At 45.1% G+C, this 72,089-nt stretch overlaps 3 protein-coding genes, 1 long non-coding RNA gene and 1 pseudogene across 8 annotated transcripts in view; 3 read left to right on the forward strand and 2 right to left on the reverse strand.

Moving 5' to 3' along the window:
* The first annotated feature begins 19,512 nt into the window (after nt 1–19,512).
* On the forward strand, nt 19,513–24,935 carry LOC136520519 (probable serine/threonine-protein kinase PBL17). The gene is made up of 6 exons (XM_066514069.1): nt 19,513–19,953; nt 20,943–21,259; nt 21,553–21,688; nt 22,320–22,456; nt 23,647–23,770; nt 23,907–24,935. Exons 1-6 carry the CDS (start codon nt 19,905–19,907, stop codon nt 24,545–24,547), a joined length of 1,404 nt encoding a protein of 467 aa, XP_066370166.1. The 5' UTR covers nt 19,513–19,904; the 3' UTR covers nt 24,548–24,935.
* Nucleotides 24,936–26,562: 1,627 nt separating this feature from the next.
* On the forward strand, nt 26,563–57,214 carry LOC136520520 (uncharacterized; annotated as a pseudogene).
* A 9,001-nt stretch (nt 57,215–66,215) lies between these two features.
* On the reverse strand, nt 66,216–69,645 carry LOC136522667 (uncharacterized). 5 transcript variants are annotated; one of them, XR_010775962.1, is made up of 8 exons: nt 68,975–69,645; nt 68,657–68,893; nt 68,364–68,523; nt 68,189–68,279; nt 67,582–67,690; nt 67,291–67,342; nt 67,045–67,195; nt 66,216–66,886 (listed from the first exon to the last, which is right to left on the reverse strand). It is a non-coding gene; the product is annotated as an uncharacterized lncRNA (long non-coding RNA). The 5 variants fall into 5 exon arrangements; XR_010775961.1 differs by having other exon boundaries at nt 68,734–68,896; XR_010775960.1 differs by having other exon boundaries at nt 68,657–68,896.
* Nucleotides 69,646–70,755: 1,110 nt separating this feature from the next.
* Nucleotides 70,756–71,214, reverse strand: LOC136519397 (SKP1-like protein 1). Its single transcript, XM_066512806.1, has one exon. The coding sequence runs from the start codon at nt 71,212–71,214 to the stop codon at nt 70,756–70,758; it is 459 nt and encodes a 152-aa protein (XP_066368903.1).
* An 862-nt stretch (nt 71,215–72,076) lies between these two features.
* LOC136524337 (glycine-rich protein DOT1-like) overlaps nt 72,077–72,089 on the forward strand; it is a 12,442-nt gene continuing 12,429 nt past the window's right edge. The window contains exon 1 of the mRNA XM_066517744.1: nt 72,077–72,089. This exon is cut by the window's right edge and continues 45 nt beyond it. Coding sequence (XP_066373841.1) covers nt 72,077–72,089 — 13 coding nt within the window.

Here is a 72,089-nt window from a genome sequence, read left to right on the forward strand (position 1 = left end):
CTTTAGGGAATCCTACCAAGCTGCACCCTCTGGCCCCCTCAGAAGATGTGGTTGGGACTTGTAACCCGTGAGTCCCTATGAAATGGATGACTCAAAGTCAAAATACAGAAGAGCAAAAGGGAAAAGGACACGAAATAAAAAGAGGGGAGCATACCAGATTAGATAGCTTCGCGGCATGAAGAGGTCCAGGCTTTCCTTCAAGGGACTCTTTGTCCCTCAGTTGCAGCACCTGGTCGAGCCAACTCCAGACTTTGTCCTTCACCAACTCCTCTGGTGACGCACGGTTGGGATCCGTTGGGCTGGAGTAGGCCCACATCGGTTGCCTCCTCTCCTCTAGCGAGGTGACTTGACGGTGAAAGAAGGCGTGGAACACACATAGCCCGTCGAGGCTGTGTTGCACCAGCTTCTGGAGCTCTACCTCAATGACCTCTAGCTTGTTCTACCGACTGGAGGGCCCCCATGACCAGCTCTCCTACCTCTCTGACCTTCTTTCAGTGAACAGCAGGAGTGGCACCTTCGCTGGGTTCCTAATGTAGAACCACTCCCCATGCCACCCTCGATTAGAGTCATAGGGGAAGTACGCGGGGTAGCAGCCCAATGGCCTTGGCTTCTTCTGCAAGGCAAAGCCCCCAACCGACATGGTCCTAGGTGGCTTCCCCTACGACAGGGCTTGCCTAGTGAAGATCCATCGGAATAGATCCACGTGTGGCTCCATTCCGAGGAAGGCCTCATAGATGGTGACAAAACCGGCGATGTGCAGCACCCTAGTCGGATTGAGGTGCTGTAGCTCTAGGCCCCACTCATTGAGGAGCCCGCGCAAGAACCAATGCATGGGATATCCTAGCTCACGCTCATGGAAGGTGAGGAAGAAGACAACTTCATCGGCTTGAGGTCACAAAACGGCTTTCCCTGGTGTAGGAGCCCTCTAGTGCGCCACCGCCTTTGGTGGAAGCAGCCCCTTCTTAGTGAAGGTGGATAGCACCGCCTCATCTACATTGGATGGCCTCTAGTTCGACATCGCACTCTGGACTCACGAATGGATCTGTGAGTTCTCCTCTCCCTCGCTTTACCCTCTTTCTCCTAGGAACCACCGCGGCACACGAACGTGCTTGGTGAGAAGGAAGAAGGAGGAGAGTTGGCAGATGGAGAAAGGCAAAGGAATGGGACGAAAACCCTCTCCCTTCCCCTATTTAATGTGGATAGGCATGCGATGGGACGCGTCCTGACTGATGGGACAAACCCTACCCAACCTAACATCACCTGGTTAAAGTGAGATGTGGCCTAGGTTGGGCCCGCCACTACCACAACCCAGGCATAGGAAACAAGGCGCAATCGTATGCAAATGACCCTCCGCCTTCCTAGATAGGGTTTGGAAGGGCCGACTAATAGGATCTCCATCGAGGGAAGACCAATAGGCCACTTGAGTCATTCGGATGGCTTAGGTGACTGCCGAGAGATAGGTAAGGAGCAGTGGGATGCCCCATGCGGGCCACGCCAACTCCATCACGAATGACGGACATGGATCCCAATCGGACATATCTAATAAGAGCTCCTCAAACCCATCACTCAAGTCATCAAGGTAACTTTACCAAGCCTTCTTACTTTGTTTTCTGATGCATGATCATTCATTCATCCTTTCTCATTCACGCATTCACACATTCATTCATACAATCATTCATTCATCCCATACATCCAAAGCATCGCATATGCAATTAATGCATCACAACGCTTCGTGTTGCGTCATGAAGCAGTAGTTGCCTCATTTAACATGAGCAACGACCGACCAGGGTTCAAAGGCTAGCTCGCAAAGGGCTCGAGGCCACCTCACATCAAACAGAGCTAGGGGAGAAAATGTAGATGGGCCTCAGTGGCCCTCGCCCAATATGCTCAGAAGCAGACAAGGTCATCTCGACCTTCTCGTTCGATCCTAACCTCGAGCCATGCCCACAGAATCTCCATCAAGGGGAGGCCAGTGGGCCACCTGAGTCGGTCTCTAGAACTACCAGGACATCTGTTGGGATGTGGGTTAAGAAGCAATGAAATGCCACATGAGGGCTATATCGACCCTATTACGAATGACGAACTCGGATTCCACTCGAACATGCCCGTCAGTGAGCTCACCGAGCGCATCACTCGAGCCATCGAGGCAAGCGACGTTAGCTCAGCTCCTCTAGTTGTAGAAACTATGGATGGGGTAACACACAGAACTAGACCAACCCCTACCAAACCCAACGGGGCTTAAGGGCTCAGGTCGCCCGACGCCGACTTAGGAAACCAACTGACCGCGTAGGTCACGGGCAGGACAAACATGGGCGAACACCCCAACTGGCAGAAACATAGGAGTCTACAACCCTAGGAAAGAGTACCAAGATACTCAGCCTCCAATCGACTCACAAGTCAGATGCAGGCTCAGGGGCTACACCGACTGGGTGCGCTCGCGCGCACCCACTGGCAAAAATGAAAAATCCCCCAGACGATTCTACCCGAATCGCCCGAGGGCTCGAGGGCTCCTGTTGGGTTCATAAACCTAGGGTCCCTAATGGGCCTGCTTCCCAGCAAAAACTTGGGCCAATAGACGGCATTACAAACAACGCACAACTTCTGGGCCGGCCTAGATACCTAACGATAGGCCGAAAGAGCGATCCAGTCTCCAACCAGAAGGCCTAGCCAAGGAGGGGACAACACTTGCTTCCGACTTCGACCCACTTCTCTGGCCGAGAATACACCGAACCTCTGCTTATGGCTCTTCTCCAACCGGTGCGGTCGGAGCTGACTGGGAATGATCGACCGGGGACGCCCGCTCGGTGAGGACCCAAGAAATCAGGCAGAGCAGATAAGGTAAGACTCTCAAGTCAACTGCAATATCGAGGACCGTACCCTACACACCTGTAGGACAGTACTGTCAGGCCATGCCAGAAGGGTACTTTGCAACCTTCTGGACATGTTAGAACACGAACAATGTTGTAGGCACCGACATTTGTCCTACAGTATGGTAGGCGCCGACATTTGCCATACCAGAAGAACATGATGGAGCCTGCCACATGCATCTGGGCATCAATAGTATTATGGGCGCCGACAAACTGTCTTGTACCCGATGGCGTGGGCAACAAGACTAGGGAACACTCTCTTTCTCTCTCTCTAAACTTGTAAGACCATCCCCTTCACCTATAAAAGGGGATGCGCTCCCTCCCAACAAAGGACGATCATTCTGGCTCTCTCTCTGCTAGCTTTAGCCATTCTAAGCACTCGAACAGCTCCACGGCTCTAGAACTCTAAAGCTACACAGAGCATATGTTCCAATACTTAGCGCACATAGGAGCTCCCGTCACTCTTGACCCTTCAGTCCAGAGTCCGACCGGACCTCTAACACCCCCATCTTATTCCCACTGGTTTGTAACCCCACTGCAAACTTTGAGCACCTAGGCTCAGGAATAAAGTCACCGACCGACTGAAACTAGACGTAGAGCACGTTGCCTAAACTAGTATAAACCCTGTGTCATTGAGTGCTAGGCCACATCTGATCACAACGTATGGCAAAACTACAAATATTCACTTGTTGGTCACTTTTCGCACCGATAGTAAGATTGGGGGAGCAAACAAATAAAATGACATTGTAAGGGGATCAATTAAAATTTGAAGCACACAAGTAGGGGAAGCAAGCTCATAAACTTGTATGTTGCATTTGTATGTGCATTTACATATATTTGCTTGCATGGCACAAGTTTTAAATTACCTATCCATGCTTGTGTGGTGTATGCTAGATTATAGTAAATGATTGATGAAATGAAAACTAGCATGCATAGGAAGAGTAACTAGACTTGTGCTTAACTAGACCCTTTCATATAATGTTAATCTCACGGGGTTTTCTTGTTTTTGTGAATGTCTAGTTACTAATGGTGCTAAGGATAGTATATATTGGCAACTCCGATTGGTATCACACTTCAAAGGTCCATTCTTTACACCTTAGCATCATTTGGTAGCTATTACTCTCCCAAACTTCCAATCCATGCATATGTGCAAGCTTGCAAATCCAAACTCTTAGCACATATGTAGGGGGAGCAAATGCTACCAATTTGGGTTGATAAAACTTGTCCATAATGTTTACACATGGTAATATGCTTGGGCAAGCAACATAAATCCAAAAAGATTTAATTGAATATCTTTGTAAATAGGTTATCATCAATTACCAAAAAGGGGAAGATTGAAAGCCCTAGTTTGGTTTTGGATAATTGATAAAACCTAGGACTAATCTTTTATCTAAGTGTGTGAATTAGAAAAGGTGCTCCAATCCAAGTGGTAGAGCAAGATGAGGTCTATGGTGATGAAGGTGGACATGTGTTGATGATGATCAAGCTCTAACTTGGAAAAGAAGAAAGAGAAAAACAAAAACTGAAAAGATCAAGGCTAATGTAAATGATAGGTTTTTGTTTTGCACTCAAGACACCATAGAGGGTGTGAGCGACTTAGGATCGATAGTCGTACTATAAAGAGGAGAAATCTTTGGCTAAACGGTTTATCGAGTGCCACTAGGTGACATGATTCTTGCATATGCACTTAGGAACCTAGTGTGCTAACCTTGACCCTTGTAAAATGCTTTGAAAATGCTAACACACGTGCACACAAGTTCTACACTTTGTGGTTAGCAAGTTGGAAGCAAGGGTGAAGTGGTTGTGGACTTAGAAAAGAAAAGGAGGAGACAGTCAATGACTGGACGCTGGCCGCGGGGTGACCGGACTCACCCCGGGCGTGTCTGGTCATTTATATCGAGGCACAGTGGCATGGCCGAGAGTGAGGTGAAGGACCAGACGCTGCCACCGGCACGTTTGGTCACTTTTTTGATCGAGCAGACTAAGGCGCCAGCGTGCGACCGGACACGCAGGGCATGCATTAGGTCATGGCTGACATATGGTGACATAAGCGACGTAGGCACACGGTGAAGGGTGAGACACTGTAACAACCTCAGTGTTATGTTGTACTGTTCTTGCTAAACATCGCATGAGCATCATATTTTTGTGCATCTGGGTATAACACGAATTATAAATCAATGTTTGACACTTGAAACATTCTTGCGAAACATGAAACAATAATACGCGTCATGTCACTTGATTGAATTTTGTTGAACAAAAATGTATAGAACGTTTTGCGAACGGCGATGAAACATGTGCAGTCAAGGACTAGGGTAACTCGCTAGTACATCCCGTAGGTCGGATTTGGATTTCGACGCGAAATCATTCGAACCGACGTCGTTCCGCGTAGGTTTGAAAGAAGGTCGACGAAGCCACCTTTGGCGATAATTATAGAGCGATCGGCTTAGGAAGTGGTACGCTATCTGGACTCTGATCGACAGCCCAACGTACCCTCTTGTGCAACGAACAGTTGGTTTGGCCTTTGGAGCATCGTGTACAAGTTTTCAGGTTGCTTTAAAATATGTGCATGGCACATGTCTCGGCTCTGGGCGAGGTCACCGCTAGCCTGGCACCGCTGCTGGCTTGCCAGCGCACTACCGCACTGGCTAGATCCCGCTACCATGCCGGCTGGGCCCCTCACCATGTCTGTGCACGCGCATGGCCTTGCGCTGTGTGCCAGGCTGCCTGCCACAGCACTGGCCACGACCACCACCACTGCCCGACCTGCCGCCGCTGCTGGCTCGTCCAGCGCGCCGGAGCGCCGGCTGCACCCTCGCTGCCATCCGTGAACGCACAGGCCCTAGCTACTGTTGCCTTGGCTGCCTGCTGCCCTCGCTAGTGCGTGGGTCATTTCACTGGCTGACGTGCTGTGTCCGGGGCACCGACCGTGTCCGGCGTGCCATGCCCTGCTCTGCCTGCTTTGGCCAGAGGTGCGCTGGGTCCCACACTACACGCCGCTAGCGGACACGCATGGCGCTGCTTCGTTGACTCACCTTGGCTACTCGCGCAATGGTCGATAGCCTGCTCCCCCATCACCTCCACGTCACTCGCATTGTGCCATTCTTATTTGGTGCTACCCGCTATGACGCCATGCCGTGCCTCGTCGGCTTGATGTTGTGGCCATGCGGTCAGTTGCCTAGGGCACATCCCAGTGTCCCCCATCATGGCGCATGTTTGTCTGTTGCATTGACATCCATAGCCGGACCGAGCCAAGCCACGCCTAGACCTCCCCTGCCTCCGCTGTCTCCATGGCCACCGGGTCGGCTCTTTCAAATTCACCGTGGTAGCAGTGCCCTGTTGCAATTGGCTTCGTCCTCGACTTCACTAGGTAGCCTACAGTTCTATCGACCCCACATCGCTGCCTGTAGCTCCATCCTAGGCTTCAATTTTGTAATGCCGCGCCTTCGAGTCCATAAGTCCAGGACGGCCTGCGCCGTCGGCTATCCTCGCAACCAAGGCACCCCATGGCAATTCAGTGCACCACCAGCCCCACCTTACCCTCCTGAGCATCCTGCGCACCTCAGTCGCATTGTTGTAGCAGTCCACCCTTCCTCGACACGGCCGTGTCATCGCCGTGCGCCGCTGTGGTGTTAGTGCGCACGTGACCAGCTTGGTTCGGGTAGTCTCTGGCCATACCGTCAATGCGAAGGTATCCGTGGGTAGTCCCTTGAGCTCTCTAGCTTAGTTGCTTGCTCCATCTTCGTTGTCATTCACGGTAATGTGCCCGCCATCGCAGGAAAGGGACCACCGCCGGGGAGGGGGTCGGCACGAAGTCCCTATTCACCATGAAGCCTCCAGTCGTTGCGCTTTGCCCCCAAGGTAATCATCGGCCCCTTAGTTCTGAAGTAGAGGTTCGTATGTCGCCGGTGTGACCGCCCGGTGCCCGTGCCATCGCGCCTGTGCATGTAGGGTGCCGGGGGACTTCGCCGTGGTAAAGAAGGAGAAAGGGGAGGGTGCTGCTGTAAAACCATAGACTGGTGGAATAGTGTCCTAGAGCTCGCTGTGAACACATAGTACTTCGGGGGTGTCCGTGCATATTTGCCATCGCGTGCGGGCCTTCCCTCATCGTGGGCCGTTGGCCGGCTGGGCCACGCGTGCGCGTGGGCCGCGCTGTTCTGGCATGCACGTCGCGCAGTCGTGGGCTGAGCCAGCGCGAGTTGGGCCGAGGGGTGGGATTCGGTTTCTTTAAATTCCAGTAAATTAGAAATGTTTAATTATCTTAGTTATGAACTGAACTTCGATAAATCGTAGTAAATTGCGTAGTTGTCCAAAAATAGCAAGACTAATTTTGTTAGGTTCACAAAAACACCATCTACCTGTTAGTGTAGTTAGTTCATAGTTAGCTGTTATGGTGATAGGCTCGTAAATTCTAATTAGAAAGCTTGGTATTATGTAGCTTCATATTTGCAGGGATATTTGTGGATAATTGGTGATAGCTATCGACACAAAAATTTTACAGTAGTTTCCCTAGGCCATTATGTACTTGCTATAAATTTTGTAGCCTTAGAATGAGTTGTTAGATAGAGTAGCTATTACCTTTGCTTTATCGTATATTGCGTAAATTAGCATTAGGAGTAAGAATACCTGTAGTTGCTATAAGATCGAATGTCATGTTTCATACTTGTTAGTGGTGACAGTTGTAGCTTAGCCTTTAGTGAGTAGACCTCACTTAGTAGTTTAATCAATGTACTTTTATTTTAAGAATTTCTGTTGCCATATTATTAAACGTTGCATCATCATTCATGTAGATCATGAACTGGTAGACTTCGTGCCTGTCGGCGAGCCAGAGTACGATAAGGTGATCGAAAAGTACGAGGAGGAGATCCTCGTGCAGGAGGAAGCCTAGGAGCCTATTGGTGCTGACCCTGCTGACCCGGCGCCTGCCCAAGGCAAGCCCTAGAGCATAATCCATATTTTTATGATCACTATATATATCTATGTGTGTGTGTGTGATGTGCATTTAAGTTACAGGCATTTTATGGAAACTACCTGCATAAATATATCTACCCATGAGTCCTACTAGTACAGGTCGAGTAGCTGCTATGCTCAGGAGATCGGTAGCGTGAGTAACCTGCCGTTACTCGCAAATAGGGGATAAAATATGATCACTCATGATAAAATGGTGGAAAGGAAAATTGTGACCGGGCAGGGATATGGTTTGGGTACTGGTGGGTGTAAGGGGTTGTGTCCTACGGCCAACGGGGAATGACTGGGTTACACTTTTTCCCTATCCATGTCGATTAAGGACTGGTCATTACAATGGACGCTAGGCAAGTCACAGATCTATTGTCCTGAGCGCATACTTGGGTATGGGCGCAGGGAAGACTTGTTGCTCTCTTATCGTGGATCCGGCTCTTTCCGGACCGACTGATTGGAGGCGGGGATGGTGGAGGTCCTTGCACCACATGGAGTTTGGGACTCAGGTGTGGGGGCTTGGAGTCCAAGTTTGGATGGGGACCTAGACACCCGGGATAGGAGAGTGATGGGTTAGTCCTGTTTGTGCCTGAGGTACAAGCGGGGCGTGTGTTTTGGGGCACCCAGCTAGGCACATTGGTTCGTGAATCACCGCTGAGTCCGTACGACTTGTCTTAACTCTAGCATCGTAGTAAGAACTGAAAGTTGAAAGGAGAAGACATGGAACTGATTGCTCAATTCTTGCTTGAAAGTAGAACATATGCTTATATAGACTGGCTAGATGATAATTTAAAATGGCTTATAATAAGACATAAATAAGGACTCACTATTAGCGTTGCTTTCTGCTAAAGAAAACTAGCAAACCATAAAGCCTATCATATTCCTTAGAGTCGAGAAATTATTCCCAATAGTCGGATAAGTCTTGCGAGTACATTATGTACTCAGGATTTATTTACCCCTGTTGCAGGTGATGCTTGAAGAGTAACTCTGTGTGGAGGATCCTTCTGGTGGGCTCAGACGGAATCCTCGCCCTTATCGCTAGTTGTTATTTTTAAAAATTCCACTATTTATTATTCTGTACTCTGGTATTTGGTATTGTAATAATGTCCTTTTTAAGAAACTGGGATGTATGAAATGAACTGGTATTGTAACTCGTTCTCATTATTGGATCCTTGGGAAAAAGGTGGATCTTTCGGGTTCTCCTTCGGGGTGTGCCCGATGGATACCGCCCGCGGTAGCTCGCTTTCGGGGTGCTTAGTGTCTGGTGGAAGACAAGCGCCTCCGTAAGTGTGCTATTTTGGGCAGTTCTGCCACAGTTGGTACCAGAGCCAATAATGGTTACGAGTTCATCACCCTTTTTCAAAAACTTAAAAATTTGACCAACAAAAGTTTTGCGAAAAATAGGATGTGATTATATTAGGTAAATAAGTATAAGCCCTAGCAATATGGTCTATCTAGGATAGCGGCACTGGTTTTATCTAATAAATTTTCTGCAGGTACACTGACTTACGTTGCGTAAGAAATCGCTTAGTATCACGGAAAGTGAGTGTGCGATGTGCCAAAAATTTTATGAATGCCGCTATATTCCAGCTTGAGTGAACATAGAGGTCGAAGCATGCATCATGATAATAGCATCTTACTTCAACTGAAATCCCCCTTCACATATAACAGAATTAGTAAATTGATAGGGCTAACTAACATAATGCTTTAATAAATGTGCTGTCATTCCCCTAATTCCTTGCCTCTGATCCGAGAAGGTGTTATAATGGATGGTTCGTCTCTCTTATAGATGAATCTAAGGTCTGGACGTGGGAGCACCAGTTCTGGGGCAGCTCACGAGGGCCAGGGTGACAGTGGCCGGGCCATTGAATGTGGCAACGGGGGAGGTCAGGAGGTTCCACCTCTGGCTCCTCATCCTTTCCCGCTGCCACCACCACCTCCGCCGATGACTCCTGCGGAGATAATGGTGGAGCTGTTGGCTGCTCGCCGGGAGTCAGCTACTGCTCGCCAGCAAACAGCTCGTGCCATGGACATTATGGCACAGGCTATCGCGGGCCTCGCCCGCAGAGGCCATGGGGGTCACGGTGGGAACGGGGGTGGTGCACATGGTCCTTAGGGATTGTCCTCCTACCAAGACTTCCTCAAGACTCACCCATCCACCTTCACCCCATCTGATGAGCCTCTGGAGGTAGAGCACTGGCTTCGCACTATGGAACAGAAGTTTTGGCTCCTCAGAGTGGCCGACGAGCAGAAGGTCTGCTTTGCAGCGCAGCAGCTTTTAGGGTCTGCAGGTGCTTGGTGGGACACCTTCCAGGCCATGGAGCAGCCAGATCATTCGGCAACCTGGCAGGAGTTCTCCACCGCGTTTCGAGAGTTCTTTATCCCTGCCGGTGTCATCAACCAGAAGGTGACTGAGTTCCTGGAGCTACGCTAGGGGAACATGACAGTGATGGAATATGTGAACAAGTTTAATCACTTGGCTCAGTATGCTGGTAGTCAGGTGGATACTAATGATAGGAAGAGGGAATGCTTCTTTCATGGTCTAGCTCCCCTCCATCAGGAAAAGCTCTACACAACGAACTATCAGACCTTTGGGGCTCTGATGAACGCTGCCATTGCTATTGAGGGTTTTCAGCGGGAGTCTCAGGCTGATTGGAAAAGGAAGCGGGTGGTAGCTGGATCCTCTAGCCACCCTCACACACAAAAGATACAGGTTGTCCGATGGGGGCCCTATCAACCATCCGGTAGGCCTTTGTTCTGGCCACCCCAGCAGACTTCGCAAGCTTCCTCTACACAGTACCGTGCACCTCAGCAGTAGGTGTAGCCTCAGCAGCCTTAGGGACAGTAGGTCCCACCTCGTTAGGGGTTCGGGAACAAGCCAAGTGCTTGTTTCAAGTGTGGCAAAGATGGCCACTATGCCAGGGAGTGTCCCCAACATCAGCCAGTTCAGTCAGCTCAACTGTCAGCGAACTCCAGGCTTATCAAGAGGACCATCATCAAGAAGAAAGTGCCCAGCAGATCCAACCAGGTGCACTTCATAGATGCTGCGTAGGTGTTGCAGCAGGAGCCGGTGATGGCTGGTATGTTTACCATCGACTCCCATCCAGGTTTGGTGTTGTTCGATTCTAGTGCATCACATTCCTTTATGAGCATGGGGTTTGTAGAGCGGCACAACTTACCACTTATGGCTATATCATATGCCTATAAGATCCGTACTACGGGTTCACAATTATTCATCAATACCCGCATGGATACCATAAGTTTGGTATTAGCCACCCACACTTACCGCCTACAGTTCATGGTCATGCCTGGGCAGGGCATTGATGCTATTCTTGGAATGAACTGGTTGCGGGTGTATGGTGTAGTATTGGATATGTAGAGGAGAAGCGTGGAGTTACGGCTTCCTTCTTCTGAGAATAGGATGTCTCTTATTGTACCCTCAGAACCAGTCTTACCTGTTGCTGCCCATGCTAAAGCTGCTCCTGATCTTACCTCCATTTCGGTAGTATGTGAGTTCCCGGATGTTTTCCCTGAAGATCTTCCTGGGTTGCCACCGGACCGTGAGGTAGAATTCTCTATTGAGCTAGAGCCCAGTACTGCTCCTATCTCTAGACGCCCGTACCGCATGGCTCTAAGAGAACTAGCAGAAATGAAGAAGCAACTGGAAGAGTTGATGGACAAAGGTTTCATCCATCCAAGTTCTTCACCATGGGGTTGCCAAGCCATTTTCATGAAGAAGAAGGATGGTACCTTATGGATGTGTGTGGATTACCGCCCCCTTAATGCGGTAACAGTTAAGAACAAGTATCCCTTGCCCCGCATAGATACCTTGTTTGACCAATTAGCTGGTGCTAAGGTGCTCTCAAAGATTGATCTCCGATCAGGCTATCATCAGATCAAGATCAGACCACATGATATACCAAAGATAGCTTTCTCTACTAGGTATGGGCTGTATGAATACCTTGTGATGTCTTTTGGTCTCACCAATGCTCCTGCCTTCTTCATGTACCTGATGAATTCAGTTTTCATGCCGGAGCTAGATAAGTTTGTGATGGTTTTCATTGATGACATCCTGATCTATTCCAAGAATGATGAAGAGCATGCCCGACACCTCTGGATAGTACTGACTCGACTAAGGGAGTACAAGTTGTATGCTAAATTCAGCAAGTGCGAGTTTTGGTTAGATCGAGTACAATTTTTGGGGCATGTGTTGACACCTAAAGGTGTTTCTATAGATCCCAGCAAGGTGCAAGATGTATTGGATTGGAAGTCTCCCAAGTCTGTGCACTAGATCCGTCAGTTCCTTGGTCTAGCTAGATACTATCGGCGTTTCATCCCTGATTTCTCCAAGATAGCCTAGCCCATGACCAAGCTGCTCCAGAAAGAAGCTAAGTTTGATTGGGGCCCAGCTTGTGAAGAAGCTTTTCAATCTTTGAAGACTTTTCTAACCACTGCTCCTATGTTGGCTCAACCAGATATTGATAGGCCCTTTGATGTATACTGTGATGCCTCAAAGGGGGGTTGGGATGTGTGCTTATGCAAGATGGGCGTGTGATAGCTTATGCTTCGTGCCAACTGAAGAAGCACGAGGTGAATTACCCCACTCATGACTTAGAGCTGGCTGCTGTAGTCCACGCTCTAAAGATTTGGAGGCACTATTTGTTGGGCAACAAAGTACATATTTTCACGGATCACAAGAGCCTCAAGTATATTTTTACTCAGTCTGAGCTGAATATGAGGCAAAGGAGATGGTTAGAGTTGATAAAGGATTATAATTTGGAAGTCCATTATCACCCAGGAAAGGCCAATGTTGTAGCAGATGCCTTGAGCCGTAAGTCACATCAGGTTGAGGAAATACCTTTGTCTCTCAATCACACCGAGGTGCTAGCTCATATTGCATTGACCTCAGAATTGCTAGAGCAGATTATTCGGGAACAGAAGGAAGACCCCAAAGAGATTCCTCACATCAGGAAATTGATGGCCAAAGGTCGTGGCCCTCACTTTAGCATTGATGAGCAGGGGGTCGTGAGATACAAGGATAGACTAGTGGTTCCATCCAATGAAGAGCTGAAAAGAAAAATTTTGAATGAAGCTCACCATTCAAAATTATCTATTCATCCTGGCAAACAAGATGTACCACGATCTGTCACTTGTACTGGTGGTCCAACATGAAGCAAGACATCACCCGGTATGTCGCCGAATGTGACACGTGTGGTAGAGTTAAGACAGATCATCTGCGTACCCCAGGATATTTGCAGCCCTTGCCCATTCCTGTTTGGAAGTGGGAAGATATTTCTATGGATTTCATTGTGGGTTTACCCCGCACAACCAAGGGTTATAACTCTATTTGGGTCATTGTGGATCGCCTCACCAAGTCCGCTCACTTCCTCCCAGTAAATTCTAAATACTCTGCCAGACAGTATGCCGAGTTGTACTTGGACCAGATTGTGAGTCTACATGGAGTTCCACTGACTATCGCCTCTGATAGGGGATCCGTTTTTGTCTCTCGCTTCTGAGAACAACTCCAGGAGTGTCTTGGGACAAGTCTCCTCCGCAGCTCAGCTTATCACCCCTAGACTGACGGCCAAACTGAGAGGGTAAATCAAGTGCTCAAAGATATGTTGAGAGCATGTGACATTTCTTTCCCTGAGAAGTGGGAGGCCTGCTTGAAGCTAGCAGAATTCTCTTACAACAATAGCTACCAAGAAAGCATCCGCATGGCACCCTTTGAGGCTCTATATGGAAGGAAGTGTAGGACGCCACTCAACTGGGTCGAAGTGGGACATCGTGCCGGCCCATTAACCGTGTCGTGCCCGTGCCGGCACTGCGGGCCGGACATGCGGCCCAGGCACGACCTTAGATCATGCTCGTGCCGGCCCTGGCACTATGGACACCGTGCTTGGGCCGTGCTAGTGTCGTGCTTTTTCGGGTCGGGTCCGTGCTGGCCCACCGTGCCTAGCCCATTTGGCCATATATATCCGCGGCGCCCCTCACCTTCCTGCCGACGTCCATTTGTGGGGTGGAGAATGGGCTCCGGCCCATGAAATTGCGCTCGGCTGACACGATGCCGATCGGGCCATTGCTAGGTCTCTAGCGGTCTAACCCATGAACCTCGCCGTCCTTCAACCCGCATCGCTCTGCCTCTGCGCGTGTGGTGTGACGGACCGTGTGAGAGTGCACGACTCCCGGTCGTCACTCCCGTCAGCGCCGTGCTGGCCCACATGCATCGGGATTCGGGAGTCAAGTCGCCGGCGACCTTCAATTCTTCCTCGGCCGCCTCCGATGGGGACGCCGGACGCAGCACGCCTCGCTCCCGGTCCCGGCCCCGCCGAGCGCCGTGGGGAACCGACACGGCCGCACCTGACCCGACGGATGATCATCAGATATTCAGATCTGTGACGTGACATGACCATAGGACTATACAGTACGAGCAATTGAGCATTGAACAGGATGTTTGCTGTGCCGGGATCTCAAGGCCAGAGGATGTCGCGGAGACGCTGAGTAATCGCGCGCGCTTTCCCACCGGCACCTTCGCTGTCACGTCCCCTTGTACAAACGCTGAACCACTGGTCCACAGCACCATGACAAAAGGCAGGCATGCATGTGTAAGACTGAGTCAAACGGGGTCCGGGAATAAATAAATCTCCACATGACGTTGACAATGGCACCGCCGTGGCCCGCGGAGCAGTGACATGTGACAAGCTGGCACGACCGTCATATCTGCCCTCTCTTGCACAGATTTCGTCGTCTTGTGCTACGTGCAATAGTCACAGGAAAGCGCGTCTGGCTGGCAGGGAAGGGCAGCCGGAGACGGAGGAAAATGGTGGCATTGGCGCTGCAGAGTGCCACCGTTTTTCGGCGCCAGTGCCACCAACCGGACCGGGCAGGGGGGCGCGCACGCCAAGGCCGGCGCCCGGTGACGACAAGAGAAACCGCGTCCCGCACCGGCGCAAGCGCGACTGAACGAAATGCGTGGGTGGTCGGGTGGACCGAGGCCGACGGACATAGCGGAGCGGCCGCAGAAATTCCTCGCGTTTCTCCGTCATCCGACCTCGGCCAGAGTCCAGATTCCGCGTTTTGATTCGGTCTTGCCCAGTGGCGGAGGACCAAAACAATTTAAGGTAAGGCGAAGTTGATAACATAGATAGTAAAGTAATATCTCTCTTCAAAATGGTTTATATACGACGTCGTTATATAGTCAAGCACAAAACATATAAGTAAAAGCATTTTGGATAAATAGAATTATAAAAAATACAGCCAAACCAAATTAATTGAAAACCAAAAGATTTGAGCAAACAACAATGGAAAAAAGTGACTGATTTAGAGTTGGGTGAGTTACCGTCCATCTGTACTGTGCACCAGTGGCGTAGCCACAGGGTATGCTGGGTATGCACCAGTATACCCTGCAAACCTAGACAACATTAGTATATATATTATTATATTGTATATACGCTGTATTTGTTAAAAAGAAAAAAAAACATACGTGGACACCATTACGTGATGACGGGAGGCCTATATGATGCACTGACGCAACCCATGTGGCAAGGGAACTCTAATTCTCCAAAGTCCAAACGTCTGGCATGTGCGACCCTTCGAATTTCCTAATCTAATCTCGATCAGATGGGGAGCCACGGAGGAACACGTGCGTCGCTGCCTGACAAGTGAGTCTGTGACGCCCTAGCCGGGCGCGGCCCCTGGTGCCATGCCGCCCTCCGCCATGCTCTGAATGCTGGATCGGAGGATCGCCGTCTAATTTCCACGTCCTGTCTACAGAATATACGGTCGCTATTTTGGTTAGGTAAATTTTAATCTTTGCTCTTCGTGTTTTTTAGAAAATTATTTTCTACATTCATAGCTATTTGGTAATATTCATAGCCAGTTGAATTTCTAATCCTCCACCTGATCAGGTTGAACTAGTGGTGGAAGACCGGTGGTTGATCTGGTTGATGAAGAAAATATAGTAAGACATTCATATTCCTTAGAAAGCATCGAATAAAACAGTATAAAAAAATAGCATTGTAAGTCTCTGGTACTCTTTTATGCCTATATTGAAACTATCGGTATAACTTTTGAACTATTTATATTGTATTTAGTAGATGGTTTCAACTTAATCCTTGAATTTAAGCCTTATCATGTTACTTAGTGCATGTATACCAAATCACGTTGTAAAATTTACAATTATTACTGAATTGCTAAAATAGATTTATCAAATTAGATATGAATTTTTTTTACGGCATACGTGAAGTTAAAATCCTAGATTCGCCACTGCCGTGCACTGTGCTCGTTGTTGCTTGGTCGCCACTCGCGGAGCGCAGTTCGTCTCTTGTCTCTTGATCGCCACTCGCCGGCGGCTCCTTGCCCACACTGACACCGGATCGGCGAAGTCACGACTCACGTGATCGCCGGCTCGCTGTCGATCGCTCGCTGCCCACACCGGATCGCCGACGGCGGCGTCGCGGCGAAAGTCACGAACTCGCGATAGGATAGGAATTTGGAGCGGTCAGCGGTGGAATGCAAAGCGCGTTGGGCGCGTGGAAAACGAATGGGCACAGCGCACAGGCTGCAGTCCAATCCATGGACCATGCCACGATGGACCATATGTTTTGCACAGCCCACAAAGCAAGGCGTAAAGGCCCAAAGGCATGTAGCGATTCAAACTTCAGACTTCTGCCATCTTCTTCCTCATGCGGACATACGCCATTGAATCAGCAGCACAGTAGGACCTTCAACCTTGCATCCATGGCTGCCGGAGCATCCGCCACGGAGCCAAGGTAGGGCGAGCCTCCGCCCCTGGTCTTGACAAACCCCATGGAGCGAGGAAGAAGACGAAGGTTGGTTTCGATTTTCGAGCACCAGCCTGCTGTGTTCCTGTTGCCAGGATCAGGGAGCTCGGCGCCGGCAACAGGGACGTGAACGTCACCCGGTTCTTCAGGAACCACAAGGAATCGAGGCATGGACAGATGGACGGCGGCCTGCAGCCACCCACAGAGGCGCTCCACCTCCACTACTATCTCCAACATTAACAATGTGGTCGTTGGAAGCTTCCAAGCCGAAGCGGAAACAACAACACGCGCACCCACGCCACGCATTCGTAGTCGCGCGCAGAGGCGTGCCCGATTCGGGCGGGCGGCCATGTGGAGGCGTCGCCGCGGCATGTGCCGTCTTGGATTTGGTTCAGATTTCCCGGTGCCAATTGGGGGTGGCCCGTGGCCCGTGGCCGGAAACCACACCAATCACGTTGTTGGTTGCTCTACCAAACTACCATCATCCCACTGATGCATCGCCCACGAACGAACTAATCCCGGGTGGTGGTGGTGGCACTGGCAGCCCGTGGGGTTCTTCGTTCCACTGGTGCCAAATGATTAATCGGCAGGGCACCTGGGATTAGCGACACCGCCAGGATATGCCGGGCCCCTTGTTTCGCGACCTCTGCCTGCCTCCTCAGGCATTATCCTGTGCTCACCGGCACTAATCGCCCGCCGCCGTGCCCCGGGTTAGGTCCAACAACTAAGAGACAACCGAACCGAACCTACCCGACCGCAGTTGCAAGCGATGCTCAATCCATTGCTAGAGCTAGACCCAATTGGCCGCCATGTGTATAGTCCTCGACGATTCTTTTCCTTCTCCAACTTGATCGGTTTGTGTTTTTATTCTTTGCGGGCTGACTCCACAAGGAACCGTCTGAAGCTCAAAGTAGAATATATTTTACTACATTGAATGATTCATTCACTTTGTCCATATTCAACCTCCACCCTCCCAAACACAATTTCGACTTGATTGGCCCCGTGTTGTTTCAACCATCTCATGCGTTTTCTTCTTTAATTTTAGAAGTAGAAACTAAAACAATCGTATTTTTTTTAGACTGGCATGCATGTAAGAAGTAAAACATGTATCCCTATTGGAAGGCAGAAGCTTGTATTGAGAGGCTCTATATATTGCTGGGTCTCTTAGCGTATAATACACTGGGTCATGAAAAAAGTCATTCCAAAACATAGATTTTGTTCAATTGTGCGTACAACAAGCCATTTCATCAGCTACCGTATGAGAAAAAGCAAAAGCAAGTGAACCCATAGGTTTTAGTGTTTTTAAAAGTAGCTTATCATCTGCGACTTTTGAAAAACATCGCCACCAACAAATGTTAGCCTTACCTGTTCAAATTATTTAAATTGCTCTAATCTCTGTACCATAATAAATATTGTGCCTTTCATAATTCTCCAAGTTCACGATGGGTGTTAAGCTCAAATTTTTGTGAGAATTGAGATGGCATCATGAACTACGTCACAAAACTTTGTAGGGACTTTTCATGATTATTTCCTACTATTTTTAATCTCCATGATCACCGAATGCTCGGAAAAGTCTCAAAATAATTTTTGTTTTTGTAACATACGATATGATGCCAACTATTACCTGGAAAGATTTGGACCTAAAACTCAAGGTGTGGTGCTAGGAGAGAGAAAAAAATGAATTCTATCGGATTGGACCAATTCAAACAAAATGCGGATAATAAATTGAGTTGATTTTTTTTTCTGGAATGTCGACTAGACAAAAGTAAATTCTCTTGGTGGTAACATGGATTCCATTTCCCTATTTTTAAAGACAACAAAAATGAAAGATACTGTAACATGCTTTTGTCTCAACACGATGCAATGCATGGTGCTTCAATTATAGTAAAACTTTGTTTTAACTATGATGTAAAATATAAAGATAGAAATAACTCTATTTTACTCTCGTACGGTATTCCTCAAGTCTCATTAAACCTCATAAATTTTGCTTTGATTCACTTCAGCATTGGTTCTATGGCCAGGTAGTAGGCAATGCTCTATGGCCATATCTATGCCACCCTATGATCAAGTCTTAAGAGAGAGAGACACACACACATAGAGGCAAAAATTTAGAAGATGAAGCCAAAAAATACATTAAGGGCCTATTTGCAGAGCTCCACTCTTGGATTCTCTAGCCCCTAATTCACTCCAATTTGCTCGCATGATAATTCAAGTAGACAAACATAGAATATAAAATATGAGGATTAATCTAATTCCATGAAATCAGTTTTAACTAAACTATAGTGAAGCAAAAAAAGTGAGTAAAATGGGTTTTGTTCTTTTAAATCATATTTTTTTAAACTTTTAATAATATTGAATCAATAATCATCATAGTCATATTAGTATATGTATATTTGAAGCAGTAAGACAAACAATCCTAAAACCATTCTCGTTTCTTCGAAACTAAGGGCCTGTTTGGTTCCCGCCGCTACTCGTGTTCGCCACAACTATGGGTGCGCTGCAAGTATGGCAAAGAAAAACAACACCGAGCTTTTGGCAAGCCACGGCGCCAAAATAAACTAACAACGCGTAAGTAAAGTTCGGCGCACCCTAACTCGGGTCACGAAGCAAACGGTAGCTAAGGTTAGTGGCGACGTGTCGTGGCGAGCGGGGATAAGGATCCAAACACAGCCTCGTTCCCACTCAATTACAGTCCAAACCACTGTCATTGTCTATTGTCGTTCTAATCCTATTCATCAACCAAAAGCCCCAACCTCAATGGCAACAAAAAAAAGACGATGATCAAACAAAAAATAAAAAAAAACGCCTCAACCTCAACGGCTCAACCCCTAGCCGCGTTTTGTTGTTACGCGGCGTTTATTTAATCCAAAGCAGCTTCCTTTTACTTATTCCAACCCTCCAAGCTCTGGCACAGCTAGTTCCGCCTCCTCTCCTCGCTTTCGCTTCGCCGTTCCAACGCCCCCACGGAACATAGAGGCCAAGAAGTGATGGTAGTGGAGTAAAACCACGCGCCCGAGGGGAGAGAGGACAGGTTTGGTGGAGGACGCGCACCCGGGGTGGAGAGCAGCAGGAGCCCCTGCGGCGAATTCGGGCCGCGAGTGCGTCTGTTCAGGCGGCCGCCGCCGGTGGAATTGTGGCAGACGAGGTGGCCTGTTGGTGCGGCGGGAGTTTGCGAGTAGGGCGGTTCCGGTTGGTGAGTGAGCGAAGGTGTTGCTGGGGGCGTGGATCTGGCCGGCGGCGGGCGATGGGAAGGAGGGACTAGGGCTCGATTGGAGGGAAAGACGCGATCTTGGGGGTTCCCATGGGCGGATGCTTCTCGCAGGAGGAGCACCGGCTCCTGAGCAGGCCAGGTTCGGGCTCCATGTTTGTCCTACTCCCCTTCATGTATATTTTACTGTATATATCCGTGAGTCCAGGTTAGGCGTGGCTACCTGTGTAATTTGGTCGTGGATTAGCTATCAGTTGCTTATGGATTCTGGTAGAATCACTTTGAGAAGGGGGGGAAATAATGGATTTTGATTGTTTGGAATGCCCGCTTGTAGCATGTTGCTATCTGTGCTTGTGAGCTCATGTAACAAGTGATGGGATGTGCCATGCATAGCCTTTTTGGCGCAAATTTTTCCTATTCAATGTTGTATTTTCATGCTCTATAGTGCCCAATTTCTTCTGTTCGCGCAAACTTTGCATGGTGTAATTTTGCTCATTGATGTCCTGTGGGAGACATGTGATTACCATAATAGACCCATGTATTGCTTATAGAATTGCATTCTGGGGCAAGGCCTAGTCTAGGGGAAGAGTAAGTCAACTTCAGCTCATATTTTGATGTACAAACAATATCAGCAAAGTTCTCAGATAATTTGGTACCTGCGCAGGCGGTGCTTGAACAATTCTGGTCACTTGACCTTCAATTGATTATTGACAAGTTAGTCAAACATGTGTCTCAAATTAATCCTGAAGACAATTAATGGATAAAGCAAACTTTGATAATGGGTAGTTCCGCAGTTGTGCTGATATCTTCATGAGTTTTAGTAGAAATTGCATCCTGCTTATGCTATCTTGTTACCATAAATGCTCTCTTAAAACCATTTTAATCTTCCGTTAAGATCATTACCACTGTGCAGTATGATTATGCCTTCGCAGTTGTTCCGAAAGGCCTTCTTATTGGCCATGATGCACAATACAGAGCATTTGCATGCACGTCAAGGACTAATGTGAATAAAAAAAGGAATTGTCTACAGGGACTGAAGGATTGATGATTGCATCTTAAAGAAATGCATTGACTATATATGTACAAGCTTTGATCCTCTTCTGATGAAGTTACTTCTAAAATTTCTATCAGCTGAAGCTGCTGGTGCTGGACCAGACGGACTGCGGAAGTCTAAATCTGATTCTAAAGCTATAGCAAGTGTTCTTGCTCCTCCAAAAGATGTGGTGGACCTGCAAGTAGAAGGATATGGAAATGTGAATATTTTCACATATGATGAATTGAGAGCAGCCACAAAAAACTTCCGACCAGATCAAATTCTTGGAGAGGGTGGGTTTGGAGTTGTTTACAAAGGTGTAATTGATGAAAATGTTAGAGCAGGTTTCCCATCCAGACAGGTTGCTGTGAAAGAACTAAACCCAGAGGGCTTTCAAGGGGACAAGGAGTGGCTGGTAAGTCTCATTGCTCTGTTCCTGTTTCTAAACCTTTCTTTGGTAATGTACATTGAAAAGAATCCTTTTTGATTTCTTGCCCATGTGAAATCTTCATGAGGTTAGCTGATCGTATCTTTGAAGACCTACTTAGTGATAACATTTTTCTTTGTAATCTGTATTGGATAGCCATTTTCCTTGCTTATTTTTTAAGAAATAACTTTCACATCGCACTAGAGGTAGAAGAGTGAAAACTAGGCTGAAAATCTACTTGCGATTGTTGGAGCACTAATGGTTTTCTGATGTGTTTCCAGGCAGAAGTCAACTATCTTGGGCAACTTAGTCATCCAAATCTTGTTGAACTGATTGGCTATTGCTGTGAGGGTTCACATAGACTGCTTGTCTATGAGTACATGGCTTGTGGAAGCCTCGAAAAACACCTTTTTCGCCGTAAGCTCTAACCAGCTATTTGCAGTACCTCTTTAACATTCATTGTTCCTCATAGTGTAGGGGTGTATCATTTTTTGCCTTGGGACAAATCATAAGTAGGAAGGAAATTAGTATTAGTTTCAGTTTAATCTCATCAGTGACTATTGTGCATGTTCGCTTAACCAGCCATCTACACTACAAATGTAATCTCCAAATGTTAGGGTTTGTTTTTGATATGATAGTGGGTAGTATTTGTTTGAACTTGTGGAAGTCTTTGGATCCAACTAGCACTTCAATTTATGTACTAAACCCTGTAGCAAAGTTGGCCAGGTGATCTTATGTGATTGGAGTTCTTATGGTAACCTGATCATTAAGAAAATGAAATTAATATACATTAGTAGATGAATGGCAATAGTTACTGCACCATCATTACAGTGGATGGTAGTCTTGTATGTGCTGAGTTTAATTTTCAACATCATTGATTGATCTGAAAAGCACACTTGCTATTTTCCCCTGTAAGGGATGTTCTTATTCAAGTGGTGACAGGAAAATATGCTAATCAAGTTTCACATATTTGATTGTTATAGTTATATCTATATTTCCATTTGGAGAGGGCGTTCCCATTGATTTTATCTTGCCTGTAATATTGCAGGGGTTTGCCTTAATATGCCATGGTCAACACGCATGAAGATTGCATTGGGTGCTGCAAGGGGGCTCGAGTACCTTCACGGAGCTGAGAGATCCATCATTTATCGAGATTTCAAGACATCAAACATCTTGCTAGATGCGGTTCGTGTTTCATATATTAACTTTTAATGTGTTGATAGTATTGCTGTATTTATGCTGCATTTCAACTACATGTTTAAGGTTGTTTCTGTATAAAACTTCTTTCATGACCTACCAAATTATATTTTGTAACATATTTTCCAAGGTTATTAAGGCCTTGCTTAAGTGCCGAAGCTGTTAGGTGTCGCCCTGTCGCCTTACACACATGCCGCCACCCGCTTGATTGTGCATCTCCCACTCGATTCTGCCTTCTGCTCGATTCCACTGCTGTTCGCTTGATTTCTTCCATCCCTGCTTGCCAATCGCTCAATCAAGAAGGGGACTGTGGTGGTAGTTGGTCTGAGGGCGCAGGACAGTGAGGGAAGTGAAAGGAAGCGGAGAGGTTGTGAGCGGTGGCGGCACATCTGGAGAAGGACAGAGACGGAAGCAAGAGACAGGGCGGGTGTGGAGGCGGAGGTGGAACAACGGCTCTGAGAATGAGAGCGCGAGAGATGCAAGAAGCAGGGTGACGGAGCTAGATGCTTCTGGATGGTGATGTATATGTAGGGGAGGGGCTGGCCAGCCCCACTTCTTACTCCTTCCTCCGCTTTCTTTTCTTTTCTTTTCTCCTTTCCTTCCTCCTTCACGCTGATGTCTTGCATTTCCTTACCTTGGTATGGCGTCGCCTTGCCTCATGCCTCACTTGCCAAAGCGGTAAGGTGGTATTGAGTCGCCACACCTCACCTTTCTGCCCTGATAATCATGATAATTTTCACCGCTGAACAATGCTGTGGGAGGCTGTGAGCCTGTGACACATTATGTCTATATATCACAATGTGTTTATCTCAACATCTAGAGGAACTACTCTGTAAGTGTGTATACATTGTACTAAGTCCCCCGCACATGCAATTTACCGTGCCTCCAAAATGCATCCATGTATTTTGAGGCTAATAAAGACACTTAATTACTTTTGCCTTGCCCATCTTGTAGAAACGAAATGTTTTTTTTATAAAGGAAACTTTTATTACTTTCTCAAGAGCAATACATCGATTTGATACAAAGCTTTGAAAAAAAACCCACTTCCGACTTCTGCTTTTCAACAAAATGTTGCACAAGGAATGCTGATCTAAGTTTCTCACTGCAGATCTTGATATGTTATGTATTAATATAAACTTCTGATAGCTTCTCATTGCCACTCTTTACCGCTGTTGCAGGATTACAATGCTAAGCTTTCAGACTTCGGTCTTGCAAGAACAGGTCCTAGTGGAGACCAAACCCATGTGTCAACTCGGGTCATGGGAACTTATGGATATGCAGCTCCAGAATATGTCATGACTGGTAAAAAAGGATTTCCTATCATCAAGCTAACGATTTGAGCATAAAAATGAACTTGTTCCTGGGAATGAATAGGCACTCATGGTACTTGACTTAGTCCAAATATGTTAATCCTCAATCACCAATTAACTTGATGCAGGCCATCTGACGGCACGAAGTGATGTTTATGGCTTTGGAGTTGTGCTTCTAGAGATGATTATTGGAAGAAGGGCTGTGGACAAGAGCCGGCCAAGCCGCGAGCATAACCTAGTTGATTGGGCACGGCCCCTCCTTGTCCATAACAGGAAGCTGTTCCGAATAATCGATCCAAGAATGGAAGGGCAATACTCCACCAAGGCTGCCATTGAGGTGGCAAGCCTTGCATACCGCTGCCTGAGCCAGAACCCCAAAGGACGACCAACCATGAGCCAAGTTGTTGAGACCTTTGAGGCGGTGCAGAACATGCCTGAATGCCAAGACATACTCCTCCAGAACTGTATCACAGGTGCCGTGACGCTTTATGAGGTTCCAAAGGAGTCTGTGGACAGAGTTGAGTTGGAGAAGGCCAAGCAGGAACCGGCAGTAAAGACTGCCGCAATGCCGCCCGTGAATGGAAAGCCAGTCCCCCAGAGCAGGCGAACACGGCCTGGGAATGGCCGGAGCAAGAGCGAGCCATCGTTGGAGTGTAAGATGTACATCCCGTCACCAGACTCTGACAGACAGCAGCTCGGCCTGGAGGCACTCGCATCCCCAAATGGAAGCATAAAGGACCCTCCTGATGAGGATTTGTACAAGATATAACACCAGAGCAGTTTTTTTCAACAACGTGAGCCCTCGTTGCTCGCCTTTTGCGCCTTCACCCTTGTTCTCAAAGATCAGTCAGTTATAATTTTTTCTCTGATGGCCACCGGCCACGCTAGGGTTCTTATTCTTCCGATTAGCAATTGTATGTAGAGGAGAGTTGTGATGGAAAGCATGTGTGAGTGCCTGCCAACCTGATACACTTCTTTCTGGGGGGATTTCCACTCCAAAAATGGAAGTGGAGAGATGTGTCCTGACAATTGGTGCCGTTACCCGTCTGTTGAGTTACTTGTAAAGATGCTTGTTCTTTCGTTGTAATCTTGAACAGTCCTGCGGGAAATCAACACCACCATGGAAATTGATAGATTGGTCACTGTGTTGTCAATTTGTTCAAATCAAGAGTGGTAAAGTCTTCTTCTTTTTCGGCGCACGGCCGGAGTGGTAAGCTCGTCAAATAATAAGGGGGTTCTCCGGAGTAGCAGGAGGCACCGCCTCCTCCAAAACAGTTCTGGTTTCTCTGCTTTCATAAAAAAATGGTTTTTTCTCTAAAATGTTTGGTAGGGCTCATTCGGAGTAGCCGGAGCAAGAAAGAAGTCCTACCAAACAGACCTAAGTGGAAACAAACGGGGCCTTTTTGTTTTTTTCCTTGTCGTTTCGGCTTCCTTATTTGCTATGTATCTAGACATAGCGCATATAATATATATATATATAGAAAAGACAAAACGGTTTATAATGGCCTTATGGTTATTCTATTGTGTCTTTTTGGTTTTTTCTATTTGCTATGTATTTAGATATAGCATATATAATATATATTTAGGAAAGATAAAACTGTTTATAATTTGAAACGAATGGAATAGTTTTTTCTCTTTTTTTTAGAATCAGAGTACAAATGTAAATGGCCATATACATGCAAGCATCCTTAGTTCTATGAACATACCTTTTTTTTTCCAAAGAACCAGCGACAAGAGCATGCCAGATATGTATTAACAAATAAGAGACTTAAAAAAAACTCGCGAAGGAGGCGACAACAGAACTACCATAAGAAATACAACACCAGCGAACGAAGCAACGAACGTCAAGACACCACCCTGCACGTCGAGAACAAACAAAGTAAACGTGACGCCTCCAAGGAGAAAAACAACACCCACAGATGCCGCCAATGCTGACTGGAGAACCATGATCTTTCAACCTCTTTGAACATACATATATATCCTAATCTCGTGATTGATATACGTACATGAACACACATACTTATTTTTATAAATACACGGACGCTGACTGGACGCTGACTACCCTAGGAGAAATATCTAAAAAACAAAGTTGATAGATCTTAAAATTAACAAAATCATTACAACCTTTACGATCGATGCGCAAGTCGAGTACCCAAAAACCACCCTCGTTTGCTCATGAAATAAATCATAAAAAAATATAAGCGTCCGTGTAAGTCGATGCACTAACCTAGATTAACCTAGACAAGCAATTACATAAAAGATAACCTGATCAGACGACTAGGTTATTTAGCTGTTAGTAGTTAGCTAGCTAACTGTTGTCTACCTACCTATTATCTATACCTATTTGGATTTAAAAGAGATAATTATTATCAATTAGCTACTATTTATAGAGAATTTAGATTCATTATCTGCTAATAGCTAGTTTGCTAATAGCTCATATCTAATATTATTTAGCTAACTATTAGCTGAAAGGTGTTTAGATGCATAAATAATAAAAAATGATACTAAGATACCTATTAACTGCTATTATCTTATTTGATTTAACTAGTGAGATAGTTATTATCTAGAAGTTCAGCTAACAATTAGCTATTTTATTAGCTACCTATGTCTGGACATAAAAGATAATTATTAGTAAATAGTTATTATTATTATCTATAGGGATCAACCAGGTGAGAGCTGTAAAGAACTCAAGTTTTCTGCGATTCTTCTTTTGTCCTATTTTGGCGTGGTAGGAAAAGTGAAAAAAAAATACTGACATGTGGGCCATTTTGCGAGAGGAAAGAACACATCGGCTCAAACTTTCAGCACATGCTCGCCAAGTTCCGTCCCCTCATGGCGACGGCGGCGAAGGCAAGGGCGCCGCCGGCCGTGACGGCTTCCACAGCGGCGGCGGCAGCGGTGGAGCGGGAGGAGCACGTGCACTACAAGCACACTGATGAGTGCCACCAACTCCGGTGGACAGCCAAGTAATGGCCCCTTCCTTTCTCCTTTCTCTTGCATCTCGCTTCGTTTTCTCCACTAGCACTTGGGCTTTGAGCCTGATCCATAGAGCTTTGTTGGTTGGTTTGTTGTTAGATAATTAGGCATTTTCATGATCAATTTAATCCAGAAATAAAACATCAGCAGTTTCGTGACGACATGTACGTGCATGTGTATATCATTAACAAACGCTACCGCATGCAAGTATGACATACTGATCGATACAGTAAGTACACAAAGTACGGTAATCACAGAGTTAAGAGTGTACTCAGCGGAGGATCCCATGCCGAGGGCATCGGAGGCTCCATTCGCACCAGACATAGTACGTTGTTCGAAGTCGTGGACCACCGTCAATGCAGGAATGTATTCGTAGTGCAGTCCCATGAACGGTAACCAGGAAGAAGACACCTTGATATACCGCGAGCGATCACCAGAAAGAAGACGGGTTCCGCGAGCGATCACCAGGAAGAAGACGTCGGACGAGCAGTCACGAAATCGCTCCCCACAAACCTAATCGCCGCACACCCCGTGCAAGGTTCGCAGACGGACGAGGGTTTCGGAGGCACCTGCTCTCCCACTGCTCCGTGCGCGCAGAGGTACGGGACGGGGAAAGCCAAAGGGCGGCTAAGATGTAGTCTCTCGGAAGCGAAGGGAGGATTGGACTAACGGAGGACTTCTACTTCTATGCCCAGCGGCGAGGATGGAGAAAGTCAGCGGAGAAACTCAGGAGACGGAGACACGAAGAGACGGTAACTGCGCAATCAACTCGCCTCCACCATAAAGGAGATAAACTTCCGTAATTATGTGGATTAAGTGGCAAAACCTGGCCACGCCTGCCCGTCTGCCTACCACGCCCATGGCCTCGGCCCGGCCTGGCCGGCCCAATTTTTTACTATTTGGCCCTTTTTCTGAAGAAAATTTATGTTTGCCCCCTTGGTAGACTTAAACTCATCTTTGGACCCTAAGGGTCGGCGCCATGAGTCCTGGCGCCGAGGTAACACGTCTCAGCGCCACAGATCTTGGCGTCGAGGTGCCTGGCCGTGCACTGCAGAAAATCCTAGGTTACGTTGACGTGGCCGGTACCTCGGCGCCAAAACACATGGCGCCGAGATTGGCGCCATAGATTTTGGCGCGGACCTCGGATGTATAGCGACCGATGCATTGTCAAATCGAAGCCGGGACGAACCGAGGCTGAGTCCTGCCCGGACTGTCTGCCCCTGCTGGCTGCTGCTCGACTACGCACTTTGCGTTGGGAAAGAAAGAAAGAAAGGAGGGAATCGACCAGGATGACGGAAGAAAATCCAGCGTCCAAGATTTCTCATCATGATGCCTCTCGTGTCGCCACTGCGCACCTACACTAGGGCTATGGGTAGGTGCTTCTATGGCGTTTAGGTTAAGGGGGTGTTTGGTTGCCCCTCCTAAATTTTAGTCGCAGTCCCATCGAATATTTGGACATATACATGGAGTATTAAATATAGACTAATTACGAAACTAATCGCATAGTTTGCGACTAATTTACGAGACAAATCTTTTAAACCTAATTAGTCTATGATTTAACAATGTTTTGCTACAGTAAACATGTGCTAATGACGGATTAATTAGGCTTAAAAAATTCATCTCGTGGAGTATTGACGGATTATATAATTTATTTTTTTATTAGCATCCAAATACCCCATGCAACATCCTTCCGACATACCTCCTAAATTTTAGTCACCGGATCCAAGTACTCCCTGAGAAGGCCTCATGGAATTTTCTGAGCCTACGTGCAATACGGCGTTGGAGTTCTTAATCCCGATATATATTACTCCTACGGTTATATTATGTAGGAGTACTACTTCTCAATCTAAAAAAGATGCAATCATTGTCCATAGTTAAATTATCTAGGATCTCATCAAGTTTGTAGAAAATCGCATCAATATCTATGTTGCCAAATATGTTTACTATAAAAATATATTTCATGATGAATCTATTCTCTATAGTTAAATTATCTAATATTCCGTCAAATTTATAGAAAATAACATCAATATCTATGTCACCGAATAGATCCTTTTATCATAATTTGTAGTTATATCTTTCAATTTGCATTCCATAGAATTAAACCTGATATGTGATAATTTGTAGTTATATGTTCTCTTTAATTTGGTTCGTTAGATGCTGAGTGTGTGGCTATGGAAATCTAGTGTGACTTGGTCTTAACACTCGAATTTTACATGGTTCTTGGAATAGAGTGTTTTAGAGGACTGTGTCACTAGGGAGCCAAGATATGTGGAGCCACATCCGAGGAGCCGCAGTCAGAGACGGCGGGCGCCGGCAGCGAGGAGTGGTGCTTGTGGTGGAGGGTGGACAACGACTGGGAGTAGCGGTCGGCCAGGCAGAGGTAGCGGCGGTGGAGGTCGCTGAGGAGGGACAGCAGCTGCGGCCGCTTGTGGTAGTAGTTCTCGGCGCGCTCGACGAAGGAGTGCTCCGTGGGTGGCGCCTCGTCCACCGCCAGCACACGCACCCGCTGCTCGATGTCTGCAAGGAATTTTTTTTTTCAAAATCAAATTCAGAAGGCAAAGGAACCATTCATCAGTTTCAGTTTGAATAATTGACAAGGAAAAGAATTTCAGTAGGGATATTACTACGACCCATGGACTAGTTAAGACAATTAAAAAAACAAATGTTGCTAGTAATGTCAATGATGAGGTAAACCAACGTCACTGCCACCACATGTTGGCCACGTTCGCTTCGCTGAAAAAACAAGCTGAAACACTGTACCGGCTGATTTGTTGTGAGAGAAAAATACTGTTTCGACTGAAAAACCAGCTAAAAAACAGATTATAAGAGAAACGAACAGAGCCGTTATAATCACAATAGTTAAACAGAAATGGGCACAACAAACTTATAGATTTCAATGGTAATTATCAGAATAGTTTGTTCTTTTTTTTTTAAAAAAAAAGAAATGTTCATGACAGTTGGTTATAAGTTATAATTACCAGTACGTATATTTGAATTTTTTTTGAAGTACTGTATCTAAATTGAAACATACAAAAGATGAGTGAGTGGGAGGACGCTACAGTGTGATATGATATCTTTGTCCTACCAACCTTTGGCCCAGCATTGACACGACGAGAGGTTGTACTACAATTCAGGGGATTTGTTTTTACAGGCAGGCGTATGCATGTCATGCCAGGGCCTTGTTTAGATGTCATCTAAATTCTAAGTTTTTTCACTCCCTTTCTATTACATCAATTTTTAGCCGCTTGTATGGAGTATTAAATGTAGGTAAAAAAAATAACTAATTACACAGTTTAGTTGAAAATCACGAGATGAATCTTTTGAGCCTAGTTGGTCCACGATTGGACAATATTTGTCAAATAAGACGAAAATGGTACTATTCATCGGATTCACTTTTTTTGCAAAGTGAACGAGGCCCAGGTACAGTAGAGGCATCATGATGAGAAATCTTAAGCGCTGGTACTTTCTTTCTTTCTTTCCCAACGCAAAGTGCGTACTCGAGCAGCAGCCAGCAGGGGCAGGCAGTCCAGGCAGGGCTCGGCCTCGGCTCGGCCCCTTCGATTTGACGATGCATCGGTCGCCGTACATATAAGGTCGGCGTCAAGATATGTGGCGCCGACCTCGGCGTCATATGTTTTGGCGTCGAGATATCGGCCACGTCAACGCCATCTAGGATTTCTTGCAGTGCACGGCCTAGCACCTCAGTGTCAAGATCTGTGGCGCCGAGACATGTTACCTCGGCGTCAGGACTCATGGCACCGACTCTCATGGTCCAAAGATGAGTTTAAGTCTTCCAGAAGGACAAACGTAAATTTTCTTCAGAAAAAAGCCAAATAGTAAAAAATTGGGCCCAGCCGGCAGCGCGCGCGTGTGGCACTCTAGTGTCTTTTTCTCAGCTTCTCAATTAAGATGAATAATTTTCAATAAAATAAGCTGAGTCAACGTTCAGTCAAAATCCCGTACAGTATTAAACTATACAACATTTAATGTTACGAACCATAGAGTTTTATTTGATTTATTAAATATTATATGGGCCAAGTCCATAATATATCCAACATTTCCCACCAAACTCTAGGGTTTGTAACAAAGTAGTCTCAGAACCACATTTCTTTTATATACAAGTGTTTCGATGGATACTGTTAAGTTAAACATCCATCTAGAGCAATAGTTTCACTCAGTTACAACTGAACAATGGACTAAGCCTTGAATTTACAGTTTTGTGTGAGGTGAATGTCACTAAAGTCCTTAGCTAATACTAGGCTGTAAAAGGCATCCCCTCTATTTGAAGCATATAAGTCATACTCCAATGCCTTTCATGAGTATTTAGAGATCACCCAAATCTCATAGACTGTGACCAGCAGTCTGACTCATATAGGTGTGTTCCTTAAAAGATGTTCTGTAGGACAACATCTTTGCTTTAGCAAGCCACTTGGAACATATTAAGGTAAAAATCAACCTGCCTTACAGAAAGGAAAGATATGTATTAGAAATAAGTCTTACTAAGGATGTTTCCTCATAATTTACTGCTAGCTTATTTCACCATCCTACTTCACGGGATCTCCGATCACATAGAACAGGTTACCACTATAGTGAATTTCATGTGGGTCTCAAACTCATCTTTCTCGATGTATTTTCTATCACATTGCGTGACAGACCCTTAGTGAATTGATCTGCCAGATTGTTAGATATGTGAACATAGTCCAACGCTATTACTTCGGAGTTTCTTAATTTTCTGACATATTTTAGTCGTCTCTTGACATGCCTTGTGGACTTCATGTTATCCTTAGAACTGTTAACCTTCGTAATCACAGTCTGGTTATCGCAGTTCATAGAAATAGCTAGAATGGGTTTTTCAACAACCGATAAATCCATAAGGAGATCACGAAGCCACTCGACCTTAGAGCCAGCGGTGTCTAATGTTGTGAGTTCTGCTTCCATTGTAGACTTTGTTAAGATAGTCTGCTTGCAAGACTTCCAGGAAACAGCACCACCTCCAAACGAAAACATATATCCACTTGTGGCATAAAGCTCATCAGCATCAGAGATCCAGTTGGCATCACAATAGCCTTCCAACACCTTCGGATGTCCAGTATAACGAATACTATAGCTCATAGTGCCTTTTAGATAGCGCATCACTCTCTCAAGAGCACGTCAGCGATCATCTCCAGGGTTTGACACAAACCGGCTCAGCATGCACACAACAAATGAGATGTCAGGCCTTATTGCACTAGCAAGATACATGAGCGAACCAATGATCTAGGAATATCTCAATTGATCCCTTGCTATTCTCTGATTTTTCCTCAATAGCACACTAGGGGTCATAAGGTGTAGGAGCAGGTTCACAGTCACTAAACCCAAAGCGACTCAGCACATTTTTCACATAGTGGAATTGTAATAGATAATAGAGTTACCCCACCATCACCTTATCTCAGAAGCTTGATATTAAGAATAACATTAGCCTCTCCTAAATCTTTCATTTCAAAATTATTAGATAAAAATTCCTTCACCTCCTCAATCACTTTGAGGCTGGATCCAAAGATCAGTATGTCATCAACATATAAGCACAAAATAACTTCTTCACCCGCACCATACCGATAGTACACACATTTGTCAGCTTCATTCACAACAAAGCCAGCAGATGTTAGAGTTCTATCGAACTTCTTATGCCACTGCTTAGGAGCTTGTTTTAGGTCATATAATGACTTTAATAATTTACAAACCTTGCCTTCTTGACCATTTGCTACAAACCCATCCGGCTGATCCATATAGATCTCCTCCTCTAACTCTCCGTTTAGGAAAGCTGTCTTAACATCCATTTGATGAACGATAAGACCATAAGAGGATGCCAGGAAAAGCAAAACTCGAATTAAAGTCAATCGGACAACCGGTGAATAAGTATCAAAGAAATCCTCACCTTCCTTTTGATTATAACCCTTGGCCACAAGTCTTTTCTTGTACCTCTCGATAGTACCATCAGGCCTAAGCTTTTTCTTGAACACCCATTTGCACCCTATAGGCTTGCACCCATAAGGATGATCAACTATTTCCCAAGTTCCATTAGGCATAATAGAATCTATCTCACTCTGTACTGCTTCCTTCCATAAGTCAGCATCAAGAGAGGAATATGCCTCTTCAATAGTCGTTGGTGTGTCATCCACAAGGTACACAATATAGTTGAAAGGATCAAGATGCCCAAGAGGGGGGTGAATTGGGCTAATTCTAAAATTCTTTGCAATAATTAAACCCTACGGTTAGCTCACTTCACCCCTTGTACCTAAAAAGTGTTTCTATTGTTCTACCGCACAAAAGTTTAGCAACCTATGTTCCAATCCGACTCTAGCATAGCAATTCTATGAATGTAAATACAAGAATTGAATTGCTCAAAGTAAATGCTTAAAGTAAAGGGAGAAGGAGGAACGCGGCGATGTTTTGCTGAGCTATCAGAGAGTCGTCACTCCCCACTAGTCCTCATTGGAGCACCCGCGCAAGGGTGTAGCTCTCTCTTGACCCGCGCAAGGATCAAGTGCTCTCTACGGGTTGATTCTTTAACACACCGTCATGGTGAATCACCCACAACCGCTCACAACTTGAGTTGGGTCATCCACAAGCTCCATTGGATGATCACCAAGCTCCCAATCACCACCAAGCCATCTAGGTGATGGCGATCACCAAGAGTAACAAGCACGAACTCTCACTTGACCATGACAAGCCTAATGAGAAGGGTGGATGCACACTTTGCTACTCTTGCTTTCACTAATGAGGTCTCACTCTTGGATTCTTAAATCTTAATCACCTCACTAGGACCTTGCTCTTCTTGGCACTCTCAAGGTTGTTTCTCAGCTGTTGGAATGAGCAAAAGTCATCCCTTGAGTGAATAGAAAAGTATTTATAACCCCTCATTCAAAACAAACTGTTATGTGCCTCTCCGGGGTGACTGGACGCTCCGGTCAAGGTGACCAGACGCTCTGGTTAGTTCACCCGCCTCTGTGTAGTTTAAGTTGTGACCGGACGCGTCCGGTCATAAAAACTACCCTCTGGAACCATACCAATGTTGACCGAACTCTAGCACCCAGCGTCCGGTCATTTGCTGCTCAGCGTCCGGTCAGTAGCCGAAACCTGACCAGCGTCCGGTTAGCACTGACCGGATGCGTCCAATTAGGATTTTCCTACTCTAGACCCTTACTGGAGTCGACCGGACGCTGGCACCCAGAGTTTGGTCACTCACCTCTCAACGTCCGATCGTGTCCAGATGACTTCACCTTGATTAAATGAACTGACCGGACTCTGCGCCAGCGTCCGGTCACACTGGAATCAGCATCCGGTCAACATTTGACCCTCCATTCACTTCTAACTCGCAATCATATGTGAATGAAGTTTGCTCCAATTGATCTAAGGCTTTTTAAAAGCTACCTAGTGCTAGATTTGACAAGTGTGTACCACACCTAACCCACTAGACTCACCTAGGTCAAGCTACCCATCCATACCCCCCTTAATAGTACGGCCAAAGGAAAAACAAAGTCCTAAACTACTCTAAGTGTCTCTTCAACACCAAACGACACTTAGAACTAGTCCATCCTTAACCTTGTCATCCATCCTTTGAAAACCGAAACGATTTTCGTCGTAGGGGCATGACAACCATGATTGCCCAATCAATTGCCATTACCATAATCTAACTTAATTGCATCTACAAAACACACGTTAGTCACAGTAATCTCGTATTGTCATTAATCACCGAAACCTAACTAGGGGCCTAGATGCTTTCAATCTCTCCCTTTTTGGTGATTGATGACAATACCACCTCGAGTATTTGAAAGAGATGAGGTTTTCAACATGCTTGGTTCATATAGGCTTTTGACAATAAGAACGAAAGAGATAGGTAAGCTTATACGACCCAAGCCAACATGATGTACTCAATAGATAAGAAATATGCATGACTACAAGTAATAAAGCTCATTTGCAACGAAGTATAACGCGGAAGCAAAACAAATGAGCATAACCAAATGACATGACATATAAATACTTCAAGTAGAGAGCACACATGTCACATATCACACAAAAATCACATCACGACATAAAAGTAAACATGAATGCATAATAGTGTATCACACATAAGAAAATCAACTATAATAGATAAGCTCCCCCTAAATGTATCACTCCCCTTATGTCTAACATACTCGATCCCTCTCCCCCTTTGGCGTCAAACATCAAAACCTAAAGGTCGGTCGGCGGGGCTGTAGCGGATGAGTCAGGCACTGAGGCACGATGAGCGATCTGAAACTATGTGCCATCATCATCTGATCCTGAGCTCTGAGCAGTCTGACCCTCTGTAGCTAGTAGCGATGCTGAAGCGGTCTGGGTCGTATCTGGTACTGGTGCGGCCTAAGACTCTGTAGGTATGATTGTGGCAGGCGGCTCTGATGATGCAACTAAAGAGGGGAGCGTCTCTGTTGTCCCAGTAATAGGAGCAATTGTGGAAGGACCGGGGACATGTAGATATGTTGGAGTAGGCTGCCCTATCAACTCACTGAAAGTAGCACCAAGGCTCCTAGATACTAAGGTATCTAGCACAAATAGCGAGGAAGTCTAAGCCGGTGTGAAACCCATCTGGAGAGGTGTGAACTATGGGGCTGGCACTGGCGAGGCAAACCACTAGGACACCTATTCTGTAGGTGAAGGAAACTATGTCGCTGGCAGTCCCTGACTCTGAAGCCCACTGGGCTGTAAAGCTAGAGTCTGTGAAGTGGTGGCAGGCTAACCAATCTAGGGTGAAGGCTGTGGCATGGAGCTCTAATAGCAGTAACAACATGCTGCATGAATCCAAGTAACTGCTGCTACATAAGAAGTTGCTGCTGCTGCATGGCCTACTGCTGCTGTTGTATAGCCTGCTGCTATCGCTGAAACTCATCCTGTCTGGCCTGAACCTGTGCTAGAGTAGCTGCTATCTCCTAGGCCTGGCGAGCCTGATCCTACCTCATCCGCTCAAGGATAGCAAGTAGAGCGAGGTCTGTCTGCGGTGCAGGTGGAGCTGAACTGGAGCTGCCGGCCTCATGGTCATGTCATCGAGGAGGCATCTGAGGGATATCCTGGTAGTCATCATCTGAACTATCGCTGGGGTCACTCTCTACCATACCCTCCTGCTAAGCATCTAACTGCTCCTCCTCTATAGCTGCAATGCCTCTGATAATCTCATCCTACTGGGCTACAGACTCTGGCACCTCTAGGCGACGGCATGGCTGGCTAGGTGCACTTGGCCTACTGTGACAGAGCATCTGGGTAAAGTTATATGCAGGGAACTCCGTAGTAGCACTAGAATACTCTGCCAACATCTCTAGAGGCCTCATTGTAATAGCCCTGTGAATCAGAAATGTAATCCAGTGAGCATAAGGCAGCTGTCTATGTCCTCTGAATCCCTCTGCAAGGGTATCCTCCATCTCAGAAAGGATGACATCCCATATATCAAAGATAGTCTGTTGCATCAGGGTGTTTAGTAACATAATTGAATACGAGTCAAGCACTTGTGATATCCCATCCTCGGTAGCAGGGTCCTCCTCATGATAGCATCTAGTAGTCTGGCTGTAGGAGTAAGATCCCTGGGTGTCCTGCTCGACCCCTTGCCGAATGGCTCTATGAAGCAAGGGCAAGCCAGATATGAGGAGGCACAAGACCGTCGTGAGGACATGTAGGGGGCTCTATATGTCCATAGCAAACCTCATGTATACAGATGGGTGAATCCTGTAGCCTGAGTGTCTCCCTAACCCTGAAGCTCATCAGCCTATAATCTCGGCCTCTGAATGCAAAGTGAATGAACCTATGAGCTAGGTCAATCCACAGTGTAGCATAGAACTCGTGGACCCTAGATGGGAGAAATCTACCTGTCCATCCAAGTAGATCTGTCAGCCCTAGCAGGTAAGAAAGGTGAGGACGTATCTGCTCTCCTGCTGCTGCTACTATGGCCTCAATAGAACAGACCCTCTAAGACCTAAATGCAACCCCACTGTTAAGATATGCATTATAAAAATCCTCCTGCAGTGGTGTGTAGAACCCCTCCAAAGCATGCTCATCCCTCCTAGGCAGGAACCAATCCTCAAACTACACAAATCTGAGCTGCTGCACCTGTTTGGCCATGGTGGCCCTCAAATCCAGATGAGTCACTGGAGGTGGACCCTATGGTATGGGAGGCGGACGAGAACCCCTCCGCTATGTCTCTACCCTCGGTGTCACCTAGGTACGGGTACGACTAGAGCGATGAAGCTATGGTGCTGGCTCTATCTCCTCTGCCTACTTTGTCTCCTCGGTCTGCTCTACCTGCTGCTGTGGCCCCATAGGCTGAGTGTCCTCCAAAGCAACACGCCGTCCCTCAAGCATGACAGTCCTAGTTGGACTACCATGACGATGCTCAACCTGCTCTATAGCTGCTCTTTGTGTAGGTGAAAGCTGATCTGCAATCTGGACTCCACTCCTAGCACCTCCTCTCTCTACACGCTCTGCGGCGGCTGCAACTTCGGCTGCTCTCGTTGTATCTGCATCTGCATACTTCCGCTTCTTCGACGTGATCTTCTTCGTCCCCTTGCCTTTCACATCAGTAGGCAAGCGAGGCGGAGGCCTCGGATCCTCATCACCTGGACAACCTCCGGTGTTCTTGGCACGTGCCATCTGAAGCGATCTGCTGCCTTAGACAAGAACCAACTGTCACTGACACTTTCGAGGCTTGGCCTCGATCCGTACTCACTAGCTTGGCCCTGAGTTGACTGACAACTGCTAATGGGACCTCAACAATACTGACTCACTGCACGTTAGAATAGATCAGATTTATGAATAATTTCAATACACATCTAGAGATATGAAACCCTGAGAAAGCAAGCACTAGATATGGAATTGAAAACAAGGGCTTGCTACCTGATGAACTAGCGAAACGATGAGAAGAGGAACGAATCGGGGAACCACCAGGATGGCAATTAGGGTTAGGGTTTCGGCGAGGCAATGTGGCATGATGACTGGGGCTAATCGCTGACATGGTGGTGGATCACGATGAGGCAGAGGTGCTATGGCACGGTAGTGGAGGACAACGGCGGCACTGGTGGCACTAGGGCAATGGAGCGCGGTGCTGGCCCAGCGGCGGCGCTGGAGCAGGTCACGGTGGTACGGGAGGCAGCAAGGCGCGTGGTGCAGGGCACGACGATGCTGGAGCTAGGCACAAGCACGGGCGTTACGAGGGCATGACGCGGCGCAGAGCAGGTGTGCGGGGCGAGCAGCAGCACGTAGGCGCGGGGAGGTGCGGCTGTGCGGCGGTGCGGATGCATGAGCAGGGCGCCTCGGCGACCAACATGACGGCGCTGGAGGCGGCGGCTCGGGCAATGCAGCGCGACTAGGGCATAGGAGCATGGTGAGCTCGAGCGGTGGATGTAGGATATGTCAACCGGCAGCCCAATTTTATGGTGGCTCACCCGTGATTGAAATGGAAACAGAGAAGAGTTTTAGATCCGCACGATTTCTACTAACCGGATGCTCCGGTGGCAACGACCGAACGTTGTCACCCAAAGTTCGGTCGACTCCAGAGAGGTCCAAATCCTCTAAAGTCGCAACCGGACACGTCCGATCACCACTAACCGGACATAGCTAGAGTCCGGTCGATCGTGACTTCGTCTTCTTCGCTTGACCGGACGTAGGATCACCTTCTGACCGGACCTAGGGAGAACACTGTTCCAGCGTTCGGTCACTCCTCGTAGCATGGTTCACCTCCTATGAACTGACCGGACATAGGGGAGCAGAGTCCGGTCCAACATCTGGTCACTCTTTTTCAGTAAATCTTCAAAGTCCATCGCGCTGCCTGTTCCCAATCATGTCCCAACTTCAATAAGATCCAAATAAACACCAATTGAGACTGATGTGAGTAACCTCTCTCAAACCCTCAAAATTTTCAAAGTATTTTGCCTTAGGCAATAATTCTTTTTAAGAAAATAGGTAATAAAAGGGTGATTGAAGAGAAATGACAAAACAACATTTATGCATATGCAATGCAATACTTGAAAGTAATTCTAGTTGCTTGTCAAGTTTAATCCAAGGTTAAGCTTCTTCACACGTTTTTTGGCAGTTATCTTAACCATGTTAGACAAGCCCTAAGTGCATTACCATAAAGTAAACATGTTGTATATTACAATGCAATGCAAGGGACAACACAGGCTCATTTTGTAGTGAAGTTGCTAAAATCAAGCACATTGAGCTCATTCCTCAACCGACAAAATGTTGCCTCATCTAGTGGTTTAGTGAAGATATCCTCCAATTGATCCTCAGTCCTTACACCTTCTAATGATATATCATTCTTAGCAACATGATCTCTAAGATAGTGATGTCAGATATCTATGTGCTTGGTGCAAGAGTATTGAACCAGATTATTAGCAAGTTTTACCGCACTCTCATTGTCACACAAAAGAGGTACCTTTTCTAGAACTACACCATAGTCTAGCAAAGTTTGTTTCATATAAAGTATTTGTGCACAACAAGCACCCGTGATAATGTATTCTGCTTCGGCGGTGGACAAAGCCACACTATTTTGCTTCTTGGAGGACCAAGACACAAGTGATCTACCAAGCAATTGGCACCCTCTGGATGTGCTTTTTATATTAACTTTGCAACCGGCATAATCCAAATCGGAATAGCTAACTAATTCAAATATAACTCATTTGGGATACCAAAGGCCAATGCGTGGTGTGCTTAAGATACCTAAGGATTCTTTTAACAGCAATCAAATGAACTTCCTTAGGATTAGCTTGAAATCTAGCACACATACACACACTAAATATGATGTCGGGCCTAGATGCGGTTAAATATGATAAGCTACCAATCATAGAGCGGTAGAGAGTTTGATCAACCGTGTTACCTCCCTCATCTAGGTCGAGATGTCCATTAGTTGACATTGGTGTCTTGATTGACTTACATTCATCTATTTTGAACCTCTTGAGAAAGTCCTTGGTGTATTTCTCTTGAGAGATGAAAATCCTTTCTCTCATTTGCTTGACTTGAAAACCAAGAAAGAATGTAAGCTCTCCAATCACAGACATCTCGAACTTCTTCGACATCAATTCACCAAACTCTTTATAAGAATCTTCATTTGATAATCCAAATATGATATCATCAACATACACTTGACAAATGAAGATATGTCCATCAAGCTTCTTGGTGAATAGTGTGGTATCGACCTTCCCAATGATGAAGCCCTTCTCAATGAGGAAGTCCTAAAGGCGCTCATACTAAGCTCTTGGGGCTTGTTTAAGCCCATATAACGCCTTGGACAACCTATAAACATGATTAGGATATCTAGGGTCTTCAAACCCGAGAGGTTGATCAACATAGACTAGTTCATTTATAAAGCCATTTAAAAAAGCATTTTTCACATCCATTTGATATAGTTTTATTTCATAATGTGATGCATATGCAAGGAGGATACGAATGGCTTCTAGTCTTGCAACCGGTGCAAAGGTCTCTCTAAAATCCAAACCTTCAACTTGAGAGAACCCCTTTGCAACTAGTTTTGTCTTGTTCCTCACAACAACGCCTTGATCATCTTGCTTGTTGCGGAACACCCACTTTGTTTTAATGACTCTTGCACCTTGTGGTTGCTCTTCAAGAGTCCACACTTCATTACGGGTGAAGTTGTTCAACTCTTCATGCATGGCGTTTATCCAATCTGGATCTTGAAGAGTTTCTTCTACCTTAGTAGGCTCAAAGCAAGAGACAAAAGAGTGATGTTCAATAAACGAGGCAAGCTTTTAAGAGCGAGTCATTACTCCCTTTGATGGACTCCCTGTGATGAGATCTTGTGGATGAGCTTATAGTAGAGGTGAATTTCTTCTATCAACCACTTGAGGGGGAGGTTGTGGAGCATCAACATCTTTGTGCTTGTACCACCATTTGCTCATGGGAGACATGAGTGTCTTCATTTTCTACTCTCCCATCTTTATCACCATCTTGTGGCACATTTGATGAAGAAGGTGGATTAATCACTTGTACATCATCTTCATCATCTTGTGACTTGATGTCTCCAACTAGAATATTCTTCATGGCTTTCCTCAATGGTTCATCACCTACATCATCAAGATTCTCATGTGCTCCTTAGGAGCCATTAGATTCATTAAATTCCACATCATATGTTTCTTCAACCAAGCCGGTGGCATGATTAAATACTCTATATGCTTTGGAATTTAATGAGTAACCAACAAGAAAACTAATATCACAACGTCTTTGAAACTTCCCTAGGTGTTGCCGCTTCTTGTAGATGTAGCATTTGCAACCAAACACCCTAAAGAAGGAGACGTCCGGCTTCTTCCCATTGAGCAACTCATAAGGTGTCTTGCCAAGGAACTTTTGAAGGAATAGGCGGTTGGATGCATAGCATGCGGTGTTGATAGCTTCCATCCATAGAGCTTCAGGAGTGTTGTACTCATCAAGCATTGTTCTTGCTAGTGTGATCAATGTTTGGTTCTTTCTCTCAACTACACCATTTTGTTGAGGAGTATATGTTGCGGAGACCTCATGCTTGATCCCAACTTCATCACAATAGGCTTCAATATTTGTGTTGTCAAATTCTTTTCCATTGTCGCTTTTAATCTTTTTGAGCTTCATTTCAAACTCATTTTGTGCTCTCTTGGCAAACTTCTTGAAGCATGATGCAACTTTGGATTTGTCATAAAGGAAGAATACCCATGTGTATCTTGAATAGTCATCAACAATCACAAGACAATAAAGATTTCCTCCCAAACTCTTGTATGTTGTTGGTCCAAATAAATCCATGTGAAGGAGCTCTAGCACTCTTGTGGTTGACATGAAAGCTTTTGTAGGATGAGTATTTGCAACTTGTTTGTCGGCTTGACATGCACTACAAAGCTTGTCCTTCTCAAACTTCACATCCTTCAACCCTCTCACCAAATCATTCTTCATTAGCTTCTTAAGTGAGCTCATCCCAACATGAGCAAGTCTTCTATGCCATAGCCACCCAAATGTTGTTTTGGTGAATAGGCAAGTCTTCAAATTAGCATCTTCGGAGGTGAAATCCACTAGATATAGGTTGTTGTATCTAAATCCTTTGAATATCACTTGATCATTATTCTTCTTAGATACAACAACTTCCTTCTCGGTAAACAAGCATTGGAAGCCAAGATCACACAATTGTCCAACGGATAGCAAGTTGAAGCTCAATGAAGCAACATATAGCACATTTGAGATTGAATGATCATTTGATATTGCCACTTTGCCCAATCCTTTAACTTTGCCTTGAATTATTTCCAAATGTGATTCTTTCTTGTCCATCTACTTCTTCATCTAGTGAGGTGAACATACGAGGATCACCGGTTATATGTTGTGTGCAACCACTATTAATTACCCAATGTGTTCCACTGGTCTTATAGTTCACCTACACACAAGAGATCAAGCTTTAGGAACCCAAACTTGTTGAGGGCCCTTCACCTTCTCAACAAGTGACTTTGCTACCCATATTTTCTTAAGCCTATTCTTTATGTGAGGTCCTAAGAATATAACTTTCATCTTTCCACTAGAGTCCTTTCTAAGCATGTAATGAGCATTGAAAGCAAAGAGTCTAGCATGCTTGGGCAAGGGTTTTGGTGGTGGAGTTTGACACTCATGGGCTAAGTGGCCTTCTTGTCCACACTCAAAACATCTCTTTGGCTTTGGCTTTGACTTTGACTTGTGTTGTTGGTGTTGAGCTTGAGCCTTCTTTTCTTAGTTTGCCAAGCACCCAACGCCACTTCTATCCATCTTCATGACGGTGTTCATTAGTAGCTCACTTTGAAGATGCTTGCCTCTTGTGAACTTGCTCAATCTAATCTTGAGGTGCTCTTTCTCCAACTTGAGCTTGTTGTTCTCTTCCTTGAGTGCATCATTATTTTTCTCTTCCTTGAGTTGCTTGTTCTCTTCTTTGAGCTTCTCATTCTCAAGAATCAAGTCACCATCATGATTAAGAGTTTCTAGCACAATGGTGTTGGTGGTTGATAGCTTCTCAAGATCTTTCTTTAGCTTCTCATTCTCATTCTTGATCTTGATATACTCATCATAGTCATTGGACTCAACCACTTGCTTGCCTTTGCCACTAGATCCTTGCTTAATGCTCTAAACAATTAAGCCATCACATGATGTAGCTATATCAATCTTAACAACATCATTAGTAGCATCATGTGGCTCATTGGAAAAAAATTCTTGAGTAATGACAAGATTCTCATGATTTATCTTGAGAGTTGTATATTCTTCTTTTAGTATATTGTGGCTAGTGCTGAGCTCTTTATGCATCTGCTCAAGTTTATCATATTTATCTTTAAGCTCTTTCTTAGAAGATTTGAGCTCCTTGAGTTTGGATGACATAGCTTCATTTGCTTCTCTAAGTTCAACACTAGCCTTTTCGGCTATATCATATTTAGCTAAAAGAGAATCATTCATAGCTTCTAGCTTATTATTCTTAGCTCTAGTTATTCTAATGATCCTAGTATATTGATTTAGCAATTTAACAAGATCATCATATGAAGGTGTTTTATATTCATCATCATCACTATCACTATCACTATCATCGTCATTAGCACGTTCATCACCACTACTATCATCATTATTTGATACCTTTCGTTCACCTTTGGCCATAAGGCATAGGTGTGTAGAGAATGATGACAGTGGTGTCGGTGAAGATGATGAAGAGTCAATCACAATGGTGGCCACCTTCTCATTATCACTATCATCATCGTATGAGCAACTTGATGAATCAATGTCTATGAGCCAATCACCGACGATGTATGCCTTGCCATTCTTCTTTTTCTTGTGGAAGTCCTTCTTCTTTCCATCCTTCTTCTTGTATGGCTTGTTTTTCTTCTTCTCATCTTCTTCTTCATTACTTGAATTATCTTTCTTGCCCTTGTACTTGTTCTTGTACTTATCTTTCTTGGGCTTGGTGCATTGATGTGCTAGATGACCAAGTTCTCTATAATTGTAGCAATCCATCTCAGAGATTGGCTTCCTTCTTGTGCTAATGAAGAACTTATTTTTCTTGCCATCGAACTTGATGCCACTCTTGTTGAGCTTCTTTATCATCTTGGTGGTTCTTCTCACCATGAGAGCAAGACATGCGTCATCAACTTCATCATCACTTGAGCTCTCATACTCAATTCTTGCTTTGCCCTTCTCTTGGCTAGCCTTGAATGCTAAGTCTTTGTCTTTCTTTTTGGTAGAGGATGAGCCATCTTGTGGTGTGATGTGCATGTACATCTCATGAGCATTGATTTTTCCCAAGATTTGAGTCGGTGTAGCGGTGGAAAGATCACCTCGATGGAGCATGGTCACAATATGCCCATATTTATCAATGGGGAGGACACTCAAGATTTTTCTCACAACATCGGATGGTTGCATTTGAGTATGTCCAAGCCCATTGACTTCCTCTACAAGAACATTAAAGCGTGAGTACATTTCATTAGCACTCTCTTTAGGAAGCATCTCAAAAGAATTAAGCTTTTTCATAACAAGATGATAGTGTTCCTCACGCTCGCTCTTAGTTCTCTCGTGGAGCGCACAAATGTTCGACCATAGAGCATGGGCATCCTTGTGGTTCCTCACCCAGTTAAACACATCATTGCAAAGGCCTCTAAAGATGGTGTTTCGAGCCTTTGCATTCCATTTCTCATAGTTCACTTCATTGCCTTGAAGGTGCGTGGGATCCCGAGGTTTTGGGAATCCTTATGAGGTGGCTCTAAGTATTCCAACATCTAGAGCTTCTAAATACGCCTCCATGTAGATTTTCCAATAAGGAAAATCATCATCCTCAAAGATAGGAGGAGGTCCATCCCCGTGAGACATCTTTCTCTAGGCGGTTAAGCCTAAATATGTGAGCACAAGGCTCTGATACCAATTGAAAGGATCAAGATGACCAAGAGGGGGGTGAATTAGGATAATTCTAAAATTCTTTGCAATAATTAAACCCTACGGTTAGCCCACTTCACCCCTTGTGCCTAAAAAGTGTTTCTATTGTTCTACTATATAAAAGTTTAGCAACCTATGTTCAAATCCTACTCTAGCATGGCAATTCTATGAATGTAAAGACAAGAATTGAATTGCTCAAAGTAAATGCTTAAAGTAAAGGGAGAAGGAGGAACACGACGATGTTTTGTTGAGATATCAAAGAGTCGCCACTCCCCACGAGTCCTCGTTGGAGCACCTGTGCAAGGGTGTAGCTCCCCCTTGATCCACGCAAGGATCAAGTGCTCTCTACGGGTTGATTCTTTGACACTCCATTGCGGTGAATCACCCACAACCGCTCACAACTTGAGTTGGGTCATCCACAAGCTCCACCGGATGATCACCAAGCTCCCAATCACCACCAAGCCGTCTAGGTGATGGTGATCACCAAGAGTAATAAGAACGAAATCTCACTTGACCATGACAAGCCTAATGAGAAGGGTGGATGCACACTTTGCTACTCTTGCTTTCACTAATGAGGTCTCACTCTTGGATTCTCAAATCTCAATCACCTCACTAGGACCTTGCTCTTCTTGGCACTCTCAAGGGTGTTTCTCAGCTGTTGGAATGAGCAAAAGTCATCCCTTGAGTGAATAGAGAAAGTATTTATAACTCCTCATTCAAAATGAACCGTTATGTGCCTCTACGGGGTGACCGGACGCTCCAGTCAAGGTGACCTGACGCTCCGGTCAGTTCACCCATCTCTATGCAGTTTAAGTTGTGATCAAACACTGGCCAGTGTTCGGTCAGCACTGACCGGACGCGTTTGGTCACAAAAACTGCCCTCTGGAACCTAACTAATGTTGATCGGATTCTGGCACCCAGCGTCCGGTCAGTAGCTGGAACCTAACCAGCGTCCAGTCAGCACTGACCAAACGCGTCCGATCAGGATTTTCCCACTCTGGACCCTTACTAGAGTCGACCGAACGTTGGCACACAGCGTCTGGTCACTCACCTCTCAGCGTCCGGTCGCGTCCAGACGACTTCACCTTGATGAAATAAACTGACCGGACTCTACGCCAGCGTTCGGTCACACCGGAACCAGCGTTCGGTCAATATTTGACCCTCCATTCACTTCCAACTCGCAATCATATGTGAATGAAGTTTGCTCCAATTGATCTAAGGGCTTTTTAGAAGCTACCTAGTGCTAGATTTGACATGTGTGCACCACACCTAACCCACTAGACTCACCTAGGCCAAGCTACCCGTCCATACCCCCCTTAATAGTATGGCCAAAGGAAAAACAAAGTCCTAAACTACTCTAAGTGTCTCTTCAACACCAAACGACACTTAGAACTAGTCCATCCTCAACCTTGTCGTCCATCCTTTGAAAACCGAAACGATTTCTATCGTAGGGGCATGACAACCATGATTGCCCAATCAATTGCCATTACCATGACCTAACTTAATTGCATCTGCAAAACACACGTTAGTCACAGTAATCTCGTATTGTCATTAATCACCGAAACCTAACTAGGGGCCTAGATGCTTTCAATAGTCATCTCCAAAAGACTTTGTAGTCCACTGTCTCTTACTTTTTCTAGTGACTATAGTGTCATCCTCCTTAGGATTTTGCATATAGGGTTCCTCAATTTGTTAATCCAGAGTAAAATTTTCATGCTCATGGGAAATTATAAATTCATGACCAGTCGTGCTAGGTATATTTTCATGGGAAATTCATTCTCAAAAAATGTAGTGTCTCTAGATTCCACGATTGTATCAACAGCCATCTTAGGAACACTAGAATTTATAATTAAAAATCTATAACCCACGCTATGAATAGCATAACCAAGAAAAACACAATCAACGGTCTTTGGTCCAAGCTTTTGCTTTTTGTTTATTGACACATTCACCTTTGCCAAACAACCCCAAGTTCAGAGGTAAGAGAGATTTAATCTCTTCTTCTCCCATTCATCGAATGGTGTAATTTTTTTGTTCTTTGTGGGCACACTATTCAGGACATGACACGCTATCAATATAGCCTCACCCCACCATTCCTTAGATAGTCCTGTAGTCTCTAACATGGCATTAACCAAATCAGTTAGAGTGCGGTTCTTTCTCTCTACAATCCTATTGGACTGTGGTGAGTATGGTGGCATCCTCTCATAAATAATTCCATGCACCGAGCAAAACTCAGAAAATTCATTTAAGAAATATTCTCCCTCGCGATCGGACCGCAAGCGCTTGATTCTCTTCTCAAGTTGATTTTCTACCTCAGCTTTATAGACTTTAAAATAATGCAACGCTTCATCTTTAGTTTTCAATAAATACACGTAGCAAAATCTAGTACAATCATCTATAAATATCATGAAGTATCGTTTACCATCTTTCATCTCGCATAAATCAGAATGAACGTGTTCTAATGGTGCCAAGTTCCTCGCCTCGGCAGCCTTGTGAGGCTTGCGCGGTTGCTTCGATTGCACACACACACCTGACACTTAGAATCTTTGACTAAGTTAAATTTTGGGATTAAATTCAGATTTGCAAGCCACGTGAGACAGCCAAAATTAATGTGACAAAGTCGTAAATACCATATATTCGACTCATCCGAAACATTAACATTGTTCACTACTTTATTACACACATCATCAAGCAAAGATAAGCGGAACAAGCCTCCGTAATCATAACCTTTTCCAACAAATGTTCCATGTCTCGACACAACACACTTATTGGACTCAAGCACAATCTTAAAGCCATCGCGACACATTTGAGAGCCACTAACAAGATTCTTCTTGATGGAGGGGACATGCTGCACGTTCTTTAATAGCACCGTCTTTCCCGAAGTAAACTTCAAAATGACCGTACCAGCACCAAGAACATGCGCATGCGAACCGTTTCCCATCAATAAGGCTCCAGTCTTGCTAGCCTAATAGGAAGTAAATAAAGAAACATCAGCACACACATGAATATTAGCACCGCTATCCATCCACCACTCAGGTGAAAGACAAACTGAAAGAACAAAAGGTAAAGAATTACCATACCCAAATGTTCCTCCTCCAGTCTCGCTAATTACCACGTTTGCTGATTTCTTTTCTTGCTTATATTTGCGGTCTGGGCACGCATTTGCCCAATGCTCATCACTCCCGCAAACAAAGCAACCTCCACCTTTCTTGTTGTCGTTCTTCTTAAACTGAGCAGTTTGCTTAGGCTTTGTATTGTTGTTCTCTTGCATGTTCTTCTTCTTTTTATTACGGAATACAAATGAGTTTTTCTTCTGCACCATATTAGCAGCATGAAAGGACCTAGAATGCCGCCTAGAGGGGGGGTGAATAGGTGTTTCTAAAAATTAACACCTTTAAATACGGAAACAATTAGAAAAGGATGGAAACTCCAAATTAAGAATAATACCACCCCTCACAAGTTAGCCACAGAGTAAACAAGGTATAAAGAATATATCTAGAAGCTACAACCCTGCAACACAAAGTTAGAACAGAGAATAAATATTTTCAGTACTGAGCTCTAATACCGGACGTGTCCGGTATACACGATTTCTGCAGATCAGCCCCGAACTTGCTCCTTTCGATTTCTATCTTCAAACCAAACTGCAGGCACCTACTAGAGATGACAATATACACAGAGCACCTACACAAAGAGCTGGAGCAACACAAATATCAAATGAAATGCGAATTGAGACACGATATTTGTTTTACCGAAGTTCAGACTCGTTTGAGTCCTACTCTCCATTGAGGGGGCTGCGGGCGACCCAGCGAAGGTCAGCCCTAGAGGGTACCACGAAGGTCACTCTAGCTAGAGTCTTTTCTAACTCCTTTTCCTCTTTCCACTAGTTGATTCTGAGGCGGCGGAATCGACCGTTATAAACTTTCCAAGGCACACCACAATCTCTCGGGTGCTCTCCGGCGACGCCTAACCGTCTAGGACCGAAGAGTCCAAGAGTAACAAATGCGAATCACGAGATTGACAATATGCACAAGTGCTCAAGTGGTTGGATTGCTCTCTTTTTTTGAATTTCACTCAACCCACAATTTGATTTGGCAAATTTGATCAAACACTCACTAAGAGAGGGTTGGGAGAGTTGGCAAAGCTCAAAAACGTGCTAGAGGATCAGCAGAATCAGCAACCTCCAAAGGTAGAGGCTTGGAGGTATTTATAGCCCCCTTGGGAAAACTAGCCATTTTATAGCCGTTGCCATACCGGACGCATACCAGACACGTCCGGTATGACTTACACTGCGCCAACAGTAACTAAGTTACAGTGTCAATGTGAGGCGTCGGAACTCCCGATGAATGCTGGAACTCCCGACCATCAGAACTCCCGACTCACATCGGAACTCCCGACCCTCAGCATATTTGAAAACTAAGTAACTGAGTTGAAGTATGTGAGGTGTCGGAACTCCCGACTCATGCCGGAACTTCCGACCGTCGGAACTCCCAACTCACGTCGGAACTCTCGACCCTCAAGGCATTTGAAAACTAGCCGTTGGCCTCTGGCCGTCCATACCGGACACGTCCGGTATGACCACCACAATGAACTCTCCAAGTCAGTTAAAGCGCGAGACATCAAAACTCCCGACCATTGCTGGAACTCCCAACCGTCGAAACTTCCAACCTACGTCGGAACTCCCGACGAACCAACTCGAGAACAACAATTTTATCATTGTTGGGCAAATATCGGACACGGCCGGTATTGCCAGACCACCACGAATTCAGTTAGCTCTTTTGTCTCTCAAATACTCAAAACTCACATGGGTTGGCTTGAGCACTTATGAAACATTATCTATCAACATGATGCATCCCTCTTAATACACTACACCACAACACCAAGATTAGCGATGAACGGTCTGACGCTAAAAGCGGCTACAGCGATAGACAATCTAACGCTAAAAAGTTATAGCGACAGACTTCTGTAGACGCTATAAGTCCTATCGCTAAAAATCTTGCTTTAGCGACAGACGGTTCAACGTTAAATATGAATACCTATAGCGACAGACACTAAATCGCTAAATGAGGATTTAACGTTAGATGGTCTCTGAGTTATCTTTAGTGTTAGATCATCCACCGCTAAATATAATTTTTAGCGTTAGATGTCTGACGGTGAAGCGGTGTTGTGGTATAGTGATAGTATGGCATTCCTATTAACTCAAATTTAAAAGTATAACGAATTTAAACCTTTTGAATTGATCTCTTTCAACCGAAGCCGTGTATTCCAATCTTCATCAAGTGAGGGTGCCAACATGTTGATATTGATCTTTTCACTTGAGTATAGCCATCTTGAGCACATGACTTGATTCCATTCATCAAATTTGAGTAATCCCAAATGTATCAAGTCACTTCCATCAAACACTTCAATAATGATTTGATCCTTCACATTAACATGACCATCATAGCTTGATTAGTACATCAACTAAAAACAAGTACTTCATTCTTCACCCTAGCTAGGTTCTTCGGCCGCAAAGCCGTTGCTTGCCCTTCACCCTTGCTTAGTATCTCGAAGCCTTTTCTTGCTATCTTCACCATCTCAAGCCATAAAGTCACATCTTGTGTTGAATCAACCATTCATTTGTATTGTTATCTTTTTCATTTCAATTTAGCAAGCTTCAAATATAAGACCATTCCATATGCAATCCCTCATGTCTCATTAATTAATTCTTCCGAGCTTGCTTTCACATAGAACATGGAAATCCCACAATAAATAAGTCTTTGCATGAATTCCATTTGCATTGTTGTCTTGTGCTTGAACTAGATTGTTTTATACAACAACGCATCATTTTGGCTTTCATTAAGTACCTGTGAGATAACCTATTACCTGTCCACACTTAGCAAATGGGTTAGACCTTTAATCACGTTGTCATTCAATCATCCAAAACCCACTAAAGGGCTAGATGCACTTTCACAGCGGAAGACTTAACTCCTTTTCCACGGTTGTCTTTTGCTCTTGTCCTCTCCTCAATATCAAGAGATCCAATAAGTTCAGCCACGCTAAACTCTTGTCTCTTGTGTTTTAGAGAAGTAGCAAAATCCCTCCAAGAAGGTGGCAGCTTAGCGATTATACCGCCAGCCACAAACTTATCGGACAACAAACATGAAAAATGTTCTAGTTCCTTTGCTAGTGCCTGTATCTCATGAGCCTGTTCCACTACAGAACGGTTTTCAACCATTTTGTAGTCATACAGCTTCTCCATAAGGTACAACTCACTACCAGCATCAGAAACTTCAAACTTTGCTTCAAGAGCATCCTATAATTCTTTGCCTGATGTGCAAGATATGTAGTTTTTCTCATACTTACTATGAAGTGCACTAATCACGGCGCCTCGAAACAGGTTATCGACAGCCAAGAACTTTTGCTCCTCCTCAGGAGTAAATTGTTCAGGCTTCCCCTGTGCGGCGTGATAGCAATTCATAGCAGTCAACACAACACCATCTTGGCACGCCATATCATGAAATTCTTGTCATCAAAATTATTCGGCTTCAAAGTAGCAGCAAAACCACTGACAGAAAATTGCCTAACATTAGGTTTTTGGATTGTTAGATAATTAGACATTTTCATGGTCAATTTAATCTAGAAATAAAACATCAGCAAGTTCATGACGACATATATGTGCATATGTATATCATTAACAAACACAACAACATACAAGTATGACATACTGATCGATATAGTAAGTACGCAAAGTATGGTAATCATAGAGTTAAGAGTGTACCCAGCGGAGGGTCCCATGCCGAGGGCATCGGAGGCTCCATTCACACTAGATATAGTGCGTTTCTTGAAGTCGTGGACCACAGTTGATGCAGGAAGATGTTCGTAGTGCAGTCCCATGATTCGTTAGAAAGGTTACAGGATAGAATGCTCCTAAGAATTGTCAGATGACTGCCCATTCCATACAAACAGATATCATTAACTGTTGTGCCAAAGAAACTAGCAAACTTATTATTGAAGATCTTAGAGATGACTACTTTTCTATACTTGCTGATGAATCTAGTGATGTTTACCAAAAGGAACAGCTAGCTCTTTGCATAAGGTATGTTGACAAAAAGGGAGGGTTACAGAAAGATTCCTTGGTATTGTTCATGTTCAGGATACTACTTCTTCAACACTAAAAGATGCAATAGTGTCTCTTCTTATGGAGCACAAATTGATATTATCTAAATGTCGTGGTCAAGGATATGATGGAGCTAGTAACATGAAGGGGGAAATCAATGGGCTGAAAACAAAAATCATGGACGAATCTCCTTCAGCATACTATATTTATTGCTTTGCGCACCAACTCCAATTGACTCTTGTTACTGTTGCCAAACAAAATGATGATTGTGTCGCATTTTTTGATTGTGTCACAAATATTTTGAATGTTGTTGGGATTTCTTGTAGAAAGCATCACATGCTTAGAGAAGCCCAGGCACAGGAGGTTTTGGAAGCTTTAGAACAGGGTGAAATTGAAACAGAACAAGGTTTAAATCAAGAGATGGGTCTGGGTAGGCCAGGAGATACTCGATGGGGAACTCACTACAAGACTATTTCTCGTATTATTGCTATGTATCCCACACTCCGGAAAGTTCTTGGGAAGATCTCAAAAGATAAATCTCAATCTGAGCGTATAAAAGCTCAAAATTGCTTGACAGAAATTGAGTCATTTGACTTTATATTCATGGCACACTTATTGCTGACCATATTTGGATATACTGATGAATTATGCAAGGCTTTGCAAAAAAGGGATCAAGACATTATTAATGCTATTGAACTTGTTGAGATGACTAAGTTCCATTTGCAAGTGTTGCGAGAGGACAATGAATGGGAAACCTTTCTGAAGGATGTCACATCTTTTTGTGTTAAACATCGAGTCAAGGTTCCTGATATGGATGGTTTTTATGTGCCTGTGGGGAGACCAAAATGTTACTTTGTGAAAGTAAAGAATCTTCATCGGTTCCATGTTGAAATGTTTCTAAGTGTCATTGATATGCAACTCCAAGAGCTCAATAGCAGGTTTGATAATATATCTTGCTTATTATTTTATTATTGTTCAGCTTTTTTGTTTTTTCCTTTCGTAATAATTTATTTTCTCCTTACTGGGGCAGGTTTGATGAAGTTAATACAGAGCTTCTTGTTTGCATGGCTGCTCTAAATCCAACTAATTCATTTGCTGCTTTTGATAAAGATAAACTTATGAAACTTGCAAAGTTTTATCCTCAAGATTTTACAAGTACAAATTTGGTCCAACTTTCTTCGCAGCATAATATGTTTATTGTTGATGTGCGAAACGACACAAGGTTTCAACAAGTGAAGAATCTTAATGAGCTATCTACCAAACTAGTTGAGACAAAGAAGCATGATCGCTTTAAACAGGTTTATTTATTGCTGAAATTGGTCCTCATCCTTCCCGTAGCTACTGCAAGTGTTGAGAGAGTCTTTTCATGAATGAACTATGTGAAGACCAAGCTTCGGAATAAGATGGGTGATCAATACTTAAATGATTGTTTGGTCACATTTATTGAGCGTGACTTTTTTCGACGTGTAAGCAATGAAGATATCATTAAACGCTTTCAAGCCATGGCGGAACGGCGTGTGAAGCTTTAGCTGGAAACTTGTATTAGTATATTAGAATTATGGAAAGTTGAAAACATGTAACTTATCACAACTATTTTATCATCGTTTAGTGATCTAATTATGTCGTGTCCATGTTCGTTGACTATATCGTTTTCGTCCGTACCCCCATGATTGAAATCCTAGATCCGCCACTGCCCACGAACGGTCACCAGGAAGAAGACACCTTGCTGTTCCGCGATCGATCACCAGGAAGAAGACGGGTTCCACGAGCGATCACCAGGAAGAAGACGTCGGACGAGCAGTCGCGAAATCGCTCCCCAAAAACCTAATCGCCGCACACCCTGTGCAAGGTTTGCAGGCGGACGAGGGTTCCAGAGGCACCTACTCTCCTGCTGCTCCGTGCGCGCAGAGGAACAGGATGGGAAAAGCCAAATGGCGGCTGAGATGTGGTCTCTCGGAAGCGAAGGGGAGATTGGACTGACGGAGGACTTCTACTTCTATGCCCAGCGGCGGGGAGGGAGAAAGCCGGCAGAGGAACTCAGGAGACGGAGACACGAAGAGACGGTAACTGCGCAATCAACTCGCCTCCACCATAAAAGAGCGGCCTCGGCCTCGGCCCGGCCCGCGCCCACGGCCCGGCCGGCGGCGGCGCGCGTGCGTATGGCACTCCTGTGTCCTTTTCTCAGCTTCTCAATTAAGATGGATAATTTCCAACCAAATAAGCTGAGTCAACGTTCAGTCAAAATCCCGTACGGTATTAAACCATACAACGCTTAATGTTACGGACCATAAAATTTTATTTGATTTATTAAATATTATATGGGCCAAGCCCATAATATATCCAACATTTGTCAGGGAAAGCTATGAGTACATGTACGCGCGGCCGTGGAGCAGGGTGGTCGACTTTTATGCCGAGCTCGTGCGCGCCGGCGTCGGCGCCGCGGGGCTCGCCAAGCTATTTGGGAAAGATGAGGCAAGAACAAACATTTTGTCATTGCCACCAGCCACCCTATGATAGACAGGTTGTGATTTTTATTACTTTCTCGATAGGGATGAAGGAAGAGAAATGTCGTTTTTTTCTGACAATTATCTATATTATGCCGAATTGTAATGTCGTCCAGTAAATAGATCTCTTTTAAGCAGACTGATGATTGAATCAAGCCATACCAGTATTGCACGAATAAAATTTGAATGCATGGCCTGGTACTCTAGATGTACCTATACTGGAATAGCTAAAGAAGCGCCAGGATTAACTGGGATTTAGATTGTTGTGTAGGCCAGATTTTTCTAGGAAAAAATGTTAGGGTTGGCCTATTATTCACATATTTTGATTCTGAGAAACTCATTTAGATTTTACTTCACAGAAAGATTACACCCTTTATACTGCTGGAGAAAATTATCTAACACCATCAGAAAAATCAACGGCAACTACTTCCTCCAAAGACCGTGGAGGAAGATGGGAGAGAGTAAGCCCTTGTTTAGTTCTATGAATTTGGATTTTGGGGCTACTGTAGCATGTTCGTTTTTATTTGGTAAATAGTGTTCGAACATGGACTAATTAGGCTCAAAACGTTCGTCTCGCAATTTCCCACCAAACTGTGCAATTAGTTTTTCTTTTCGTCTACATTTAATGCTCCATGCACGGGCCACAAACATTCGATGTGACAGGTACTGTAGCAATTTTTTGGAAGTTGGGGTGGAACTAAACAAGGGCTAACATTTAAAGTTGTTATTTCATACCATGGGGGGTCGTTCGATGGCTGACAGAAACAGCCTGGCCTTAATACTGTTCAAGGGTGTTCGATGGCTGGCAGAAACAGCCTGGCCTTAATACTGTTCAAGGGTGTTCGATGGCTGGCAGAAACAGCCTGGCCTTAATACTGTTCAAGGGTAACTTTGTTCAACCTATTACTCTTCACTTCATTCACATGTAGTAATGGAAAACAATCACTGGGTACTGTTTTTTAAACTTCTTATTGATTTGCAGGTTAGTAGAGAAACATCTTGGACAATTTGTTGATGAGCGAAAAGCTAAACAACTTGAAGCAAGATCTTTGCCAATAGAAGGCTGTGCAGTTGTTGCTGGGCGCACTGACAAAGGGGTGACTGCTCTTCAGCAAGTTTGCTCATTTTGTTAGTTAACCTTGAGAATACATATACTGTCACTATCATTGTTGTTTTTCCTAATTTTGTCACATTATTAAATTTATTATGCAGCATATCCAACATCTATGGGTTGACATTTCTTTATTTGTCACTTCCTTTTTTTGGGTTTATTTTTTTAATTAGATACATGGAGAAAGGATGCCAAATCGGGAGATATAAAAGATGCAATAAATGAGGCTGCTCCAGATAAACTAAAACCTTTGCATGTGTCAGAGACTCAGAGGTATATTTTCATCTTTTGCCGAATATACCAATGCACTTAATATTGATGCTGTTAGTGATGCATTCTATCGTGTCATTTAATCATACAACAGTGTTAGAGCAGTTTATTTTTGTTGGTGAAAGTTCTGAGAATGCCAGGACCTCAACCGTAAATGATGCCATGCTCCTGTATTAACTTATGAAACAATTTGCAGGTTGCACGTGAGTTTCATCCTAATTTTGCAGCGAAATGGAGGAGGTACGTGTATATTTTTCCTCTTGATGAGGATGCTAACTTGATCTTAGGGGAAGCACAGTCCTAAAAAATACTAGAGAAATCTGAACACAACGTAAAACCTCAAAGCTTTGATGTGGCTAAGGTTGACGAAATTCTTAAAACACTTGCTGGAAAGACATTATCCTACAAGATGTTTGAACGTGATACGCAAGCTTCACGAAGTGTGTAAGTTTCTTACAATCACAAGTTCATAACATGTGCATTTATAAGTACAAAAATGGGTTCTTACAGATTAATCTCTAGAGTCTTTATTTCCTAACCCTGACATAGATGTTCATCAGAACCGTCTGAAAATTGACAATGTTTTTTTTCTCGAAAGAGAGTTATGTATCCTTATATTAAGAAGAAAAAGGGGCAAGAACCCTTACGACACACACCCACACCCATGTTTATGAGACTGCATTTGTACCCTTTTCAGAAATTGTCTACCGTAGTCATCACTACCTGGCAGTATGCTCCTTTTAGTGAAATGCAAGTCTCTATGTTGGCACTTGTTCTAAAGGTCACTAAAGTCACCACTTCTCTCGATGTTCTATTGTTTTTTTCAGTGGTCCACCTACAGAATGTTTCATGTTCCATTCCCGAGCTGCAGTGGCCAAACTACATTCTGCTAATGAGGTGAGAGCAGATTATTTTGTCTCTAATTGTTGTTTGGAATGCAGTTATCAACTGAAGAGCTATGTAGTGTTTGCTGCTGTGAGTTACTCTACAAATATGTTGCAGTGTAATACTGCTGCGATAAATTTATTTTTTTTGCTGATCCCAGAACAAATGAATATCTGACTAAAGATGGATTGTTAGTTACCACTATCAAATACTTTGATCTAATACTTTCCATACCATCTACATATTTATGGTTTCAACTGAAAATATTATGTTTGATTTTTGTTTCCCCTTTCTGCTCAGGATTATAAAGAAGGTATGATGGTCATGTGTGTTGAGCTAGTTGCGAACAGATTTCTACGCAAGGTAATACAGCAAGCTATGATGTGACCTTCGGCCTACGCTCGATCATCATATGACTACTAGTTCTCACTATATTTCAATGTACAGATGGTCAGGGTTCTTGTCGCCACTGCCATAAGAGAGGCTGCTGCTGGTGCCGGTGACGATGATTTGCTGGAGTTAATGGAAGCCACCGACAGGCGTGCCACTGCACCTCCGGCACCGCCAGAGGGCCTTTGCCTGGTAGATGTTGGTTACGAAGATTTTAGTAAACAGAGGTGCTTCATAGTTGATTAAAGAAAATATTCCTTGTAGGGGTGAGTGTGTGCGTTTGGGTTTTTGTGTCCGTGCCGTTTCTCGGAAAAGGGGGAAAAAAAAGAAAGTTCTAATGTACTTTTTGTTAGAGAGATACAAGATGCATGATTGAACAATTGAAGAATTTGGAGTCCTTGGTTTGCGATCAAATTTTGCCACGCCAAAGATTTGGTAAGAAACAGTCGGGTAAAAAAAAGTTTGCCATTGATTTGACAAGCCAAATGCGAGAGGTTGTGATAGCAAACCAAATAATAGTCAAAATTATGATTTGTCAAATCTTTGGCTTATTTGGAAGCCAACCAAGCAGTCGCTTGGTTACTCCAGGTTGCTGACAAGATACGGTTTAGATTTTGGCCCTATATCTACATGCTTATTTGTTCACTCCGAACATGATCAATTCCACACCATTCTTGTATCCACCCATCGAATTTTTGAAGCTGGCTTATAGGAGAGAGCAGAAAAGTTGGGCCCACGCTGAGGTGAGAATCAAATTGAAACATAGAGGGATGTCTTAAGTGTTCCCACTTAGAGCAAATAGTTGCATAACCTGCTGTGTTTTTTTTTTGTCAGAAGCTCCTTCCGCTGTGTTTTTTTTTTGGTTCTCTCAGTGTTTTCCCACCTGACTAGTATTGTGCTACATGAGCAGTTGTACATTCGGTAAATGGTGTGTGATGCGAACATAGGGCAGTTCTGAAAGGGAATTGCTGGCGCCCTTTCATCTGATGGTACCGAACAAACACACCGTACTCCCACCGTATCGCTGCAGTCTTTCTCCGTTCGCCTCGTCCCACCACACACGCGTACCCACCCCGTCGTTCTGCGCCCACCACTCCTTCCCCCTGACCCCCTCCTCTCTCTCTCTGCACAGGCAGGACCCGGGATGAGGACGAGGACACCCTGTCCACAGGGCCCCAGGCACGCTGCCCCTTCCCCCAGTGAAAGGTCTTAAATGGCTAGAAGGATGGTGAATAGCCTATAAAAATTTCTACAAATACACTAGAGCAAGTGGTTAGCATAGTTGGCCAACGGGCCGGGCCAAGCACGGCCCGTAGGTCGTCGTGCCGGCACGGCACGGGCGTCGTGCCGGGCCTTCGGCCCAAGCATGGCCCTACGGGCCAAAATTCGTGCCGTGCTGGCCCGGGAAGCACGGCCAGAACTGCGGGCCGGGCCAGCCCAAAGTCCGGTGATCTTAAGTCACCTCAAAATTCATTTCATGATTTCATCCAACAGTTAGCACAGATTCATTCATTCAAATTTCAAAATCTCAACTCAAAGGTCAAGAACTTCTAAGTCACAAACTGCAAAAATGATCACAGATTCACAAATTGTCAAACTCATCATAAATTCTTCTCAGATTCTAACTTCTAAGTCAAGAACTAAGCAAACTCTAAAATTCTTCTCATTCTCATCCAACAGACCAACACTCAGCCACAAACTGATCACACACAGTCAAGAACTTAGCAAACTCCAAATGACCAAATCCAAGCCAACAAAACAAAAGTCACCAAGGAGATAAGATAAATGAGCTGTTTGTGCAATGTTGCCTCATTAAAAATCTTTCTAGGTAAAACCCAACCTTGTGAGAAACCCTAGAAAGGGAAAAAGAGTGCAGCACAGCTCTTAATAACTCTTCCATCATTGTTCAAAGGTCCCAAGTCACACTTGTCAATCATAGCTGATAGATACAAAATGGAGAATTGGAGATAACAGATTAAGTGATTAACTACCAGCAGCCCTAGTCCTAGATGTACCAGCCCCAAATGAACCAGCCCTAGATGAACCAGTCCCAACCCCAGCCCTAGATGAACCAGCACCAGCAGTACCAGCAGCCACATCTGCATCATCATCGAGGTACAGATTCTTGAAGGAGTCCTCCAGTTCTTGGTTGTCAACAGTATGTTGTAATCTGCTCTCTCCCAACTCCCAATCCTTTATGCAGGCCAGCATCTCCACCGTTTCAGGCAACAGGCGGCGTCGCCGCTCTTCGATTATCCTTCCTGTCAAGCTAAAACATGATTCCGAAGAGACAGTAGAAACAGAAACAGACATAATATCTCTAGCCAATATAGATAGGATTGGATAGGTTAGTTTGTGGTCATGCCACCACAGAAGTAAATCAAAATCATCCTCATATGCAGTGACATTGTCACTGTCCAGATAAACTGAGAGCTCATTAGCAGTAGAAGCAGATAAAGTGGGGGCACGGGCAGGGGAAGGACCAACAATAGATCCAGGGCCTCCAAATATTCTTCCCCATGCCTGTTTTCTCTTACCTGTATGGCTTGCAGGCTGTGCAACCCTTTGACTCCTAGCTGCACCAAACTTTCTCTCATATTTGTTAAATAACTTGTAAATTTCAGTTTTCACATCAGCATAATATGAAGAATAATCACAAGCAGTGCTCTCTTTAAGTAATTCCAAGACTCTAAATAAGCCTCTCATCTTAGCTCTATAGGATCGAGAATGAATGCAAATGAATATAACAGAGGTATATGCTGCCAGTATTTAAGGAATTTAATCTTCATAGGATATACAACAACAATTAGATTTTGATCTTTTTCACTTGCATGTAAATGAGAAGTAATTTCTAGCAGATGGTGCAGGATAAGTGGACTAGTTGGATAGTAAACACCAGAAAGAACAACAGCGGAGTCATAAAATAGTTCTAGAAACTCTAATATCTTTTCAGCTATATACCAATGCCTTGCAGACAACAATTCAGAGCCATAATTGGAATTAATGAACACAGAAAAAACATACTTATATGGAACCAAGTGTTTAAGCATAAGATATGTAGCATTCCATCTAACATCTATATCTAATCCAAACTTTCTAGGTCTAACACCTTGAGCAGTACAGTAGTTCTTAAACATAGCAATTCTTTGATTAGAGGAATTTAAGAAGTTAATAGCAGTTCTAAAATCTTCTGTGTAAGGTTTGAACCTCTTTAAACCAGATTTTACAATCAGATTAATGATATGACAAGCACAACGTTGATGCATAAGACTGTACTTACGCTTAGAAGGATCAACAGGCTCAGGTGTAGGATCAGGACCTAAATAACCAGCAAACATAGGTGTCAAAGTTTCCATAGCCTTAGCATTAGAAGAAGCATTGTCTAGAGTTACAGAGAAAACCTTATCAATGAGACCAAACTCATCAACCACACAAGAAACTCTTTCAGCAATATTTTCACTAGTATGTTTCACCTCAATCAACCTAAGTCCAATAACCTTTTTCTGTAACTCCCAGTCAGCACTAACAAAATGAGCAACAACACTAATGTAATCCTCTTTAGCATTACCAGACCATATGTCTGATGTTAGAGCAACAGAGGAAGCAACAGACAACACAGAATTCTTAAGCATATTACGACATTTAGTAAATAGATTACTCAGATCTCTAGTGGTGGTCTGTCTAGATACTTTAACAAACCTAGGGTTATGAGCACGGACAATGTAATCCTCCTAGGCCTCTGTCTCACCAATACCTAACGGCAAATCAAGCCTAGCAATCAAGCGACACAATTTTGACCTACCAACATCAGGTTTATAGTCCCAGTTATACACAGAACCATCAGCATTGTAAGCAAGCCTAGACTAAACCCTAGCAGCTTGATTAGTTTTCTGCCTACAAGATTTCTGGTGCCTCTTCAAGTGCCCAGTGCTAGCATTAGATCTAGCAGACAAAGTATGCTTACACATTTTATAGGTAGCTTTAGTGTAGATTTTCCTACCATTCACAGTCTCATAGATCTCATCAAAATCAGCCCACATAGCAGATTTACGCTTACCAATAGCAGTTCCAGAAGAGGTACCAGTACCAGCAACACATGGAGTGGAGCTATTGGAGCAAACCGGGGTCCCAGTCACTGTTGCTCCTTCACCACCGCCGCCGTCCAGACCGAACAAGGCAGCAACGTCCTCTTGGGTGTCGTCGTCGTCCTCAGGTGCCAGGCCTGCCGCGATGAGATCGTCGTTGCCGGTGAGCGGCCAGACGATCTCGTCATCAGCACCAGCCATGGCGCCCTCGACCACGGAGGGCTCTCCAGTACCGTTCCTCAATGGTGTGCGGGGCCGCCTTGGTCGCTCTATGCCATAGCTAGAGAATGACGCATCAGCTATCGACCTGCGTAAAGACATGGAGGAGGAGGAAAATAGTACATCAGAATAGATCATAAACCATTCATCAATGGAAGAAGAGGAGGGTTAGGGTTAGGGTTAGGGTTAGGGATGTACCTGTGCAACCAGAGCCCGGTGCCGGAGAAGACGAGGAACACCTAGAGAAGACAACAGTAAGGTTAGAAGGACGACCAGCGGCGGAGGAGGGGCACATGGGGACACGAACTCACATAATCACCCAGATATAGAGGGGAGATAGGGATAGGGAGAAGGGAGAGGCGGAGAGGGAGCAGGGAGGGGATCAGGTAGGACTTAGGAGTAGTAGGGAGCTGCTCGCCGACGGCAGGTGGGGTTAGGGTTAGGGTTAGGGTTAGGGATGTACCTGCGCAACCGAAGCGCGGTGCCAGAGAAGACAAGGGCCATCCAGAGAAGACGACACACCGGTTAGAAGGATAGCGAGCGGCGGAGGAGGGGCAGACGAGATACGAACTCACATAGTCACCGAGATCTAGAGGGAAGATAGGGATAGGGAGAAGGGAGAGGCGGAGAGGGAGCAGGGAGGGGATCAGGTAGGAGGAGTAGGGAGCTGCTCGCTGGTGGTAGGCTGATCATCGAGGTCACCTCATCGGAGTCGGGGAGGACGAAGCCAAGAGCGAGACTGTGAGGCGAGAGCAGCGAGGCGAGGCGAGGCGACAGGCGAGCGAGAGTGAAATGAGCTAGGGTTTTAGATGTGAGTCGACGCGGCCGTGGCGTGAGTTTTTATATGAGGAGGGGCCGAGGGACGGAGGGGGGGAGGCGGGCCGGCGGGGACGCCACGCGCTGGGCCGCGGCCGTAGGGAGGCCGGAGAGGAGTGGAGTGAGGAGGGGGAGGGGGTGGCTGGGCCGCTGTCGAGCCGGCTGACTCAGGCCGGGCCATGCCATGCCAGCCCATAGGCCTGAGCAGCGGCCCAGGCATGGCCTGCTGCCTCGGGCCGGGCCAGCTTGGGCTCGCATATCACCGGGCCATGCCAGGCTCGTGTCGGGCTAAAAAAGCGGGCTTCGTGCCTCGGGCTGCATGGACAACTATAGTGGCTAGTACACTAAATGGTGAAATAACGTTTTGCTCTAGTTCTAGTCAAAAGGCAAGCAACCTACCAACAATTCTAGTTATCTACGATCTTTATGCACAGAATGGCTAGGTTGCTACACTCTACACTAGTTGAGCTAGCTAGAAACTAAAACAACTAAGCAACTAACTAGCAAGCTAAACAACTAGCTAAACAAGTGAGCTACTCTAGCAACTACAACTACCACTACACAAGTAAGTATGAATGTAAATGCAAGAGAGTGATAGAGTGGTTATATCAAAGCTGGGCAAGCGAAAAAATCAATCACAATGAATACCAATTGACATAATGATTTTTTTATCGATGTTCACTTACTTGTCGGCAAGCTAGTCCCTATTGTGGTGGTTCACCCACTTGAAGGTTCACGCGCTAATAGGCATCACACACCTAACCCACAACCGGGTGCCGCACAACCAACACAAGATGGGGATCCACAAGCCATGAGCAGTCCACTAGAGTTGCCTTTCGTGTTCTCCCACAGGGAAGGCACAAGAACCCCTCACAATCACCACAATCAAAGCCAAAGACAAGCACCACCCTCCGCTCAACGATCCTTGCTGCTTCAAGACGTCTAGGTGTCGACAAACACTAAGAGTAACAAGAGAAATCCGCAGCGAAACACAATCACCAAGTGCCTCTAGATGCAATCACTCAAGCAATGCACTTAGATGCTCTCTAATCTCACCAAATAATGAATCAATCAAGAAAGATGAGTTAGAATGGCTAGGCTCACAAGATTGTATTCTCAATAGAAATGGCCAAGAAAGTGAGCCCAAGTCAGCCAAGTCCTATTTATAGACCCCCAAATGAAATACAGTCGTTATGTCCCTCACTAGGCTGTCTACGCGTCGTCCGGACGCGCCTCTTCATAATGACCGGACGCGCTACAGTAGAGTCCGATCGCCCCGATGCGGCCACATCTCGCCCTCGTTCAACGTCGCGTGTTGCTCTCCAACAGCTAGTAAGCTGCACTAGCTCAGTTAGTTCAGACCAGACGCGCCCGAGGCAGACCAAACACACCGGCCCTGCGTCCGCTCGCAAGCCTCGTGCAAGCACAGCGCACTGACCAGACTCGAAGTTGATCGACCGAACTCGCCCCCAAGCTGGGTCTGGTCGAGGTGATTTTTACACAGAGAGGTTCCAACACATGATTTTCACGATCGGACACGTCCGCTCGGTGGTGACCGGACTCGGCCAGAGTCCAATCCTCACTGTCGTTTGTTTTCAACTCGTGAACAATACTAGCATTGGTTCTGGTCCCGTCTCTTCACCAGGGTCCGGTCAAGAACCCTAACCAGCGCCACCTCCGCTCATCCTGACCAGACACGCCGAGCAGGGTCCGGTCCCTGCTGAGGCCAGGGTCCGATCACTTGAAACTTCACATTTTCAACTCCAACTTCTCCACCCTTGCTCCCAAGTGCTAACCACCAACTGTATCACCATTGTGCACTTGTGTTAGCATTTTCACAAAGCATTTTTAAGGGTGTTAGCACTCACTAGAATCTAAATGCATATGCAATGAGTTAGAACATCTAGTGGCACTTTGATAACCTCATTTCACATATGAATTTCGCTACTCTTCATAGTGCGACTATCTATCATAAACCCACTCACACCCACGTGTTATCTTGAGTTGCAAAACAAAATGCTCCTATCAAATATACCTTTGCCTTGAGCCATTTTATTTTTCTCTTTCTTCTTTTCCAAATTTGGAGCTTGATCATCATCAACACATGTCCATCATCACCTCTATGGACTTCATCTTTGCTCCACCACTTGGTGCATACTAACCTATTTCATATTCACTTAGAGCCAAAAGTTAGTACTTAGGGTTTCGTCAATTAACCAAAACCAAACTAGGGCTTTCACCTAGCCCCGGGGCGTGCCCCCGTCACTCTCTGAACATACCTTTGAAACACAAAACACTTGCAACATGAAACGCTTGAATGCAACATAAGTCTAAAGCAGATGAAACATTTAGAACATACACTTGCAACATGTGTGAAACATATGCAACATCCGGATAAAACACTTGCAACTTGCAACATGAAAACACTTATTGTAACATAATACTAAAACAACTAAAACATTTTGAGCATACTCTTGCAACATATGTGTGAAACATATGCAACATCCAAATAAGCACACTTGCAACATACGTCTGAAAAAGCTGATGAAACATTTGGAACGGACGTTTGCAACATACGTGTACAACCATTGCAACATGTGCAACATCACGATCTATTTTTGCAACATCTAAATAAAACACTTGCAACATACCTCTAAAACATCTTAAACAATTGAAACATACTCTTACAACATGCGCTTTCAACACAACATCTCCTTGCTGCTCGGCAGAATGGAGGCTTGTCGGCATGTGGTGTTCATCGGAGGCAGTGGCCCGGTGGCGCTTGTAGGCGGTGGGCCGATGATAGTGGCTGCACATCGCGGAAGGGAGGCATTGGCCGCACGAGTGGTGGGGAGGTCGCGGTCGCGTGACTTGGAGAAGGCAGCAGCGCGCCGCGCTTGGCAAGGCCGACAGCCGAGCACCGCTAGTTAGAGGCAGGCGCGCCGTGCCTAGCAAGGCCAGTAGCTGAGCGGTGCGCCTCGGACTGCCTCCGAGGGCCAGCGGCCATGTGCTCAGAGGCGGCAACGAGCGGATAAGAGCGACAAGAAGAGGAACGAGAGAATAGAAATAAGTGGATGAGCAGGTTTTTGCAACATGTGCTAATCATGGATTAATTAGGCTTAATGGATTTGTCTCGCTAATTAGTAAACACTAGTATAGTGCCCGTGCTAACGCCACGGCTTCATAAAAACAACCAAACTCCGGTGGTATTTCGTGATATAAGAGTACAACAAGAATTAAGAGAGATTCCAATTTATTGCATCATTTTCAATATATTATAGAAATAGTATAGTGCCCGTGTTACGCTCGATAAAAACCTAAAAATAGTATTTTCCTATGCACATAATTATTTGTATCACCGGTGTATTCACGTCATTGCAAATAATTGTCATTTGTATAGTTATTTTCCTTGTCTCTATACCCCATGCTTGCAAAACTGCTGAAAACACTCATCACATCTACACTATTACACATCTCGGTGCGGGGGGTTTTGCTCTCGGTGCCATGAGTTTTGCTCGCGGGTGGAGGTGCCGCTGTAACAGAGACGCGTGGCTCCGAGGGGCCGGCGCCGCTCTGCAAGAACACAATCACGACGGCCCCGGCGCTGCATCCCCGCGTCAGCTGCGACGCTCGCAGCCGGCAGCTGTGATGCGGGGCTCCACGGCGTGGCCATCCTCTGAAGCGAGCCACGGCGAGGCTCAGGCTAGCAAAAAATATATATATACTTTGAACACGATATTCGCAGCACTCCGTTTGTAACCAATCAACAATATTACATGAGTTTTCACAAAGCATAAACAATTAGAATATAAAATTCAAGTTTTGATGTGATAAATATAAATGTCAATGGTTCAACTGCATCTGTAGATCCCCACATTTTTCTAAACACTGCAGTTGCATCTTCAAATCTCCCATCAATTCCCACATTTCCCTAAATACTGCAGTTCCATCTTCAAATCTCCGAGCAGCACAATAGGCGTCATTAACCATCACCCTGAAGCTTCTCAAATTCCCGGCAAGGAATAAACTAATGGAATTGACTGACCTGGATGCCACTAGGCGAGATATTCCTAAGGCCTTGTTTGGATGTAGTTGAATCCTTATGAATCCACATGTGTTGGGGTGGATAGGAGTGTTCCACTCCTATCCACCCCAACACATGTGGATTAAGTTGAATCCGATAACATCCAAACAAGGCCTAACTTAGTTTTTGAATAAACCAAAATTTACCTGCAGAGCAGTCAACACCGCAGACATGAGATATTTACCTTGCCTAACTCAGTTTTTGAACATCTGTTTATCTTGCCTTGCTGTTCTCATAATGTTAGGAGAAAACAAAACTTATAAAGGATCACTTAAAGAAGGTTATGTCAGAGTATGGAAAAGTCCAACATGGAAACATAACTATGTATGGTACTGATACAACATGGAAACATAATTGTGTATGGTACGGATAGTATCAAATATCAATATCAATTTTTATGCTTAAAGCATTCAACCCATATGTGAAAGAAATTTGAAACATAAAGTAGTTGAACAAATAAATACCTAGCAAACCATCATAGACATAGTCTGAACTCTAAGCACCGAAGGTCTTCCAGTTTGGAAGAATATTACATCTCTTAAAATTATAGGAATGCATGTTGTAATATTCTACAGAAAACATTTCCATCTTACGCAAAGTTAAAAGGAAAAAGTGAACATGCGAAATGCATGCTGCTTTGTAGAAACAACTATAGTATTTAGTGGAGTAAATTTCAGGCAGAGAACATACTGTGCCCCTGGTTTGCCTGGATCAACACCATGCCATCATCCTCCAACAGACTAAACCTCTGCTTGTTATCCATTTGACTGACTGCACACAATAAAACACAAATTTTCTCATCAAACTGAATAGTATATTGCCCGTGCTAACGCCACGGTGACATTTTAGGTGACGCAAAGTAACAACCAAACACGGTCTAAAATAAGATAGATTCAAGATTCACAGAAAAAGGAGCAATTCAAACTTACAGGATTATTATATTATTTCATGAAAAATCTCATGCGGTGTAACAGGAAATCTCATGTGAAATATTTATAGACACCTAAATTTCGGTTTTAATCACTTTCTTGTGGCTTCTGCTCCTTCCCAGGTCAACACCGAGTACTTCAACTCGAACGCCTGCAAGTACACCAGAACATGAAAAAAATAGGTGGTTAAGATAGGAGCACATAAGAAATTGCTGAAAAACCCATCTAAATCATCCAATCCCCTACCAAATTTCAAGTACCCAGCGCCACACACTTGTTGGAGGGCGCCATACATATGCTGCAAAATCTGTGCGTCAAATATATGATATAAGCTTCTAACCAGGATTGTATTTACTCAAATTTCATCAAGATTGAGCTTTTTTGACCAAAATTTTAACAATCAAACCTCATTAAATATACAGAACTTCTCTAAGAGAAATAGTGTGAAAGTAAACAATTAATATTTTTGCGCAACAGTAATGCAGTGAATATGAAAAGAAACCGGGAATGATAACGGATGCATTGCTAGTTCCTTACCTTCCTACAGTGTGTTTCGATGTCTATAAGGATTCTTTCCCCCACAGCTAGTTTTTTCCATTAAGAACAAGAATGCAAGAGGAGATAGCATCTGCATCTATGGATCTACCTACACAAGAAGGGGAAAAAATTAACTTGGGCCATGAATAGTTTGAAATTATTAATGGTGCCTCTTGTAGCATTTCCTTTGCATCTCACAATATTGGGCGCATTCAGTTGCACATGTATTATGTATAAGAATATGAAAATTATAGTACCTATAAAAATTATAGTACCTTTGGGTAGCATTGAACGCTACAGCCATGTTAGACGCCACAAAAAAATTAATCTCCAGAAATAGTTCTAATAATAAAAATATAGGTTAATTTCCGGATTATATTGACATGTTGTTTATGAGCATTTGTTTTTTTCGTGGAAGTCATCAATGGGGGACGACCACCATTTGGTTTTCTCGTGTAAGTTATTTCAGAGCATAAGGGACACCAACCACAAGTACACAACTGCACTTATTAAACTCACAATTTGAAACATATCACGATGGGTTCAGCAACAGAGTAACCAATTATATTGATGGATTTAAAATAATGACAGCTGGCAAAACAAATACCTGGTCTGTAAATGCGAAAGAGTTTCGTTGTTCCTCTGCAATGGAGGCAACAATGCTCTATCAGTGGTGATCTGCCACTATTTCCTCTTCCCTATGATATATATGCAGTGATATAGCTCATATGAGAACTTAGCTAAGATACAGTCAATATAATCTATCAATATAATCACACTACCTGAGTTCATTTGAAGATAAAAAAGAACTGGTAAGAGTAGCATCACATGGAACTGACTGGTGTATGTGTGTTTCTGTTGGGGGAGGAGGACAAGCAAGTCTTACTGGACCCCCAGAACATTTAAAATCTGCTCTTCCAAGATTCTATCTTCACCAAGAACCTAAATAAGTAAGCAGTTCAAATATAATCGTTAACGAAAAAATATATAACAGATCAACACAATGTCAAAGCATTCGAAACTAACAAAGTGAAATAAAGAAAAGAACCATTGAAACTCAGAGACAATTTCCCACCCAACTGTTGGCGTTGAGGACTTTTGTCGAGCAAGTGGTGTGCGCTATTGGCTGGTCAAGCAGCCCGCTTTGCTTACCAGTGACTACCCTGGCAAAGTCAGATCCTTGTGTGCTTGCGACGGCCCTACAACTTTAAATTCACTCCTGCTGGCAGCTCTGATCTGCATCACGTTGCTTCATGGTGGCATCCAGCATGCTGCACCGGCCGCATGGTCACCACCATGGTCCGTGCCGTGGCTGCTGGAAGAGGAAATCTAGGTTCGAGAAAAACTGACGAATGGATTGGAGATTCTTGAGCGGGCGGGTTCAGACACATACCATGGTGGAAGTGGCGAGGACGGCGCGTCGTCCATTGTTTTCCACCGCCCAGGCCGCGAAGGCCTCCACCGATGCGCCATCATCACGTCGGCGCTGCCGGGATTCCGCGGTGACGGCCGCGTCATTAGGAGCCTCCGCCAGGATCCTCCCTGCCGCGTCCTGGCCCTTGGTGTCGTTGCGGGAGGATAGAACGATGTGGAGGCCGTGGGGCGCGAGCCAGCGGGCCGCCCCGAAGCCTATCTCGCTTCCCAGGGCGTCCAGCTCGTCGCGGGCGAGGCGCGCGTAGGAGGAGAGCTTCACATCGACGTCGCCCTCCACCTTGCGCGCCTCCAGCCGTAGCTCCTCCCATCCGAACTCAGTGGACGGAACTCATCTTGGCCGGCGCCTAGGTCGGTGTTGTGGCCTTGTCTGCCGTCACCGTCGAGGCTGGGGTGTCCTCAGATCCGACCAGCGCCGCGTCCTCGGTGGGGTGGCGAGATCCTGATGATCGCCGCTGCCAGCGGCTGGGTCCCTCTCCCCGTCCGCGACGGCCGCCTTGCCGACGACGTAGCCCTCGCCCTCCATCGCGGCGCCCAGATCCGGCACGGCATCACAGCCACGCCTCTCGCAACCTCATCCTCTCCCCCACCGCGCACGACGGGGGCAACCAGGAAATCAACGCGAGCCTGAGCTGCGGGGCATGCGGGTGGGAGGTTGGCGGGAGGGCAGGCACACTAAACATGATGCTTTGGATTTGGATGAGAGAGAATGACTAAGAGATAATCTGGTGCATCTGTTTTGATGGTGTTATATTTTCTGAGTATATTTATGGGTGTGGATGTAGCATAGGTCATGACTGTGGAGCAGACATTTGTTGTGTGACTGTAGATTTATTCTAACTGGTGTATTATAAGGTGGGGTAGATGTGCTAATCATAAATTAATTAGGCTTAATAGATTTGTCTCGCTAATTAGTCTGCTATTCCTTTGTAATTAGTTTTATAATTAGTTTATATTTAGTCCTTCTAGTTAGCATCCGGACATTCGATATGTCACGGACTAAACTTTAGCCCCGGATCCAAACATCCCCAACACACCAGCACTGGCTCTACATGTCTGTTATCTTCAACTAATGGACAACTGAGATGAAACTGCAAAACAAGGTGATGGACAACTAAATCGCAAAAAGACAGAAATCGACAAGCAAATTAGGAAAACAGATGTGATACAAATTTGAAAACGACAGATTACAAATATGTTTTGACAAAACTGTGCCAAACGAACTTCGAAAGGGATACCTAATTTGATTAAATCAACCTTAATTGTCGACTGAGAAGCAGTTACAAGCAGAACTTACGGCTTTAAATTTGAAACAAGTATGTGTGAACGAACTAGAATTTGCGTCAAAAAAGCAAATCGAACGGACTAGCTGAACAAGCCATCTACTTACTCCTATATTCTCTGTTCGCGTGCTCTTAAACCCGACTTGATCCGCTTCTTTTTTTCATTCAGAACAGTGTTTTTCTCTCACAAATTCCTCCAGCGTTCCTCCAGACCATCTAAATTCCTCCAGAATTCGTCTAAATTGGGCCTAGACGAATTCTGGAGGAATTTAGATGGTTTGGAGGAATGCTGGAGGAATTTGTTGTAGAAAAACACTGTTCCGGATGAAAAAAAAAAACCGGATAAGTCGGGTTTAATTATACTGTGATGATAGACGTGCAGGATCATCGATCTTCCATAGAGCAGAGGCCACGGCGACCACACTAAAAGGCCCAGGCATGCTCGCGGCGCACCTCGTCCTCATCCTCGGGCGTGAATTCGCTCGTGATCCTTTCTTATCTGCTCCGGCGTCTTGCCCTTGATCATGTCGGCAATGGTCTGGCAGGTGAGGTTCAGCACGAGAGAGTAAAGCGTGCCCATGTCGACGCGCACGAACTCCCTGTCGAAGCTCTCTAGGTCCTCCTCGCCCTCGGCCGGCGGGGCGGCCTCCGCCGCGGAAGAGCTCGAGCTCGCGGGGGCGTGCTTGTTGCAGTACTCGAGCACCTTGGCGAGGGTCCTCGCGTCGACGTTGGGGAGTGGGATGCCGTCGCCGCTAGCGACAGCTCCGGCCTCATCGATCATGCGGCGCACGGTCTGCGACAGCAACGCCGCCGCCTCCCTCACCTCGAAGCGCGCGCTGTTGTCTGAGCTAACGAGCACGATCGTCTTCTCCACGGTGCTGGTGCCGCCGTCGCCGCCAGAGTCCGCCGCGGCAGCCATCGCCGCCGCTGCGTTGCCTCGTCAGAGTCGCCCTGGGTCGCCGGATAGGTGGCTTGGTGATTTGGTGGTCTGGTCTCTCCTGAGATTTAGTACTCCGTAGAAGATTGGAAATCAGATTTAGTAGTAGATTGGATTATTGGAAATCAGGACGTGCCTCGGGGAAGCGAAAAGAGGCTCGTGAAGCGAAAATTGGAAATCAGGCCGTGACGGGCTGACGGCCCCTGCTAAAATCTTGAAGTCGTGTCAGGTAAAAGATTTTCTTCGAGCCACGCCCCACGCGAAAGGAGAAACGCGAAAGACGGGCTGACCGCAAAATAATTTTAGCTCTGTTAATGTTGATCAAGATAATTCTTTACTTAAAAAATGAGGTAATGGACGATAGACTAATTATTGATTGTTGATGAATGTTGAATGAATACTAAAAAATGGATTAGGAGAATGTTCTTCAAGAGCCCTGTATATGTATTTGAGTATATATATGTTCATGAATTTCTCTTAATTACATGTTTTCTGTGCATAAGTAATTAAGATCTCTAAGGGTTCGTTTGGATGTAGACATTGGAGACCATAGAATTGAATTGGGTTCAATACAAAATTATCCATAGTATTGGAATAGCCCCAATTCAAATATTGTTGTTTGGATGGCAATTGAATCAACTTTTGCAATTCTATGAAGTAGGTCAAATCCATTTCCTATTTGATGCAAAAGCATGGACTTGAAAATCCTCTCCTCTCTCTCACACGCCCGAGGATCTCTGTGGCGGGTGGAGTTGGGCGTAGCTCGGGCGGAGGTCAACGGCGGCTATGGTAGGGCGATGCCTGGCGACGGCCATGGCGGGGTGGAGTCCCCTCGACGGTGGCCATGGCGGGTCAGA

This window comes from Miscanthus floridulus, chromosome 18 (genome assembly GCF_019320115.1).
Source record: "Miscanthus floridulus cultivar M001 chromosome 18, ASM1932011v1, whole genome shotgun sequence".
Lineage (NCBI taxonomy): Eukaryota > Viridiplantae > Streptophyta > Magnoliopsida > Poales > Poaceae > Miscanthus > Miscanthus floridulus.

Excerpts from the sequence above, each read along its gene's own strand:
- LOC136519397 (XM_066512806.1), bottom strand. The coding sequence starts at position 71,214 with ATGGCTGCCGCGGCGGACTCTGGCGGCGACGGCGGCACCAGCACCGTG.
- LOC136520519 (XM_066514069.1), top strand. The coding sequence starts at position 19,905 with ATGGGCGGATGCTTCTCGCAGGAGGAGCACCGGCTCCTGAGCAGGCCA. Across the intron at positions 21,260-21,552 it reads AAGGGGACAAGGAGTGGCTG|GCAGAAGTCAACTATCTTGG; the intron begins GTAAGTCTCATT and ends ATGTGTTTCCAG. Across the intron at positions 22,457-23,646 it reads CAAACATCTTGCTAGATGCG|GATTACAATGCTAAGCTTTC; the intron begins GTTCGTGTTTCA and ends CCGCTGTTGCAG.